This window comes from Henckelia pumila, chromosome 1, assembly GCF_033568475.1.
Source record: "Henckelia pumila isolate YLH828 chromosome 1, ASM3356847v2, whole genome shotgun sequence".
NCBI classification, from domain to species: domain Eukaryota; kingdom Viridiplantae; phylum Streptophyta; class Magnoliopsida; order Lamiales; family Gesneriaceae; genus Henckelia; species Henckelia pumila.
The window spans coordinates 157,459,924-157,532,012 of NC_133120.1; the positions used below are offsets into that span (position 1 = coordinate 157,459,924).

At 35.2% G+C, this 72,089-nt stretch overlaps 3 protein-coding genes and 1 non-coding gene across 4 annotated transcripts; all 4 read left to right on the forward strand.

The window, feature by feature from the left end:
* The first annotated feature begins 2,667 nt into the window (after positions 1–2,667).
* Positions 2,668–3,360, forward strand: LOC140874297 (secreted RxLR effector protein 161-like). The gene is made up of 2 exons (XM_073277570.1): positions 2,668–3,063; positions 3,163–3,360. The coding sequence occupies exons 1-2, from the start codon at positions 2,668–2,670 to the stop codon at positions 3,358–3,360; spliced, it is 594 nt and encodes a 197-aa protein (XP_073133671.1).
* Positions 3,361–10,016: 6,656 nt separating this feature from the next.
* On the forward strand, positions 10,017–10,122 carry LOC140876737 (small nucleolar RNA R71). The gene has a single exon (XR_012148973.1). It is a non-coding gene; the product is annotated as a small nucleolar RNA R71 (small nucleolar RNA).
* Positions 10,123–23,888: 13,766 nt separating this feature from the next.
* On the forward strand, positions 23,889–27,236 carry LOC140875845 (non-functional NADPH-dependent codeinone reductase 2-like). Its single transcript, XM_073279652.1, has 5 exons — positions 23,889–24,211; positions 24,300–24,543; positions 24,624–24,803; positions 26,176–26,470; positions 26,814–27,236. Exons 1-4 carry the CDS (start codon positions 23,889–23,891, stop codon positions 26,374–26,376), a joined length of 948 nt encoding a protein of 315 aa, XP_073135753.1. The 3' UTR covers positions 26,377–26,470; positions 26,814–27,236.
* A 9,302-nt stretch (positions 27,237–36,538) lies between these two features.
* LOC140875758 (non-functional NADPH-dependent codeinone reductase 2-like) lies at positions 36,539–37,990 on the forward strand. The gene is made up of 4 exons (XM_073279544.1): positions 36,539–36,870; positions 36,956–37,199; positions 37,274–37,453; positions 37,702–37,990. Exons 1-4 carry the CDS (start codon positions 36,539–36,541, stop codon positions 37,918–37,920), a joined length of 975 nt encoding a protein of 324 aa, XP_073135645.1. The 3' UTR covers positions 37,921–37,990.
* The last annotated feature ends 34,099 nt before the right edge of the window (positions 37,991–72,089 follow it).

Genomic DNA, 72,089 nt, shown 5'->3' on the forward strand with positions numbered 1-72,089 from the left:
TGCTTGTGATTTTCGAACACTACTCATCTATTTATAGATAATTTCTAGACTAGATTAAGTTATGATTGTATTAGGACTCTAACTCCTTAGGGCCCACAATCCATAACTTAAACCCAACAAGCCAAGCCCGTTATTATAAAAATTAATATAAAATTCATCATGACTCCGATTGATAAACCGATTTCACCAATGTGCACAGAAACCATTTCTGCACCTTTTAAAGTCAAGATAATTTTTCTGAATTCGAATTCAGTGATTTCCAAAAATGCCCATCCCTATGTCATTTTAGAAAATTCCACTCCCTTTTAGTTAAGAAGTTCAACTTCTCTTTCATTAAATTTAACTCTTTAAATTTAACTATCTCAACGGGGGTTAGTAATCCATTACTTGTGTGACCCTCAATGGTTCAGGGATACAGCTAGCCGTGGGCTCACAACTCCTTGTGACTCGGAACAACAATTTCCGACTTGCCCAACGAATCATGGTAAGAGCGTCTAGCAACATCGCCCCATTATTCCCTAGGTATCACTGATAGTGCCTGCAAAAACCAGTAGATTTTGGTTAGCGTACAGTACGGTCCCTTCATCCATATATCCCGATCGAATCAACAACCATTGGTGCATCGAGAGTCGTTCGAGATTCGATAACTATGCATTACATCTTGGAGATCAAATAGTGACATCGCATGTGTTACTAGGAAAACCGAGTAACCTAAAACACATCATGTACTCTGGCCAGAGATTCGTCATACTAATATCTCCTCAGATCGCATAGGATATCCACACTCGCAAGTATGTGGTGAATCCTTGACAACAAAGCATCGACTCCTATATGTGTCATAACTGTACCCAATCCCGACACCTGTTGACCCCAATAGAGTCGGTAAACGAGTCAAAGTACAGTACTAGCATATAGAGTCTCAATGGTGTTTCAAGTAGTAAGGACTAATGGTGTACAACCAAAACCGCGGACTTTATCCACTCGATAAGTGATAACCACTTGAAAAGTTCGAATAGGGTAGTTCGATCATTCATCATATGAATATTCATTTGCATGCTTTGAAAATCTCCATGTCCATTACCAATGAAACATGGTACTTGGCATCACAAATGCTAGTCTCAATCTCGAGCGATCCTTATCCTTATTAGCGGACGGCTCAATTGACTAGGAACTGTTTAGAATATACAGTGACTATAAGATGTGTTTCATAATAGTGATCTCTCTTTATTCACTATCTCATCTTACTTACACTATAGCATATTCAAGATCTTTATCAAAACAACAATAGTATATCACAATATAACAATATGAAGAAAGACAAAGATAATGCCATTAAAGAATGTAAATTATATTAAACAAAGATTGTTTATACATAGAGTCATAAAAGCCCTTAGACACAAGTTGGCTAACCGGGCACCCACTCTTTCACAGTACCGGCTAGAGAGCTACTCCGCAGGGTACTTGTATATTCTATATCAGGGCTGAGCCAACCCCATCCTGACCCGAATCCAAAATATGATACAAGTCTCATATGAAAACTGTCATGCCTGACTCGAGTCCAAAATGAGATCATTGTTCCCTATGGAGACTGTCAATGACTCACATCTCTCAGGATACAGTCACACGTAAAATCATGTATGTGCTAAGGTGGTAAAACATGCTGAAACATGGTAAAACATATAGCACATACTCATGCAACATACATGCAAATATATCATGCCGGCTATCTCGGTCAGTACTTACGTACCTCTAACACTGCTTGGTCAAAACCTAGCTCCGCTAGTCTAGACTCCAAGCCTACTAATCCAGTCTACTGCTACTACAATGCAATTACTCATGCATCAATAATTAAGCTCTAAAAGCCTTAACTAAGCTAAAGCATACTCCTAAATATTTTTAGGATACCAAAGTTATACCTTCGTCCGTCGATAGCCATTTGCTGTAGATAGCCTCAAAACTAGACCACAGCTCCGCTACGACGCCTAGACTGCTATGCCACTTCTGGATTTCCCGTAGGATGCCTAGATCTCCCTAGATCTGAGTTAAAAGGTTTAGGAATCAGAGAGAAGAGAGGAATTGGTGCACCCCAAATAAACTCTTGGCCCTCATATTTATAGGCAAAGTTCGGGCCGTCCGAATTAGGCTTCGGGCCCTCCGATCATGATATCGGAGCCTCCGAACACGATCGGATCGTCCGATCCTGACTTCGGATCCTCCGAAGTCCCATTAGTGATGTCAGCCATGACGTCACCTTACTGACGTGTTTGATGACTTAAGCCCTAACCCTGTTTGGGTCCTCCGATCTCACCGACGGAGCCTCCGATCCTCTTTGGATCCTCCGAACTCCTCTTTGGAGCGTCCGAACCTCCCAAGCCATGACCACCATTTTCGAGTGTCCTGGATCTATTTTCGAACTCCGTCAATCCATTTGGAATTTCCTTAATTATGTTTTATTAAATTTAAACATGATCATTTGATTAATTATCTATTAATCATTAATTTTGGATACGGGTCACTACAGTAACCTTTCTAAGCCAAGAAGAATATCTCAAGAAGGTGCTGTTAAGATACAATATGAATAAGTCAAAGCCAGTTTCTACTCCACTAGCACAACATTTGAAACTCTCCAAAAGAAAGTGTCCTTAAACAGATGAGGAAAAGACAGAAATGATAAACAAGTCTTATGACAGTGGGGTTGGTAGTTTGATGTATGGGATGGTTTGCAGCCGGCCAGATCTAGCATATGACATGAGTGTTGCATCAAGATTCATGGCTAACCCTTTAATTGAACATTGGGAAGCCTTAAAGTGGATTCTAAGGTATTTAAAAGGTGCTGTAGATATTGGTCTCAGATTTGAAAAGAAGACTAACTATGAAAGTGCAGTAGTTGGTTTTGTTGATGCTCATTTTGCTGGAAACACAGATAATCAAAAGTCTCTCACTAGATATATATTCACTCTATATGGTACTGCTATCACATGGAAATCAAGCTTGCAATATGTGGTGGCACTCTCAACCACAAAAGCAGAATATATTGCTTTAATCGAAGCAATGAAAGAAGTTGTATGGTTAAATGGGTTAGTTAATGAACTTGGAGTCAAGCTAGACTAGATAACAGTTCATTGTGATAGCCAAAGTACTATATACTTGATTAAACATCAGGTATTCCATGAAAGGACAAAACATATAGATGTGAAGATGCAATTTATAAGAGACATGCTAACAAGAGGAGAGGTTGGATTAGAGAAGATTGCAACTGAAGAAAATCCAGCAGATGCACTAACAAAGTATCTGCCTTTTGCTAAGTTCAAATATTGTATGGACTTGGTAAAGGCAGTGAAACCAAGCAAGAATTATTGAAGATAGCTTGGATAGGAATTCCAGATCAAAAGTTGGATCCAAGGTGAAGATTGTTGGGCTTGTACTGTGTCTCCAAGTTTTTTTTTGTATGGACTTCCTAAATATGTGGCGGCCCAAGATCATCTTGTATATTGGACTGGATATTACTCAGGCCTCATAATGCAGTTGGTTAGTTGCAACAGTTAGCTTGGTAACCGGCTAACTGATCCAGCTGGTGCATGGATTGCTAGAAAATGTGGGATGCTACCGGTTCTTATCAAAGTGATAAATAAGCTGCTGGGAATTACTATTAAAAGAAGAGGAAGACATATACAAGATATAATAATCCCAATACTCTTGAGTGAAGGAGATCGAAAATAAGAATAGGAGCCAAGAGAACATGGATCTTGTTGTATTCTTGGTCTATACATTCTGTATACTTGTATTGCAAACTTCTCGTGTGGTTCAATAAAGTTGATTCTGGGTTCCTCCGTGGATGTAGTTCATGCAAATGGCTGAACCACGTAATTGAAAGTATTCTTAATTGTTCTTTCAAGTTTCCATATTATTGATTGTGTTCTTGGTGATTCAGAGGAGTTTTGGGTTAAGTGTCAGATTAGTGGTTGCGTGATATCTTTGAATCTTTCTAATTTCATTATTGAATTCATTGTTTTAATTCTACACCTACATTATTATCCATTCGTAAATGAACCATTTAATTATAAAAATTTTAATTGGATGGCAATAAAGTTAACCATAAGATATATACTATAATAAAAAAATTATTTCAAGGAAAAAAATTCGAACCATGAATCTAACTTATTTTTCAAGTTTTTTATTTAATATTTTAAATCACATAATTTTAATTGGATTTCGAATATATCTTGTTATAATAAGACATTAAAGGTCTTAAGCTTCTAAATATATAAGTTTATCTTATATGAGTTTTTGTGATAAAATTAAATATAAAAACTAGATTATAATTTGAAACAAATCAAAAGTGAAATACATCTTATATGACATATATACTACAACAAAAAATGTTTTTCGTAGCGTGCATTACACGTTGCGCAACCACAAGCTATTGAAAATCATGGGTCATTGACATCGCATAAAGCACACCGTGGAAACATACATCAACAACGCGCAAATTAAGCACGTTGCAGAAACGTTATTGACAGCGCACAAATGCACACCGCGGAAAAATTATTGACGGCGTGCTTAACGAACATTATGCGTAAAGCATGATGCGAAAACACTATTGATCTAGTTTTTTAGAATATAACATGTTGGCTGTTATGGATTATGCCGAAGCGAACATGACGATAATAATTACGGAATAAAATAATCAACAATAACACTAAGGATTTACATGGTTCACCCAATATAGGCTACATCCATGGAGCTGCTGCAAATATTTATAACCGGAGAAATATTACAAGTGTATACAAAACACTTTTCCTCACACTATCCCAACTTCCGAGTATTACTTAAAAAATATTTCTCTAACTCACACGAAAAAAAACACTCAAGAAACTCTTTTTTTTCTTTTCTTCACTTGCTATTTAATTCTCTCGAATTTGGGATAAATATAATGAAGCAAGAAGCAGCCTATTTATAGGCTTAAAAAACGCGTAGAATTAAATGCAAATCTTTTAATTCCATTTCCCAGCCTTCAACTTCTATCTTTCATCTGCCCTTTTTAATGTTTGAGTTGACATTTCACCTAAAATTTCTCCCACTTGAAGACTTAATTTCAATCATGGCTTCACACAGTCAATGCAGCAACTCATGCCTCCTTTTTCATACTTGCAGTTCGACTGAAGTGGAACACAACTTCAGTTTTTCAGTGGTCACCGCCTTTGTGAACATATCAGCTGGATTTTTACTTCCAGGAATCTTATCAAGAATCAAGATTCCATCTTCCAGAACTGATCTGATGAAATGGTACCGAACTTGTATATGCTTCGTCCTAGCATGATAAACAGGATTCTTTGCCAAATGAATAGCACTCTAACTGTCACAGTGTAATGTGCTATCCTCAAGCTTCTGGCCCAACTCCTCAAGGAATGATCTCAACCATATCATCTCCTTGCTAGTTTCTGTCACTTCAACGTACTCAGCTTCAGTAGTCGAAAGTGCAACAATCTTTTGCAACTTAGACACCCAACTTACTGTCGTACCACTCAATGTGAACACATATCCAGTAGTACTTGTTGCATGTTTTTCGCTCGCAAGCGCACGATGTCAAGTTATAATATAGGAATTAAATTCAAGTCGATCCCACGGAGAATGAATAAATGATATTATATCAAATATTTGCAACTAATAAAATCTTAATCCTATGTAGAGCTACGAGAATAATTTGAGTTATATCAAACTAAAATTTTCAATAAATAAAATTAATTAACTACGAGTTCGCAAGACAAAAATTCAATGAGAGACAAATTCTAGAGGTTCGACATCACTTAACCATCCAACAGTTTAATTCATAAAGAAATCTATATCATAAATTCTTCTAGTTTATTAGCCAAGAATCCCTATTATTTTCTACTACCTATCTCGAGTGTCAAGCAGAAATTCGTATTCAATAAAAAACTCAATATCTCTATCTAAGTTCAACTATTAAATCCGGTAAATAGCACAATAATTCTTACAAAGGATTCAATGGAGTTATAAGCCTCTCGAACTCTATAAACACCAATGATGTATTTTCCTACGGTCCTATTCAAAATTGCCTCTCTCGAGTGCTAGATTCCAAATAAATATGACAATTCAATTAATGATCAGTTAATTGAATGCAATCAATTCAGAAAAACACAAATAAACCGAATGAAGAATTCTAATATATTAATCAAAGTATCAAAAACATGGTTTCAAGTCAAGCTACGTCGTCCCTCTAGACAAAGGAATTAGTTCATAATGAAAATAAAAATCAAACAAAGCATGTTCTTGAACATCATTCAAAAATTAGGAGAAAGAATGAAATAAAAATGAAGGTAGATGATGCTTCTCCGTCTCGGTAGTCGTTTCATCCGTCTTCGCGCCAAGAATGCTTCTTCTCCTTTTTCCTTAGTCTCTAGCCGTCTCTAGCCTTCAAAAACTCTGAATACCCTCTAAACCCTCGTCTCCTCCAGAATAAGTCATAGAATCCCTTTTAAAACTCGATTAAAGACTTTTCATATTTTTGGAGACTGCGCAGCTTTGTAGCGCTAATTATTCGGCGTTGGGGCGCTCAAGTTTCGTATTTTATTTTTCAATGACGAACGTCTAGCGCTGGAGAACTCTAGACATGAAATTACGGGCGCTGGAGGGCTAGGAATATGGCGCTGGGGCGCTACTTGTTCTTCCATTTCACTATATGCGCAGAATTTTTGTAAAAATCATAAGTAGAATTCTAGCCGTCGGATCGAGCTGAAATTTTGCCAGCAACTTTAAAACATCCTAATATTTAATTTGAACGGTGGAGATTGGATTTGGATGTCTGTAACATTCCCAGTAATTTTATGAAGTTTGCTGTCCTGTAATTCGGCTTTCCGCTTCTTCTTGCTACTTTTCTTCAAATCCTCGCAACTCACAAAAACAACAACAAATACGCATAATATCCACTCGATACATCACAAAATCCAAGTCAAATCATATATAAATTAAGTGCATAAAATGCACTTATCAAATTCCCCCAAACTTAGACTTTTGTTAGTCCCGAGCAAAACAGTAATGAGCAATATAGTCGACCTCCGAATTTATACATTCCAAGATTCAATACACATCTCGGCTAATTTTCTCAAGAGTTCTCGTGTGTGTGTGATTTGCCAATCTCATCTACCCACCTAACTTTCGGTAAAATCATGCAATCCGTAAGCTTCATAAAATCATTAACTCCGCCCTCAAGTTTCAAAATACTTTCAACCAAGTTCAACTTTTACTCACACAGATCAACAAGACTTTTTCGGTTAACATTAGGCTCAAGTATAATCAGCAAGAGATAAGCATCCATATGTATATCAATGTAAACAAAGACTCATGATTCAAAGCAAAGGGAATTGAATATTTTTAATTTGTGCAGGATTATGAGTAGCTAAAATTTTTTTTATTTGCATTGCCAGACATTAGTCTTGGCTTTCTTCTACTCCATACATCTCCATTTTTATGCCTTGTATTTTGACTAAAATTTCAATCCATTTTTTTTCAAGGCCTCCCCTCACCTTACTTTCTCCGCCATTACTTTTCTTTGAACTTTTTAGCTGCTCAATTTGTTTTGGATTTTTCATGATTTATATAACTAAATAATGAATAATGGCTAAAAAGGCTCAACGAATTCAAAAGTGCCTAAATCACTTCTGTGATCTTAAAAATCTACCTCAGTTTCAAGTAAAAATCACAAGAGTTAATAATCAAATCCTCTAATCCACATCACAAATCCACATAATTTTTTTCTAATTGCTAGGAGTATCAAAAATCATGGCATTCGTGCATAAATGTGAGAACTCAAGATTAAATATAGCTAACATGAACTTTTTCAGCGAAAAAAAAATTTATTTTCATCATAGGCCAACACAATTACAACATCATGCCTTCAACTCCAACTAACTCATAAAAAATTTCAAATTTTCACAATTTTTAAACATCCACCCAAACTTAAATTGTGTATTGTCCTCAATGTACAGTATTCATTAAAAACACGGGACACATACCTTAGGCACCAAGCGTCAGTACTCGGCAACATCTTAATCACTCAAAACTCTTCATCAGGGGTGGCTCCTAAACTCTTTCAGCTCCATAATTTTTCACCTACACAATTCAAAATCATTATTAATGTCTAGTTTTCTAATGATAAAAACAAAAACAAAAACAACTAAAAGAAAATAAAAAACGCATAAAAACTAGCTTGGGTTGCCTCCCAAGAAGTGCTTAGTTTATAGTCCATAGCCCGACTGTATTCCAATTCTAGCCCTGTTCCGCTTTGTTGAGGGTCTTCTCTTTCGCTTTCACCCTCCAAATATATTCAACAACCTTTTTAAACTTTGATTTCTTCTTTGTTTTCTTCTTCTTCTTTGGCACCTTCGGATCATTCTTCCTTGAATCTACCTCATAAACAATTTTGGGATGGTCATCCAGCTTCACAACTCGCTCAATCATGCATAATTCCTCGATGGGTGGATTACTTGATTTCTTGAATATGTTAAAATTAACTCTTTCGCCGTCCATACCCATCGATAACTCACCATTCTTCACCTCAATCTTGGCATCAGTAGTGGCCAAGAAAGGTCTCCCCAATATCAGTGGCATATTTGCATCCTCCTCCATATCTAGCACAACAAAATCCGCCGAAAAAAAAAAATTTATCTATTTTTACCAAAACATCTTCAATGATTCCAAGCGGATATGTGATAGATCTATCAGCTAGCTGCAATGTGATCATTGTGTGCTTCACCTCGCCAAGTCCTAAGCTCCTGAAAACTAACAAAGGCATCAGGTTAATGCTAGCTCCTAGATCGCAAAGTGAACTATTAAAATAAGAAGAACCAATAGTGCAAGGAATAGTAAAACTCCCTGGATCCTTCAGCTTTTGTGGCATCTTCTTTTGGAGCACAACACTACATTCTTTAGTTAAGCTCACCACCTCATTCTCTTGCAGCCTCCTTTTTTTGGACATCACCTCTTTAATAAACTTCGCATAATTCGGCATTTGTGCCAAAACATCAGCAAAAGGGATGTTGATATGTATCTTCTTGAAAATCTCCATGAATTTTGAGAACTGTTCGTCCACTGCCTTCTTCTTGAACCTTTGGGGGTATGGAAGAGGAGGTTTGTACATCGGTTTCTTCTCAGGTTCAGACTCTTTCTCCTCGACCTTCTTCTCGTCAACTGCAAATTTTGCAGACGTCTTGCTCTCAGATTTTCCCTCTCCATTATCCACATGCTTCCCACTCCTCAACATGATAGCATTACAATGCTCCTTGGGATTCACCTCAGTATTACTTGGGAATTGGCCACTGTTATTATCTTTCAGTGCGTTCGCCAACTGCCCAATGCTATTCTCCATGGATTGCAATACAGCACCCATGTTTGCCACATGTGTCTCTAAGCTGTCAAAGCGAGTTTCAATCCTTGCCATCCTCTTGCTCGATTCCTGCACAAAAGCATTAACAACATCCTCCAAAGGAGGCTTACCCTCGCCCTTATTTGTATTGTATCCCGGAGGAGGATTCAACACATTATTATTATTTGCATATGAAAAATTCTCATGATTACACAAACTAGGATGATATTGATTGGGTACAGGATTACCTCGATAGTTGTTGTAATTTCTGTTGTTCACATATTGAGCTTGCTCCACACTCTCAAATCCATCTGCAGAATTTACGGCAGTCGCCAGCGATGCTGTCTTAATAGAAACTTGATTGCCTTTGGTCAGTGCAGCCAACTGTGTAGAAATAGTAGCCATCTGAGCAGTCAAAGCAGTGAACGCATCAACCTCATGAATTCCAGCAGGCTTCCTTATCGCAGATCTCTCACTCGGCCACTGATAACTATTAACAGTCATTTGCTCAAGCATATCATAAGCTTGTTCAGAAAATTTAGAAAATATTGAACCTCCAGCTGCAGCATCCACAGAAATACGAGTTGGTCCATTCAACCCATTGTAGAATAATTCGATATGTTCCCATTCCGGAAAATTATGGTTCGGGCATTTTCTAAGCAATTCCTTGTACCGCTCCCAAGATTCATACAGTAACTCATAATCTTGCTGTTGAAAAGTAGTGATCTCAATTTTCAGCTGGGCAGACTTGGCAGGAGGAATCCATTAACCATCCACCAGTTTAATTCATAAAGAAATCTATATCATAAATTCTTCTAGTTTATTAGCCAAGAATCCCTATTATTTTCTACTACCTCTTTCGAGCGTCAAGCAAAAATTCGTATTCAATAGAAAACTCAATATCTCTATCTAAGTTCAACTATTAAATCCGGTAAATAGCACAATAATTCTTACAAAGTATTCAATGGAGTTATAAGCCTCTCGAACTCTATAAACACCAATGATGTATTTTCCTACGGTCCTATTCAAAATCGCCTCTCTCGAGTGCTAGATTTCAAATAAATATAAAAATTCAATTAATGATCAGTTAATTGAACGCAATCAATTCAGAAAAACACAAATAAACCGAATGAAGAATTCTAATATATTAATCAAAGTATCAAAAACATGGTTTCAAGTCAAGCTACGTCGTCCCTCTAGACAAAGGAATTAGTTCATAATGAAAATAAAAATCAAACAAAGCATGTTCTTGAACATCATTCAAAAATTAGTAGAAAGAATGAAATAAAAATGAAGGTAGATGATGCTTCTCCGTCTCCGGTAGTCGCTTCGTCCGTCTTCGCGCCAAGAATGCTTCTTCTCCTTTTTCCTTAGTCTCTAGCCTTCTCTAGCCTTCAAAAACTCTGAATACCCTCTGAACCCTCGTCTCCTCCAGAATAAGTCATAAAATCCCTTTTAAAACTCGATTAAAGACTTTCCATATTTTTGGAGACTGCGCAGCGCTGAGGCGCTCATGTTTCGTATTTTATTTTTCAAAAATGGACGTATAGCGCTGGAGCGCTCAAAAGAATGCGCTGGGGCGCTCAAGAAATGAAATTATGGGCGCTGGAGCTCTATGAATATGGCGTTGGGGCGCTACGTGTTCTTCCATTTCACCATCTGTGCAGCAGTTTTGTAAAAATCATAACTCAAGTTCTAGCCGTCGGATCGAGCTGAAATTTTGACAGAAACTTTAAACCATCCTAATCTTTAATTTGAACGGTCTCAGATGTCTGTAACATTCCCAGTAATTTTATGAAATTTGTTGTCCCGTAATTCAGCTTTCCGCTTCTTCTTGCTACTTTTCTTCAAATCCTTGCAACTCACAAAAACAACAACAAATACGCATAATATACACTCGATACATCAAAAAATCCAAGTCAAATCATATATAAATTAAGTGCATAAAATGCACTTATCAGTACTCTTCCTGCCGTCTAGGTCACCACCCATGTCGGCATATACAAAACCTTGTAAGCCTGAATTTGTCTTTCTGAAGCACAAAGATGAACTAACAGTACCTTTCAAATATCTGAGAATCCACTTGACTGCTTCCCAGTGTTGTTTCCCTGGATTTCTCATAAACCTGCTCAAAACTCCCACGGCATGTGCTATGTCTGGTTTGGTGCACACCATTGCATCACGAGGCTTCCGATAGCAGAGGCATAAGAAACCTTATTCATATAAGCATGCTCCTGCTCTGTCGATGGTGATTGGGCTTTGATTAGTTTGAAATGACTAGAAAAAGGAGTACTAACCGGTTTAGCTTCATCCATGTTGAATTTGCTAAGCACCTTTTTCACGTACTATGTCTGAGATAACTTCAAGACTCCCGTTCACCCGATCTCTTAAAATCCTCATTCCAAGGATTTGCTTTGCAGCTCCCAAATCCTTCATTGCAAATTCTTTTGATAACTCTCTCTTGAGTTTATCAATGTCCTCCAAACAAGATCCTGCTATCAACATGTCATCCACATATAGCAGTTGAATGATATAAGAACCATCAATCTTTTTCACATAACAACAGTGATCCTCCTGGCACCTCTGGAAGCCGTTGTTATTCATGAATCCATCAAACTTCTTGTACCACTGTATTGGATCTTGTTTGAGACCGTACAAGCTCTTCTGAAGTTTGCATACCATTTTCTCCTTCTCTCGTACTTCAAATCCCTGTGGCTGCTTCATATAAATTTCTTCATCCAAGTCACCATGAAGAAACGTTGTCTTTACATCCAGATGTTCCAGATGTAAGTTTTCATTCGCCACTAATCCAAGTACAGTTCTGATAGTGGTCAGCTTCACCACTGGAGAGAAAATCTCGGTGTATCAACATTTTCCCGCTGTTGAAAACCTTTCACAACAAGTCTCGCCTTGTACGACTTGCTACCACCATGTTCTTCTTTCAACCGGTACACCCACTTGTTGTGTAATGCCTTTTTGCCTTTTGGAAGTTCCGTCAACTCTCATGTCTGATTGGATGACAGTGAATTCATCTCATCTTCCATGGCTAACTTCCACTTGATTGAATCATCATTTTTCATTGCTTCTTCAAAGGTATCCAGTTCACCTTTATCAGTCAGCAGAATATAGTGAAGTGCAGGGGAGTATTTCTGAGGTGGTCTGATGGTTCTCGACGATCTCCTAAGTTCAATCACCGGAGTTTGTGGATCAACTTCTTGTGCAGTTTCTTCTTCCTGGTTACTATCCTCCGACTCATTCATAGCAATATCTATCAATGGAACTTCATTTGACTTCTGGACTTCAGGACATTTATCTCCTGCTGCAATGTCTAACTTGTTCTTGAACAAAATTTTCTCATTGAAAATGACATCTCTGCTCCGAATGATCTTTCAATTTTGGTCATCCCAAAACCAATAACCAAACTCATTATCTCCATAACAAATAAAGAAACACTTTTTTGATTTCTAATCAAGTTTCGTTCTATTGGCTGAATTGATGTGAACATATGAGTGACAACCAAACACTTTCAAGAATGAAAGGTTTAATCCTTTGCCGCTTCAGACCTCCTCTGGTATTTTGAAATCTAGTGGTACCGAAGGTCCTCTGCTGATTAGATACGCTGCAGTGTTAAATGCATCATCTCAGAATGATTTCGGCAGTCCAGCGTGCAATCTCATGCTCCTGGCACGTTCATCCAGGGTCCTGTTCATTCTTTCAGCCACACCATTCTGTTGAGGTGTACCAGTAATGGTTTTCTCCATCTTGATCCCGTTCTCTGCACAATACTTCTTGAACTCAAAATCTTCATATTCTCCTCCATTATCAGACCACAAACACTTCACTTTCAAGTTGATCTCATTCTCCACCATGACTTTCCACCTCTTAAAGGTTTCGTAAATGTCAGATTTATTTTTCAAAAAATAAACCCAAACCTTCCTGCTCGAATCATCAATAAATGTGACATAATATCGTGAGCCGCCAAGGGATGTCACAGGATATAGCCCCCACACGTCAGTATGAACCAGCTCCAACTTTGCTGCTTTCGGTTCTCTACCGCCTTTCGAAAAGCTCACCCTTTTCTGCTTTCCAAGAACACAACTTTCACACAGTTTGTGTTCGACAGTTTTTAACTCCGGCAGTTTTCCTTTTGACATCAGCATCTTCATTTCTTTCTCACTCATATGTCCAAGTCTACAGTTCCATAAACTTGAGTTAGCTCCAGCATCCACAGCTGCCAACATGTCTCTGCAACTGAAAGTCATGTAGAGGGTTCTAGTTTTCTGTCCTCGAGCAACAATCATGGCTCCTTTACTTACTTTCCAAGAGCCATCACCAAAAGTCACTTTATGGCCTTCGTCATCGAGCTGTCCCACTGAGATCAGATTTTGGGTCAACTTTGGTACATGCCTCACTTTGTTGAGTTTCCAGATAGACCCGTTTGACATTTTCAAACTGATATCACCCATACCAGCTATTTCCAACGGTTTTCCATCAGCCAGAAAAACTTTTCTGTAATTTCAAGCAATGTAATTACTGAATATCTCACGATCACCGGTGGTATGAAATGAAGCTCTCGAATCCATAACCCAAGAATCAACCGAGCCTTCCATGAATAGTACTAAGGAATCATGTACATCCTCAGTAACAACATTTGCATTATTCTTGGGTGATCTGCAGTCCTTTTTCATGTGACCATTTTCACCATAGCTCCAGCACTTTAATTTCTTTTCTAATGTATTTTTGTCTTTTCCACTCCTTGATTTGGATCTGCCACACCATCGGTTAGAACCTTTTTCGCTACTCCTACCCCCACTTCTGTTTTTGAGATTTAGAGCAGATCTCGATGATGTTGCTTCTCTCGAATGCATCCTGCGAACTTCTTTACCAAGGATTCGATCTCTGACATCATTGAATTGTAACTTTCCTTTTTCAGCAAAATTGCTAACCGCTGCCCGCATCGGCTCCATTGGTAAAGACACCAAAATAATAAATGCACGGATCTCATCGTCAAACTTGATTTCAACCGATGTTATCTGGGAAACAATCATGTTGAATTCATTGATGTGTGCCGCCACCGAAGCACCTTCCTCCATCTTCAAGTTGAATAAATTTTTTCATGAGGAACACTTTATTATTTGCTGATGGCTTCTCGTACATGTCCAAAAAAATGGACATCATCTCCTCCGTGGATTTTTCCTCCGCCACGTTGTGTGCCACGTTCTTTTCTAGGTTCAATCGTATTACCCCTAACACTTGTCGGTCAAGAAACTCCCACTCATCATCCTCCATCTTTTCTGACTTCACCCCGGATAGAGGTTGATGTAGCTTCTTGCTATACAGATAATCTTTAATCTGTAGCCGCCAGAACGTGAAATCTGTACCATCGAACTTATTGATTCCATGTCCCGATCCGTCATTTTCGGCCATCGCTTCTCATGCCTAAATAAAATTTCAAAAAATCTTTTCTGATGTGGAAGATCAGACAAAGCTGCAACCACAGAGAATACTCAAAATTTTAAGAAATTTTTCACCAAGGATCCCGGACACCATAACACCTCTGATACCAGTTGTTATGGATTATGTCGAACCGAACATGACGATAATAATTTTGGAATAAAATAATCAATAAGAACACCAAAGATTTACGTGGTTCACCCAATATAGGCTACGTCCACGGAGCTGCTGCAAATATTTATAACCGGAGAAATATTACAAGTGTATACAAAACACTTTTCCTCACACTATCCCAACTCTCGAGTATTACCGAGAAAATATTTCTTTAACTCACACGAAAGAAAAATACTCAAGAAACTCTTTTGTTTCTTTTCTTCACTTGCTATTTACTTCTCTCGAATTTGGGATAAATGTAATGAAGCAAGAAGCATCCTATTTATAGGCTTAAAAAACGCGTAGAATTAAATGCGAAGCTTTTAATTTCATTTCCCAACCTCCAACTTCTATCTGCCATCTTCCCTTTTTAATGCTTGAGTTTACATTTCACCTAACATTGGCAACAAAAGAAGCTGAGAGAATTCTGCGAGGATAGAATAATTCTTGCAGAATTGAGGAGCTTTGGGATGAATAAGAAATTTGATTTTGTTGAAAATAATAGTTGGGAGTGTTGAAAATAAGAGTTGGAAATGTTGAAAATAAGTGTGTGATGATGTATAAATAGTAAATTATTAAATGTTTATTTTTGGACTCTTCTCAAATTAGGTTGTATAAATAGGCCTCTCCATTTGTGAAGAAATAACAATTGAGTGAAGAAAATTTTATAAAGTATGTAGTTTGATATATTTTAAAATTTTGATATATTTACGTTTTACCGTAAATTTTTATTTTTTACAACACGTTATCAGTACGAAGCTATAAGATTCTCCATATTTTTTCAAGCTCCAAAACAAAAGGAAAGGGTAAGAATATTGATCAACAAGTAAGATATTTATTTTACTGTTTATGTATTTTTATTATGTATATACTTAATATATAATAACATGTATAATTATATAAAAGAAATCACTGATATATACACTTTATTATAATAATTAACGTGACATGATTATATTGTATAATATTTACTGTTTATATACTTTTATTGTGTTTATATTTTAATATATCATGTTATATATTTGTAGAATGTCACACTATTATACAAAAGAAGTCACTGACACCTTATTATAAAAATGTGTTGTGATATACAATATTTCACTATATATTAACTATATATGTATAATGTCACATTATTATATAAAGGAGTCACTGACACCTCATCATTATAATAATATTATGATGTGATATACATAATTATTTAACTATGATTAACTTTATATATATCACATTATTACCGTAAAATCATGCAAATACATACCTTTACTCTAATTCTAAAAAAATAAAAAAAATCTTATAAACGGTCATAAACGACTTGTTTTTTTTCCTATAAATATTATTTCTCAAACACATTCAATCACTCCAATCTTACTATTCCTTCCTAAAATTATTCTCCATCTAATTTTTCTCTACTTAGAAAGGAGGAAGAGGAATAAGAAGATGATTCTTTCAATGTTATTTTTTATAAAAAAATTTTGTTATTATACTCACTAATCTTTTATTTATCGATGAATATTCGCCACACATTTTTTTTCTTTATTTTTAAGTATGCTTGTACTTATAGTTTATCCATTATTTTGTATAGCCATATAAATAGATTTAGAACTTAACTAATAAAATCCATTGTTATTTTTTCTAGTACCACCATGTCAAACTTGGAAAAACTTGAATTCGTTGCGCTTGACATTACGGGAAAAAATTATATGTCCTGGAATCTCGATGTAGAAATGCATCTTGAGTCATTGGATCTACATGATACCATTAAAGAAAACGGTATCTCATTATAACAAGATAAAACATAAGTTATGATATTTTTAGGTTGACATCTTGATAAAGGATTAAAATATAAATATCTTATTGAAAAGATCTCATGGCTTTATGGAAAGGATTAAAGGAAAAATTTGAACATATAAGAGAAGTTATACTTCCGAGTGCCCGTGATGAATGAAATACATTAATATTCCAAGACTTTAAGAAATTCAGTGATTATAACTCAGCAATGTATAGAATAATCTCGCAATTAAAATTTTGTGGACATGAGGTTACGAAATCGGAAATGCTTGAGAAAACATTTTTTACTTTTCACACATCAAATATAACTCTACAACAACAATATAGAGTGCGTGGATTTGCGAGATATTCTGAACTTATTGTATGTCTTCTTATGACAAAAAAGAACAACGAGCTGCTAATAAGAAATCACTAGTCCCGACCCACTGGATCAACAACATATCCAAAAGTAAACGTCATAAGTAAACATAAATTTAAACATGGAAATCAAAATCAAAGTCATATACAAAATTTTGGTCGTGCCGACATTGAGGTCATAGACGTGGATGTGGACGTAAAAGTGGTCGTGTTCGTGGTCATGGCTTTGGAAACAATCGAGATATTTATTTCCATAACTCATCTCAAAATGACATCACAAACCACGCACTAAAAAGGCATCATGAGAACATGAGTGTTAATGAAATCGCTCAAAACGATTTGAAAGTTCTTGCGCGGCACTACGGGAAATTGGTATCATATTTGCCGAGCCCCTGAGCACCTTTGTAAGTTCTATAAGGGATCAATAAAGGGAAAATAAAAAGATACCAAATTCACTGAATACAGTGACCGTCAGAGTGATTCAAATCAATTTGATATTGCAGATTTTTTGAAAATTTCTCAGAAAATGATCAATATACTAGTGGAATAGGAAATATTGTATTCATATGATGATGATTTATTGTCTAATTATGGTATGTGTTATATTTTCAATAATTTGCATATGTATTGTCAGTAATTATTTTTCATTGCATATTTTTTTGAAGTTCAATAGGGAAAATTATATGAGCAAAGATAAAGAAAGAACTAATCTCATGGAAGTTTGAATACCTGATATTGGTACAACACACACTATTTTTCGAGATAAGATATTTCTTGGAACTAAAGCCAATAAAAACAATGGTGAATACAATATTAAGTCATGTAAACTTGATTAAAGGTTGTGGTAAAGCACATTTTTTGTTACATAATGGTACAAAATTTCTGATAAATGATGTTTTATATTCACCACAATCGAAAAAGAATTTTTTGAGTTTTAATGACATATATTCCCATGGGTATGATACTTAGACAAATGAAAGAAATAATAATTATATGTGTCTTACCACATAAAAATCATGAAAGAAATATGTAATTGAAAAATTACAAATGCTCCCTACTAGAGTACATTATACGCATATAAGTCCAATTGAATTAAACATGGTAGTTAGAGATTCTTCAAAATTAACTACTTGGCATGATCGATTAGGACATCTTGGTTCAATAGCATAATCCCTATACCTAAGACGGTTTCAAGACGTAAGACTTATCTGCCACATGCCATCACCACAATGATACACAAAAACACATCATGGATTCTAGAACGATATAGCGGAAATGCTAGTCTGTACTATATCTCATTTATTGTACAACATCCCAATTGGACCAGTAAACCTTGGAGTTTACTCCGAGTATAACCGAAAAAATATTTCTCTAATCCACACAAGAGAACACTGAAAAAATCCTCTGTGTCAGTATTTTTTTTAGCTCTATCAATTTGGGATGCATAAATGAGGCAATGCATAGCTCTATTTATAGGGAGCATCCTTCATTATGAAAGGATGCAAATGAGAACTTAATTTTGATTTTACAGCCATGTTTTTAGACAAACATGTGAACATGTAGATATGGTTAGTGGGTTCGTCAGTCAAACATTCCAAATTTTAACAAATCAAGCCAACCAAGAGCGATGAAGTTTGAATTCCTTGACCGGGCACTACAAGAAATTTGGGATTCAACCACATCTAATAGACAACGGTTTTTTGAAAAACTGTTTTTTTTCATTTAACAATATTTTTATTGAAAACCATTTTTGTTAGCCGTTTTTTGTTGAAAATATACAACGGTTTTTTGAAAACTGTTGTCTTATATATGTCAAAGACAACAGATTTTTAAAACCATTGTCTATGAACGGGTTTTTTGGGGCTATGACAACAGTTTTAACTAATTATTGTATATTAGCGTTGATTACATGGTAATTGTAGTGATCCGCACCGTGATCACCTACTAATCAGAAACTTAGGCATGTAATTAAACAATAATTAATCATAATCAGATATAAACTGTGAAAACTAAAATAACTTAATACCAACATGGTAAAACCTAGTGGCTGACCACGCAATCTTGGCATGGTCACCACCTATTCTCCAAATCTCTAAAAAAACTACCTGCAACTGTCGTGTCGAATGGGGTGTCCAAAAACAACAGTGCGAGGACGTTATCATAAAATGCTCAGTAAAAGAGTATGAGTATACAATATTATATGTGCATGTATGCAAGTGTACTGGATACCAAGACACACTGGTCGAGAAACAAGCTCATAAACAGGGCTCAAGGTATATAGCACGTTGCGCCATCGCATCAGGAGGTGGCTCCTATACCCAGTGGATAATGGTGACCTGATACTCTTACAAGTGTCCAATCATAACGGTGACATGGCACAAGACTTGCGTATCTAACCATCCACTACTCGTAGGGTGAGCGCCCTACTACAGGATATCTCAAAGATACAAGATCAAGATGCTCATGTATGTAACATACAATCGTGATATGCTATACAAGTAATGTCATATAAAAAGACATGCAATACACATAATACATGCATACTCAGTTTGAATATCTCGAACAATACTTTCATATCTTACTAAGGCAGTTCCTAGAAGTTTTCATCTAGATTCCAAACCTACCATGTAGCACTACAATTCATAATGACCATGCATTATCTAACATGCTATAAAAGTCTTAATTAAATTATATCATACTCCCTATTTTCTATAAGGTGTCAGAGCTATACCTTCGTCTGTCGTCTGTCTGCTGATGTCGAATTTCCTAGAGCTTGGGAATAGCCTTGCTACGAGCCCTGGACACCTCGCCAAAGCTCCACCGCTTGATCACTACTACGGACACTGTCCTTTTTATATAAAAATACTAGTACTTAACTCTTTATAAAAGAGTCCCGAAACCCTTAAAATATAGCTATTACGGGAGAGGAGAGGAATTTGAGTGGAAACAAATGAGCTCCTTACGCCCCTATTTATAGAGTATGATAGATCGGAGCGCATGCATGCCACGTTTCGATCGCCCCAGATCGGATGCTCTGATCTACTCTTCGGACGCTCAGATCTCATACATGCAACTACGTGTTCAAGTTTTATTGTCACGTTCATGACACTACGTTCGGAGGTTCCGATCATTTCCGTAGCTTCCTAACTCCTTCGCTGGCTCCGATTTGTTCGGACCCTCCGAACTTCCCGAGCACAATTAAGTCTATTAACCATTTTTTGGGCGTTTTGGACCCAATTCTTTGGTCCGTTAGATCATATTTAAATCCTTTAATAATGATTCATTAAATTTAAACATAATTAGCATATTAATCTTGTAAAATGAGACCGGGCTACTAAGTAATAGACTATAGTTTTATTAAACTGTTCTCTATATGCGTGTTTTTAGGGTCTAAGACAACGATTTTTTTAATCATTGTCTTTTAATATTGTTTTTATTTGGACTCTATCCTCGTTTCTTCATTGCATATATAATTTTTTTTCCACTGTTCATAAAGCCGACAATTTGGGTTAGGCCCGTCAGGCCGACCTTCCCGCCACACAATTTAAGTGGGTTGGATTGATCAAATATTTTCAACCCAACTAAAGTCAGACCTAGGCGAGCCAACCTGCGCGAGTCGCGGGACTAGGCGGGCCTGGAATTTTTTTTAAAACTTTTATGGTTATATATATATATATATATGTATATATATATGTATGTATTTTTTTCAATGAAAGTTGTGAATTTCTATTGTATTAATTATTTTATATAAAATTTACACGTGTGAAATCAATAATTAAAAATTTTATTAATATGTTTCTATTAATATTTATTTATGAAATAAAATTTATAATTAATTATAATGATTTTTATTTTTATTTATTTAATTTATTTTTATTTGTAGTAAGTCAACCCGCGGGTTAACCCGACTTATAACCGCAACCCATCTTAGGTTGAGTTGAGTTGAGTTGAGGATTTCAAGTCCCGCCAGGATTTGTGTGAACTAGATGATTTGTGATTCGAATAAAACTGATTTCAAATTTAGGATTATGGTTATGTTAGTGTTATAGTGCGAGACAGTAACAGGCCAATTTAACCATTCTCTGACAGTATGGAATTCTGTTACGTATTTAGATTGCTCATGATTTTACATATTGGTTTCCTTGAACGTACGCCATTGCATTCTGTATAATCTGGGTTTTAGGCGACAAAGTAATATTGCTTCGTCGAGGGCCATTTCTTGTTTATTTGTGGTTTACTATATAATATTATCTGATTGAATCTAAAACCATTTCTTGATCCATTTCGTATTGTCACATTTTTTTTAGATGTATTCCTATTAGGGGCTTTTCATATATATATATATATATATATATATATATATATGTTCTCGGGAATGTGTTTAAAGGTGCATGGAGTAAACTACAAAAGATGAAGAAGGAACATCGACACCGACCATTAATAGAGTTCGTCGACGCAGACGTTCACAATCACAAGAGGTGACTAGCAATTAAGTATACAATGTTCGTTCGGTTGAAATGATTCTGGATGAAGGGAAGTACTTCTGCACACGATATAATATTTTTAACTCATTGATGATTACATTTTCTTGCATATATTATTTATAGTCGTCGTCTTATGAAAGCTTATATATAATTGGAATAATGAGATCTTAATTAAAGGCAGATTTCTTGCATATATCATTGATATTTCATAATTTGAAACGATTCTTTTTGCATTTTGTTATTTTCTATTTCATGACAAACAATTTGTTTCTCACATCTCGACTTGTTTATGTGATCTATGATTTTATTTGAGTCATTTTCTAAGTTAATATTACTACTTATTTCTAATGAAGTTTATGTTCCATCACTCAGTAATTCTGAAGTTTATTTTTTTTTTCTTTTTGAGGACTTTTTGTAGTTGATACTTAGATTTTCTAAACTATTTTATGAGTTTGAAGATATTATTTGTCACTGCAAAAGACAATATGGTGTGTAATTATGGTTTCTAGTTTGTAATATATATCTTTATTCGAGCATGTGTCCTCGAGAGTATTGGAAGAACACCGGAAAGCCAAAAAAATGGAAAGAATTCAGCGGGTGAGGGAGAACTAGGAGCTGGAGTACGACCTCTTCGCCAACATCTAATTAAGCAAAAAATCTCATGTGTTGTGTTACTTTACATTTGTTTTATTAGTGTTGTTCTTTGTCATTTTATTAGTTACTAAGAAATTTCTTCAGAATGTTGTAAATATTATTTTCGAATGTTGGAAAATTGTATATTAAATTTTATTTTCGAATTTGGTATTTTAAATGATTTATAATACTGAAAAATTGTGTATTAAATTTTATTTTATTTTTTTATTTGAAAAGGACAACGGTTTTTCACTGTTATCGTATGTAGTTTAAAACTGTTGTCGAATGTATTGTTGTTAAAAAGACACGCTCACAGACAATGGTGAAAAAACCCGCTATCTTAGAAGGAAAAACAATTGTTTTTCATCGTTGTAAAATCGTTGTCTTTGCCTTCAAAAACAACAATTTTAAACGTTGTCTTTGAGCGACTCTTTTAACATGAACATGGCTTTAATTTTAACAAATAATGCAAGTTTTTCTTGTATTGCGCGAGGGGTGGAATTACATATATGGCCATTTGGGTCAACCCTCTTTTTTTAAAAAAAATTATATATTTTATTTTGGATTAATTTGATATTAATTCGGGTGACTCAATTCAAAAAATTAAAAGATTCTAAAGTTTAAAATCCTAACTCAGGTAGATTAATAATCTTGACTCCGCTATTCGAGAATAACAAATCTCAATATATTTTTTTATATTTTTATGATACAATTTATATACATTATTTGTCTTGTTAATTGTATTTTGTGTTTTTTTATATATAAATATATAGAAAAATAAGTTTTTTGGTCCATTAACTTTTTCATGTTTTAGTTTTTGTCCATTAAGATTTCTGATGTGGGTTTTGGTACACTAACTTTGTATTTTCAGTGTTTTTGGTCCAACTGCATACATGTCAACTTCTGATTGGTTCAAAATGATTACATGAACCAATCAGAAGCTGACACGTATGTAATTAGACCAAAAAACAATGAAAATACAGAGTTAGTGTACCCAAACTCACCTCAAAAAAATTAATATACCAAAACCCACTGAAGATAACATTACTTTACTAAAAAAAACTTATTTTCCTTAAATATATATAAGATCCCCACCACCACAAGACAAAATAAAAAATGAATAAGTAAAACAAACTTGTCAACAACAAAGAGAAATGTTATTTATCATAATTTTATATATTGTTTATTGTTACGTCCAAATCAAGTGTACGGAGAGCGATGAATTTATGAATTCCTTGAACCGCCATATATATGATTACCATCTATCTGGGTTTGCTCTTTTTTTTTAAAAAAAATTATATATTAATTTTAGATTAATTTAATATTAACTCAAGTTGCTCGATTAAAAAATTAAAGGATTTCATTATTTAAAATCTTAACAAAATAGATTAATACTATTTACTCCCCTATTTGCGAATTGCAAATCACAATATACTTTTTTTATTTTTTTTATGATACAATGTATAAAAATTATTTGTCTTGTTAATTGTATTTTGCATGTGTCTTATAGGTAAATATATATAAGATTTCCACCATCACAAGGCAAAATATATATGAACATGTAAAACAAAACTTGTCAACTATATATATATAACTAAAGTGACATGCTCACCATTCACCACAGCCCCCAAAAAATGGATATAAATCGAATCCACTTAGTTATCAATCTGAATTCAGGCACCGGAAAGATGCCTGTTCTTGGATTTGGAACGGCATCGGATCCTCCCGTGGATTCGGAAACCACGAAGAGAGCTGTTTTAGAAGCCATCCAAGTTGGTTACAAGCATTTTGACACAGCTTCACTGTATAATTCAGAGAAACCACTCGGAGAAGCCGTAGTTGAAGCGGTGAACAGCGGTCTGATCAAGTCGCGGGAAGAGTTATTCATCACTTCGAAGCTTTGGTGTAGTGATGCTCATGGCAAATATGTTCTTCCAGCACTAATGGAAACCCTCAAGTAGTATATATATATAATTAGTCTTTTAGTTTTTGTATGGAATTATAATGTTATTAAATGTTTTTCCTACGTGTTGCTAAATTTGCAGAAATCTAGATATGGGTTATGTTGATTTGTATCTGATACATTGGCCCGTGAGTGCTAAGCCTGGAAAAAGTGAGTATCCCATTAAAGAAGACGACTTTCTTCCCATGGGTTTTGGCGCAGTTTGGGCAGCCATGGAAGAGTGCCAAAGAATTGGCCTCACAAAATCTATTGGAGTCAGCAATTTCTCTCGCAAGCACCTTGGGGAAATCTTGGATATCGCGGAGATTCGGCCTGCTGTAAACCAAGTGAGTGAGATGATGATAAAATCAAGATTGGACGATGTCGTTGAAATAGATATTATAATGATATTCGTTGAATTTGACAGGTTGAGTTGAATCCATGTTGGCAACAAAGGAAGTTGAGGGAATTCTGCAGGGTAAGAAAAATTGTTGTTGTTGCTTACTCTATTTTAGGATCGATTGGTACATTTTATGGGACAGAAAGAGTTATGGAATCACAAGTGCTCAAGAAAATAGCAGAGACCAAAGGAAAGACTGTTGCTCAGGTAAAATAAACTTACTTCCCCCAAATTTATGAGCTCTAAATATGAAAATTCTTACTGCATGTAGTGTGAGATGTTGGCATGGTGAAACATGTGCATGTATGAGTATGACCTTTTAATTATCTCAAGATGTAAGATTTTTCATTATTATTATTATCTATACTATATATTAAGTAAGAGCAGCGGTCTCTTGGTATGACATCATCTTCATTTTTGACTTTATATAGTTATAAAATTACGAACATGCCATTTTCATTGTTTTTTTATTTCATGAATATTTATTTATGAAAAAATAATTTTTAATCTAACTATTTATTATTATTATTTTTTTATATTTTTAATTAAAAAATAAACAATAAAAAACACGCATTGCATGCATTCGGGTACTAGTTATTATTATATCTCAAGATGTAGGATTAAGTGCTTAATTGATCAATTTGTCATCGTATAATCTTCAAGTTCATCATCCAAGATAGTTATTATTTCAGATTCATTTTTCAAATTCCTCCATTCAATCTCCCTTTACACGTACGTACATTCCGACTATATTAACCATATATGTACATACATACATCCATTCAATCTCCCTTTACACGTACGTACATTCCGACTATATTAACCATACATACATACATACATACATACATGTAGATAGTCGATAGATATATATTTTGAAATATACTACATTAACTGATCTCGTGATCATCATCACAGAAAGCATACTCAACTCATTCGACGAGTGCGTGTTTGGAACGAGAATAATTTTTTATTGATTCTTTTTTCTAGAAATTACAAAGAATTCTTTATAATATTATTCTAGTGGTCCTCGTTAGCATCTCGCCACAGTGCATCCATCAATTTATTTAATCTCAAAGCAGAAACCATTGGAACCATCGATTCCTCTCCATATTTCTGACAAATCTTTCTTCTCTTCTTTTTTTAAAACCCAAAATCAAGCTCAATAATCTTCAAATTTCAACGTCACAGTATTAATTACTCCTTCAAATTCGTCAAAAAAAAAAAGGAAACAAAATCATATTGCAAGATTATGGAAAGATATCATGGTCGAACACGTTGAAGAACTCGAAGTCGTGGAAGGGTTGGTGATGGAAATCTCCCTAACGATTTATAATTTGGACAAAATTTCTTTTTTCGTCCATCTCAATCATGCAGAGTTTCCATATTTAGTATTATTTTTTCTACTTTTTTATAACTTTCGTCTAGACAAGTGAGATATAGAGAGTACTAATTAACGTCATGATATAAAAAAAATTTGGTCGTGACACCCCATACTTTCATTCCCATTTTCTTGTTAGTTGTTGCTAAAAACTTTTGGTTTCGACTACGAATTAATCTTGTGGGATGTAAAATGCAGGTTTGCTTGAGATGGGCTTATGAGCAAGGAGTTGGAGTGTTGGTGAAGAGTTTTAACAAAGAGAGGATGAAGCAAAATGCAGACATATTTGGTTGGTCTTTAAGTGTGGAAGAAATTGATGAGATTAGCAAAATCCCGCAACGCACGGCATGCCTTGGATTGGATTACACCTCAGTCTATGGCCCTTTACAAGACGATTGAGGAGCTTTAATTTGGGATGAATAACAAATTTGATTTCAACTTTGACTTCATATATATATATATCTTGGCACACAGAATGAATTCCGTACTACATGTAAGTGGAAACTGTGGAATCCAGTATTATAACTTATCTTTTTGATCAAATCTCAATGTCTCATATCCCTATCACCCTATGTGCAACTATTTTTTTAAACTATACATGATTTTATAGAGGAAGTTGAAATTTGTCATCGCATGGAATGAAACATTTTGGTATTAACTATCTACGTGTGTGTAATATATTTTAAATTAGGAATTGATTAAGCTGAAATATTGATAAGATATAACATTCCTAGATTTAAAATAAAGTTTGTTGTGCTAATTATGGTAGCAGATTTTGTCTTTCATTCAAATTATGTAGCTATCTTTTAATTTAGATTGCTTACTTATCTATGCAGGATTCTCACACTTAAAAGGAGATGGCAGATCGAAAAGATTTTGTCGAGAACACTTGAAGATTACGTTTGGAAGAGTGTTGGTTTAAGACCCTTTTGTTATTCTCATATTTCGGCAATCAGGATCTACACCCTTTGGTTTTATTGCTCTGTTTTTCATTTGTTTTTAGGGTGATCTTTATTTTCTCACTTGTTTTCGAGAAAATTGATTTTTCATAACATTCACTAGTATTGTTTTTTTGTAAAACGATTTAAAACTTTTCTAGTGAATATTTTTGCACAAAGACAAGTAATTGTACTTGTGCATAAGTATATTTGATTATTGTGTTTTTTGTTCTTGTTTTTTTTTATTTATACTTTAAATTATTCTGTTTCATGTTGTTTAAGTGTTAAGAACATCTAGAGACAACATCTTTTAAAAGTTATGTCAAGGGCAGAAACCACCTTACATATCTTTAACCCTTTTAAATATATGCATTTCTGAGGAGGTTAAATTTGTGAGTACTGAAAGTATCAGGATGGAAAGGAATGTGAAGTGTTGGGATATTTAATCAATTTTTTATATCAATTCACTCTCTGCAAGACAGCAATCTACACGAACCAGTACCAAGAACGTACAATCTCAAAGGCTCAAATCGATTCAAGAAAGCAGCAATCAATCTTGTAACTTAATCACGCAAATCACACATTCAAAACAGTAAAAGCATCCATCTAACATCTCAGGAATTTATTTGGTTCGGCCGGTGTACCGAGCCTACTCCACGGAAGAAAAACAACAATCACTTTTATTAACCACAAGAAAGGAAATCAGAACTCAATCCGAGAAACAATACAGAAACTTTTAATCAAGCTTTTACAACACAATACAGATTCTCGATCACAATTATACTCTCCTTGTGATTTCTTTATTGATCTTCGTGTCTCAGCTTCTCTTCTGTATATTGCCTTCTTCGTTCACTCGAGTTCTGTTGTTCGGTTATGTTTCCGTTGGAAATTCGTTGGGGTTATATATATCTAAGATGCCAACTGTGAAACCCGAGACTTTGGCCCAAGTTTATTCAATAAGGAATAAACTCTCTACATGAAAGCCAAAAACCTTCCCGGGGTGCGAGATATTGGCCGAAACCATAGCACCATATCAGCTTTTATTTGGCAAACAAATCAAGGAATAAAAAAAAAGCTGCAAATTTTCTTTCCTTGCTACACAAAAATCAATTCAGATTTCATTCCTATTTTCGGACGATTTTTGGCCTCCTATTTAAGTGCAAGAATCGCCTCCCTTCACCACTATCACTCTCGTAATAATTCTTCGGCAACACACCTCCAGAAAAATCACACATTGTTTTTCCCTCTCCATGCGTTCGATGCACGACTACAAATTTCCTTAGAATTCCACCACTTTCTTCATTTTGTTTTCGAGAATTAAGGCCGCCTCAACAGAAATTTGGTCTACCTTCTTTTATTCTTTTCCAAATTAAAGTTCCACCTTGTGTCAGAGCCACTATCGAGAATTCGGAATATATTAAGAATTTTGAAGATATAGTGATTGAAGATCAACCCAGCAATCTGCCAATTTCAAAACTTTGAAATCGGAATTTTCGAGAGATTTGCTCCCAAGTTTCGGTCCAGGCTCTGTCGGCCAGGTTATCGATTTTCGTTCGCACCAGTATATCCGGTAAGTGGGCTTTGTATATATATTTCTTGACGTGGTTTTAAAATTATTTATTGATGAGTCATGGTATTTGGTTTTTGAAATTCGTTCGAGCATGTGTCTTTTGTTCATGTCATGTTGGTTCATGTTGTGTCATGCATGTTGTCAAGCACTGTTATGATTCGAATGGATATGATAATGATATGACCCTTATACGGTGGGATTGTAACCGTTGTATGGCCTCATTTAATAGAGGATTAACATATTGGACATGGTCTCGCTCCTTAGAGGATTAACATATAGGAGACAGTAAATCATAGAAAGGAGATGAATTTCAGTGCTTATGTTCATGTGTTGAAAGTTTATGTATCATGATGATGTTATGGCCCGATGGCCCAAGTATTGAGTTATGTTTATGTTGATGTTCATGTTCACGATTATTATTTTATGTTATGCATATATTTGGTATATGTCTCGAACGGCCCCCACTTGCTGAGTGTTTCCCAAAACACTCACCCCTTACTTTTTCCTCCCAGATGATGAAGATGATGATGTAGAAGTTCATGAACAAGATATGTTTTGGGGATGGTGATAGAAGAATTTTAAGATTTAATTTCGTTATGTTTATTTTGGGATTTTTGCATTAATATTTTGATATTAAGTTTTTAGACGCTTTCGCGAGTTTGTTAGTTTTGTTATTTTGGATTTATCGAGTTATAAAGACGATATTTTGGAATTTATTTATGATAATAGACTGGTTTGGTCTATACTGTATTACGAGACTGGTTGTTTTATAATTTTTGTGAATTTGAAACAACGCCGGTGGCACGTCTCGGTCTCGGGGCGTGACATTTTAGTGGTATCAGAGCCGCCAGGTTCACAAATCCGGATGGGATTCCGTAGTCAAATTTTGACCAAAGCCCTGCGTAGCCTGACCCGAAACGATCTTCTAAGTTAAACTCATATTTTGTATGACTAATGACGCTTTTAGCCCGAAATTGCATTTTTTGCCGTTTTAGGAAAGTTTTCGGACGCTTATAACTTTTCACCCAGGAAATTCGAAATCCAATTCCGCGAATTGTCCCACGACACCCTCGACTTGTAGTTTCTGCCTAGAAAGAAATCTCAAAATTTTCCATTTTTGGAAAATTTGCCCGAAAATTTCGCTTGATATCAATACTGCCCGAGTAACATATGATAAATTGTTCATCAGTTTAAATTCTGATCATAATTCGTTCTTCTTCATTTTTGGAAGATGACTATCACTAGAGCTACTACCTAGATTAGTTCTTTTATTCAGCATTGTTTTGATTTTTATTCAGCATGGTTTGGATATCTTGGTATTTTTGAGACTTAGCTTGTTTTGTTTCGTTCACCTTCATGACATTTTGGGAATCAATAAAATAACTTTTATTCTTTTGGAATATTTATTGATTCATTTATTCCGTTATTTCCTTTCTTCTTAAAGTATCTTGTTTCGACAAACTCTTAGAACTCCTTTACTGTAGGAAATGGCCGGAGAACCCCCAAGAACACACAACAACAATCGTGGGGATAATGCAAATCCACCTCCAGGAATCAGTCTTAGCAGAGAAGACCTTGCGGCTATCGCAGCAATAGTGGCGACGACACTCCAAGGGATGGGAAATACAAAGCACGTAAGTGGTGGGAAGCTGTCTCACCAGCCATGTTAGCGGCGGGACCAATCACATGGCAACAGTTTCGTACTGCGTTTTTGAAGCAGTACTTTCCAGCGGAGGTTCGAATACAGAAACTGAGCGAATTTGAAAATATCATGCAATCTTCAGATATGACAGTGGTGGAGTACACCTCCAAGTTCAAAACTCGGGTCTTATGCCCCAACCATTAAGGGAGATGATGAACTGAAGTTGCACCGTTTCAAGAAGGGGTTGAGCAGCCGAATCCAGTCGGCATTAGCAGTTTTTCAGCCTGCCAACTTTGCAGACTTGATGGGAGCGGCCATCCGAGCTGAATCGGATATCAAGCGTCGTGAGAATGACTTCCACAACAAACGACCACTGCCTAGCCAATCTTCTTCAAACGGTCATGTGTCCAAGCGTCCAAACTATACTGGTGAATTATCCAAGGAGACTCATTTCGCTCCAAACCATCCGCAGATCAAGCTATGCCCCACCTGCCACCTCCGACATGAAGGGGAATGTCGTCGAAACAATGGCGCCTGTTCAACTGTGAAAAAATGGGACACCGAATTGCTCAATGTCCCGAACCCATGAAGGCAAAGACAAGACCAAATGCTAGTACTACTACTCAAGGCCAACAAAAGGAAAATAAACCCAATGCTCGTGTCTATGCCATTACTCAAGAAGCAGACGGTGCAAACAAAGTCGTGACAGGTACCATTCTAATCAACAATGTGTCTACATATGTTTCATTCAATTTTGGTGTCACACCTTCGTTTATATCTAGGAGGTTAGCTAAGAAGTTAGGGCTTATACCTGAGGAACTGACTAAACTATTTAGAGTAGCGACTCCTAAAAGCAAGTTAACCCAAGTTTCGAGGACGAAACGTTTCATAAGGAGGGAGGGATGTGAAACCCGAGATTTTGGCCCCAAGTTTATTCAATAAGGAATAAACTCTCTACATGAAAGCCAAAATCCTTCCTTCCCGGGGTGCGAGATATTGGCCGAAACCATAGCACCATATCAGCTTTTATTTGGCAAACAAATCAAGGAATTAAAAAAAACCTACAAATTTTCTTTCCTTGCTACACAAAAATCAATTCAGATTTCATTCCTATTTTTTGACGATTTTTGGCCTCCTATTTAAGTGCAAGAATCGCCTCCCTTCACCACTATCACTCTCGTAATAATTCTTCGGCAACACACCTCCAGAAAAATCACACATTGTTTTTCCCTCTCCATGCGTTCGATGCACGACTACAAATTTCCTTAGAATTCCACCACTTTCTTCATTTTGTTTTCGAGAATTAAGGCCGCCTCAACAGAAATTTGGTCTACCTTCTTTTATTCTTTTCCAAATTAAAGTTCCACCTTGTGTCAGAGCCACTATCGAGAATTCGGAATATATTAAGAATTTTGAAGATATAGTGATTGAAGATCAACCCAGCAATCTGCCAATTTCAAAACTTTGAAATCGTAATTTTCGAGAGATTTGCTCCCAAGTTTCGGTCCAGGCTTTGTCGGCCAGGTTATCGATTTTCGTTCGCACCAGTATATCCGGTAAGTAGGCTTTGTATATATATTTCTTGACGTGGTTTTAAAATTATTTATTGATGAGTCATGGTATTTGGTTTTTGAAATTCGTTCGAGCATGTGTCTTTTGTTCGTGTCATGTTGGTTTATGTTGTGTCATGCATGTTGTCAAGCACTGTTATGATTCGAATGGATATGATAATGATATGACCCTTATACGGTGGGATTGTAACCGTTGTATGGCCTCATTCCATTGAGGATTAACATATTGGAGATGGCCTCGCTCCTTAGAGGATTAACATATAGCAGACAGTAAATCATGGAAAGGAGATGAATTTCAGTGCTTATTTTCATATGTTGAAAGTTTATGTATCATGATGATGTTATGGCCCGATGGCCCAAGTATTGAGTTATGTTTATGTTGATGTTCATGTTCACGATTATTATTTTATGTTATGAATATATTTGGTATATGTCTCGAACGGCCCCCACTTGCTGAGTGTTTTCCAAAACACTCACCTCTTACTTTTCCCTCCCAGATGATGAAAATGATGATGTAGAAGTTCGTGAACAAGATATGTTTTGGGGATGGTGATAGAAGAATTTTAAGATTTAATTTCGTTATGTTTATTTTGGGATTTTTGCATTAATATTTTGATATTAAGTTTTTAGACGCTTTCGCGAGTTTGTTAGTTTTGTTATTTTGGATTTATCGAGTTGTAAAGACGATATTTTGGAATTTATTTATGATAATAGACTGGTTTGGTCTATACTGTACTACGAGGCTGGTTGTTTTATAATTTTTGTGAATTTGAAACAACGCCGTTGGCACGTCTCGGTCTCGGAGCGTGACACCAACCCCTTCAAATCGGCAGCCCATTATGTCATGTATCACAGCTTCCATCTTCTCTATGCTGGCCCATATACCAGCCCATTCATCTTGAGCCTTAAACCATTAAGCATAGAAGGCGGAACGACCTAGATTGCAATTGACATTTGGGGAGCTATAATTGAGTGGCATGGGATGTAGATCTACTCCTAGAGCTAGATTACTCACTATAGTTACGCCAAAGTCTGGGGATTGAGATACTCTACACCACCCCGATCGAGTGGAAGAGTCGGTGGCTATGTTACGAGGTCTTTTTCCCCGGGATCCCAAGAACCAAGATTCTTTTTGAAATCAGATTTTGATAGACATTTTTCTAAACATGCATTTCATTTATGTTTTGGCCATAGATGATATGAGAATCATGAGTTGGATATGCATACTTTATGTTGCATGTATGTGTCGCTTATACTGGGAATATTGTCATGCCCCGAGACCGAGACGTGTCACCGGCGTTGTTTCAAATTCACATAAATTATAAAACAACCAGCCTCATAGTACAGTATAAACCAAACCAGTCTATTATCATAAATAAATTTCAAAACATCGTCTTTGCAACTCGATAAATCCAAAAATAACAAAACAAATGCGAAAGCGAAAGCGTCTAAAAACTTAATAACAAAATATTAATGAAAAAATCCCAATAATAAAAATAACGAAATTTAGTCTTAATATTCCTCTATCACCATCCTCAAAACATATCTTGTTCATCATCTTCATCATCTGGAAGGGAAAAAGTAAGGGGGTGAGTGTTTTGGGAAACACTCAACAAGTGGGGGCCGATCGATCATACCAAAATATATACATATATATATTTAGCATAACATAAATTTGGCCAGACACTGAAATTCCTCTCATTATTTGTGGCTAACTGATCAATCCCCTATATGTAATCCCTCTAAGGGGTGAGGTCATAGAACGGTTATTATTACCCACCGCATCAGGGCCATAACATAACATGGTTCGAAAATTTCCTTTTCACTCTTAATTTGAGTCATAACAGTGTCAAACATATATTTTTAACAAAATCTCATCATGAATAATATTATATAACAACGTTTCAACAATTAACATGAACGATCGAAATTTTAAAGCGTACATATTATTTTAAAACATAAGGCCACTTACATTAACACGTGCGAGGTCAAAACTACGAATAGGCGAAACTTGAACCGAAAATTTGGAAGCAAAATTAGAAAATTCAAAACTGAATTTCTCGAAAATTTAGGCAGATTTCTTTAGACTTTCTTGAGCACTCTTCCTTCCATTAATCCCTAGACAAAAGTCCTACGTGAAAGTGGAGGAAAACAATTTGGCAAAATAGCAAGCCTATTGGTCAACTTCAATTCTCGAGAATGATCAGGGTAGTGGACAAAAAATTGATTTTGAGCATAACTCTCACCTTAATCCAAAATTGTGGCAGATTAGTGGGAAAACAATGAATATTAATCTTACCAATTCCCAAGCCACTTCCTCGAAATCTGAATTGAAATTGATTATCTTCTGACTCCAACTAGAAGCTTGCGTCGGTGATAGAAAATTAGCAGAATTCGGAAGATAAAAGGGCAAAAATATCAGCCTTGATCTCGAGTTTTAAGGAAGGAAAATCTGCTTTCATATAACTTGATTCGGTTGCTGTCAATATAAAGATTTGTATTCAAGATTTCCTCATCATCGTGCATTAATTAGAAAGAAATATTTGCCTTCCATGCTTGGGAGTTTTATTCCTTACGGATGAAACTTGGAGGCCAAGTTTCGGGCTTCACAAATATTTTTTTCGCCGGAGTTTTTGACTGTTTTTTTGTTTGTATGTGTGCATGGTAACAGGTGGGTCAGGGTCGAGCTCTAGAAGACCTTGAGGGCAATGGATCGAGAGTAGAAGTGGAGCACAGGTTTAGCAGTAGAGTTATTTATGAACTCGTTTTGGAACATGTCGATTATTTGTATATATCGAACGTGTATATTATTATTTAATGTATTTCGCCCCCAGGATATTTGTAAGAAATATTGGAAATATGTTGCGTGGCTTGTTCCGGGATTTTTAGTACATAGATGAATGGTACTCCAGCAGGCTTCTCGCTCGAGCACGATTTTTTGCCGCTCGAGCGAGTGTTTTTAATTTTTCGGGTAGAGTGGCTCGCGCTCGAGCGCAGCACTATTTAAAAAACAATCTTTTGACTATCTTGGCGGATTAATTCATAATGATTGTTTTATTCTATCATAAAAGATTACCACCCGAGGTCTCCACATTAGAACGCTGAATTCAATATATATAAGATTCCCACCACCACAAGGTAAAATTCAAAAATGAACAAGTAAAACAAACTTGTCAACAAGAAAGAGAAATGTTCTTTACCATCATTTTATATAGGAAAAACTGCAAATTTGGTTCTGTATGTTTGTCACTTTGCGATTTTGGTCCTCTATGTTTTCATATTTCAGTTTTAGTCTTGCATGTTTCGATTTTCTGCAATTTCGATCCTTTTTATTCGAAAATGTTTACGTGGTACTGTACACGTTAACTCCACATCAGCACTAAATTGGTGCCACGTCAGCGCCCCGTCGAAAAAAGGACTAAAATATCCAAAAAAAATAAAGATAGCGGACTAAAACTGAAGTCTAAAAATATAAAAGATCGAAATCGCAAAGTGGCAAACATACAAGACCAAAAAAGCAATGAAGTTTGAATTCCGTGAACTGCAACATATATGGCCATCTGAGTTAGTTTTTTTTAAAATAGATATATATATATATATATATATATATATATATATTGGATTAATTTGATATTAACTCAATTGGCTCGATCCAAAAAATTAAAAGATTCTAAAGAGTTTAAAATCTTAACTCAGGTAGATTAATAATTTTGACTCCACTATTCGCGAATAACAAATCTCAATATAATTTTTTTTATGATACAATTTATATACATTATTTGTCTTGTTAATTGTATTTTGCATGCGTTTTATATGTAAATATATATAAGCTCCCCACCACCACAATGCAGAATTGAAAATGAACAAGCAAAACAAACTTGTCACAAGAAAGAAAAATGTTCTTTACCATCATTTTATAGGGTGAGACTATGCTGCACCTGGAGTTCTTCTCCATTTGCAGCACATCCCTTGGATCAATAGGGCACACCCACATGATTTCATATGGGTCTCCCATGATCCAACGACTAAGCTCCACCTGGTGGAGCATAGTCTCACCCCATTTTATATATTAGTTTACTGTTATGTTCAAATCAACTGTATCGAGAATGATGAAGTTTGAATTCCATGAACTGCAACATATGGATGAGACTATGCTGCACCTGGAGTTCTTCTTCAGGTGCAGCACAGCCCTTGGATCATCTGGGTTAGCTATTTTTTTAAAATATATATATATATATATATATATATATATATATATATATATATACATATAATTTGATATTAACTTTAGTGGCTCGATCCAAAAAATTAAATATTCTAGAGAGTTTAAAATCTTAACTCAGGTAGATTAATAATCTTGACTCCACAATTCACGAATAGAAAATCTCAATATAATTTTTTTTATGATACAATTTATATACATTATTTGTCTTGTTAATTGTATTTTGCATGTGTTTTGTATGTAAATATATATAAGCTCCCCACCACCACAAGGCAGAATTTAAAATGAACAAGCAAAACAAACTTGTCAGCAACAAAGAGAACTGTTCTTTACCATCATTTTATATATTAGTTTACTGTTATGTTCAAATTAACTGTAGAGACTCCGCTATGTGAGAATAGCAAATCTCAATATATTTTTTTTATTTTTTTATGATACAATTTATATACATTATTTGCCTTGTTAATTGTATTTTGCATGTGTTTTATATGTAAATAATATATAAGCTCCCCACCACCACAAGGCAGAATTAAAAATGAACAAGTAAAAAAACTTGTCAACTATATAACTAAAGTGACATGCTCATGACCATTCACCACAGCCGCCTCCAAATAAAAAATGGATATCGATCGAATCCACTTAGCTATCCCAGAAATCAATCTGAATTCAGGCACCGGAAAGATCCCTGTTCTTGGATTTGGAACGGCATCGGATCCTCCTGCGGATTCGGAAACCAGGAAGAGAGCTGTTTTAGAAGACATCCAAGTTGGTTATAGGCATTTTGACACTGCTTCACTGTATAATTCAGAGAAACCACTCGGAGAAGCCGTAGTTGAAGCGGTGAACAGCGGTCTGATCAAGTCGCGGGAAGAGTTATTCATCACTTCGAAGCTTTGGTGTAGTGATGCTCATGGCCAATATGTTCTTCCAGCACTAATGGAAACCCTCAAGTAGTATATAAATATATATATGCTTCTCATTAGTCTTTTAGTTTTTGTATGGAAGTCTAATGTTATTAAATATTGTAATTTGCAGAAATCTAGACATGGGTTATGTTGATTTGTATCTGATACATTGGCCTGTGAGTGCTAAGCCTGGAAAAAGGGAGTATCCCATTAAAGAAGACGACTTTCTTCCCATGGATTTTGGCACAGTTTGGGCAGCCATGGAAGAGTGCCAAAGAACTTGCCTCACAAAATCTATTGGAGTCAGCAATTTCACTTGCAAGCAGCTTCGGGAAATCTTGGACATGGCGAAGATTCCGCCTGCTGTAAACCAAGTGAGTGAGATGATAAAATCAAGATTGGACGATGTTGTTGAAATGATTGATTAATATGTGTTTGAATTTGACAGGTTGAGGTGAATCCATGTTGGCAACAAAAGAAGCTGAGAGAATTCTGCGTGGAAAGAAGAATTGTTGTAGTTGCTTACTCTGTTTTGGGATCGATTGGTACATTTTATGGGAGTGAAAGAGTTATGGAATCAGAAGTGCTCAAGCAAATAGCAGAGACCAAAGGAAAGACTATTGCTCAGGTAAAATACACAATAATTACTCCATCCTTACCATTTATTTGGACAGAATTTCTTTTTTAATCAATCTCAATTATGCAGAGTTTTCATATTTAGTGTTATTTTTTCAATTATCACGTTTTTAATCTACGTGAAAACATGCACAAGTCTAGATAAGTGAGATAGAGAGAGTATTGATTAACGTCATCATGACATAAAAATTTTTTGGTTTCAACTACGAATTAATCTTGTGGGATGGAAAATGCATGCAGGTTTGCTTGAGATGGGCTTATGAGCAAGGAGTTGGAGTGTTGGTGAAGAGTTTTAACAAAGAGAGGATGAAGCAAAATGCAGACATATTTGGTTGGTCTTTAAGCGTGGAAGAAGTTGATGAGATTAGCAAAATCCCACAACGCACGGCATGTCTTGGATTGGATTACACCTCAGTCTATTGCCCTTACAAGACAATTGAGGAGCTTTGGGATGAATAACAAATTTGATTTTGTTGAAAATAATAGTTGGGAGTCTTGAAAATAAGAGTTGGAAATATTGAAAATTAGTGTGATGATGTATAAATAATAAAATTATTAAATGTGTATTTTTGGATTCTTCTCAAATGAAGTTCTATAAATAGGCATCTCTATTTGTGAAGAAATATAAAATTGAGTGAAATTTATTTTATAAAATATGTAATTTGATATATTTTAAAGTTTTGAGATTTTTACTTTTATCATTAATTTTTATTTTTTACAACAGATTTCAATTTTAACTTTATATATCTTGGCACGTGCACACACAATGAATTCTAGTGGCCCAAAACCTCTTGATAAGTGAGATGATCGTTTGAAATTTATTTAGATTTTGTATTGTTTGATGAATAATGGTAATTATTGAGATGTACCTTCATCCTCTTGATATCTCTCACTCCGGTGTATGCATGTTAGTTCATGGCTTAAGTTGTAAGCAAACAACATACTCATTGTTAGTCTTGCAGAATATAACATAAAATAAAATATAGTACAAGTTATAATACAGAATTTATGTGAAACACGAAAAAATATTTATTTAATTTTATTGTTGTGGGAGATGTAGTTCAAAACTCTAATTCAACCAAGTTTTAAATTATAATTGACATTTTCTCGATTAATTCAAGTAGATTGCTTTCATACGTAGCGTGCTACCTATACTACATATATTATTATCCATTTTTGAATGAACCATTTAATCATGATAATTTTAATTGGATGGCGATAAAATTAACCATAAGATATACACAATAATAAAAAAATTTATTTCAAGGACAAAAATTCGAACCATGCACCTAACTTATTTTTCAAGATTTTTATTTAATATTTTAAAGCAAATAATTTTAATTGGATTTCGAATATATCTTGTTATAATAAGACATTTTACCCACTTCACGTTCCGCAAACTTCTTCACATTCTCTTCCCGCTTCTGCTCACTACCCATCATTAATGAAACGGTCGCCTTCTTCTCCCAATTTACACCATACTCGGATACGAAAACAGGTAATTTTATTAATCTCAATATTTATATTTTTTTTAGGTTTTGATTCATGATTTTCTAATATTCCATGTTTCCTCGAATTATCTCCTGGGTTTAAGAATTTTTGCGATTTTGTATATATTCCATTTCCCATCATTCTGAAATTGTATTTTGGATTTACGAATTTGTATGTGTTCTATTTCGTCTGACAGAATTGTGGCCAAAACTGAAAATTGGGTGAATAGATCAGTTTCTCACTCGGTTAGAAAATATTCATTTCATTCTCTTTCTTTTTCGATTATACTTACGCTCTTATTCGGTAAGTTGCAATTATAGGAGAAAAGTGTTACGATATCCCACATTAAAATATTAAACTAATAAAGAGTTAGTTATAAACTCATGAGGCAACCCCACCCAATAGGCAAGCCTTTTGGGATGGACACCTCATGGGTTTATAACCTAACATTTGGTGCTCGTTGAGAGTCGGCGTAGCGGAAGGGGCGCCGTCTAGAGTGGGCCGCCGCGGACGTCGGCTTCTCAAAGGATCGGCAATGTTACGATATCTCACATTGAAATATTAAACTAATAAAGAGTTAGTTATAAACTCATGAGGCAACCCCACCCAATAGACAAGCCTTTCGGGATGGACACCTCATGGGTTTATAACCTAACAAAAAGCCTTTGTTTACTTGGTTACTGGAGGCTTCAAACCGAGTGAAAAACTGATCTATGCTTACAGGAGGCTTCAAATCGTGTAAACAGAGGCTTCAAACCAAACGTATACACATTCCCATCACCGCTGCCCATGGTCACTGTTAATTAATACCTTTAATTTTTCCCCAATGCATTTGTTTTTTTTGTCAACTACTTTCTGGAAAACGACGCAGATGAACCAAATTTTGAATTTTTTTCTGCAATTTCAGAGATAATAGATCGTTTTTAATATGTGGTATATATAAAGAGTTTGTTATGGGTTTCATAAGCAGCTAACACTGAGATTTGAATTGGTTTGTTTTGCTTTTACAGAGCTCGCTTGAAGCAAAATGGAGATTGATTGGAGATTGATCGTTCATCGTTGTCTTTGTCATGTCAATGAGTTTATTCATGGATACATGTGAGTTCAAACTTAATTGATTTTAGTCACAAAGTTGAAATATGTAATTCTTTTCTCCTCCAGAAATTGTTTTACTTTGTGTCGGGTGCTCGGTTCAAAATTTTTGAACTACGGTAGCTGCCTTACGAACTCTCATGAAGACTGAGCCATTGGAAAATCGGTTGACAAATATATTTTACGGTTTTTTAATAATTCATTTTAATATCTTTGTTGTATATAATCGCAGAAAACAGTAGGGCCAGATGTTAAGAAACATCTAACGATATTTGTGTAATAGAGTTAGAAATTCAGAATTATTGAAGGTTTTTTTTAATCAGCTTATAGTAATTTTTTGGAATCATTTTTGAATTAACAAGTTTTTCAATATTTGCAACGATCCCACTGTTTTATGTATGTATAATAAATATGTTTTAATTATTTTTCATCTCTTGTTTGCAATGATATCATGGTTATTTCGTGCATGTCTAGCCTTTTATGAAAAAAAATAATAATGATCCGATATTTTTTTGATTAAAATTTTTTTTAGTGTAGATTGTTCAGGACTTCGATTTTCTTTCGTTCAATTTGTCTTCATATGACCGTGAGTTTTTTAATATATCCAAGGTTTTACTACATTTTATTGTGTTTGTTTTCGGAAATAATAAATAAATCAATCAATCAATTTTCAAAATATTAAATATTGGAATGCGTTAGAATCCAAGTCAAAAGAAAATTTTTTAAATAAGCTTTTTGCTTCTGTGTGTTTTAAAATTGCTTTTTTAAAAATTTTAATTCTTTTTAATGTTCTTTGTTTTTTTTCTTCTGTGTGTTTTAAAATTGCTTTTTTAAAAATTTTAATTCTTTTTAATGTTCTTTGTTTTTTTTTTTTTTAAAAAAAAAGAGCTATCTAATGCAAGCTTCATTTCACGTTTGAAACTTGAAATTAATTATTGAGAATCGATAGGAACAAATCTACTCCAATTCTTTTTCAATTAGTTTAAATTTTAACTCACATATGTAATATATATATATATATATATATATATATATATATATATATATATATATATCTCAAATTATTTTATTTTAGTGAAACGATTTTGTATGTTCATTTACACTTCTCACATTTTATCCTCATTAATTAAATTAATCGCTAAATTCGTGCGGCCATAAAAATTCTTAGTCACATAGCTATTTTTTTTCAGTGACAATTATTTTTATTTGAAGCATTTTTATTATAAAAAAAATTAGTGTCTTAAATTTTTTTTCAGAATTTTTTAAACAAAAATTGTATTGATTTTCGGCTTCCACTCAATCTACATTCGTGGTATAAAATTTGAAAATTAAGAGCGAAAGTGAAAAGAGATTGAAAAAAATCTATTCTGATTTTTATCTAGATCAATTTAAATTTAATTTATGTATGCAATCTATATTTTATTTCAGGATCTTTAAATTTCAATTGCGCCTATCAGTTTACAGATTATGTCACCATATTTTTTGACCAGATCTGTTATTTATCTCTTGCGATTCTCACCCATTAAATTATTTTAAACTTCAAATCTGGTATTTATTTATTTATTTAACCTTATACTTATTTATATCTTTTTTAATTTTCATCAACTATTTTGGTACAGTTCTTCCATTTTTTGTTTTATTGGATCATATCTCAAAACTAAGATTAATCAAACCTCAAGCTACCTACAATTCTTCTCCTACAATGAAAATCGGTTAAAAAAATGTAAATTCAACAAAATATGTATTAATTCTTAATTACACTCTTAAGTTTATTTTCAAAAAATAAAAATCAGTGACGTCAAGTTCTTACTAACGCTTTTCTTGAATAAAATTTCATCATTTTGTAGTTCTACGATGTCTCGCAAGTAAGAAGACAAGTTTTGAACAGTTTCTCAAAATATTTATATCTCATATTTATGTTAGGAAACATTTAAAAGTTAATATGTTTAGTTCTTATAAAATAATTGAAAATTAGGGGATGTCGAGATGCTTCAAAGAATATTTTAGTCATTTGATTTTTTTTACGATAGTTGTTCAATTTCAATCATTTTTCGATTTAGTAAGTTTCTATATTGATGGTGATATTGATAGCAAAACAACTATTTTTTATAAAAAACTGTATAATAATCATATATTATATATATATATATGTATGTATTACGGTAATATGAGTAGATATCACACACAATATATATCAAAATTTATTATTACACACACGCATCGCGTGTGCCCCGATCGCTAGTATATATAAAGCGTAAGATATCTATACTAACCGACTTGGTTCATCAATATGACATCAATGTCAAATTTCATATCTATATCTATAAATTTAAAAATATACTCATTCACTTATGTTTATAAATGAAAAAATGAGCGTATGTGTGTTGTTTATAAAATAAAATAAAACAAAAAACAAAAAACAAACTGAAATGTTTATTGAAGTGGTGTGGCTAGGTTATAGCTTTCGTGGTGATTCACTTTTGACTATTGTCTCACATCGCTAACATCAAATGTATGTGTGTGGTATATAAACCTTAGCATTTTTTCAAAGGTTACCATGGCTTTTGAAATGGATATATGGTTTTTCTGTACCGTGTGTGTTGTTTATAAAAAAAATGACAAAATGATCGATATCAAAATCACAATCCTATTATCTAATAAAATAGATTATCTAATAAATTACAATCCTATTCAAGGAACCACTTATCAACTTCTATTCATCATGCTCACTATCATGCCCACCAATGATGTGTCATTATTCTATTGGATGTGACAAAGATGTGATAAATTGTGGCTTCAATAGAATAGTGTCACATCATTGGTGGGCATGGTAGTGGGCATGATAGGTCATTATTCTATTAGATGTGATAAAGATGTGATAAATTGTAGGTTCAATAGAATAGTGTCACATCATTGATGGACATGATAGATGGACATTTGAAAAAAAAAAATATATATATATATATATATATATATATATATATTCCACGCACTACAAGTTCCGATGGCTACATCTGATGACTGATAATACGAGTCAAAAAGATGCGCCGCTCCTACTCCCTTATTTATCATATTACAACGTAGTCCTTTTAAGTTAAGGTATTTCATACTTTAGTGCTCATACTCTCAAATCCAATTATCCAAAGCATTTTGAGAACATCATTTTCAAAAATGATAAAAACTGAAAATATCATTAAAATATGATCATCTATCAATTATTGAATTCCGTACTACACGTAATCAATTGTAGATTAGATTTTCTTAAATCGATGGAGATCGAGCTAGTAACCAGCATATATATGAAATTGTTAATATTATAATCTATCTTTTTGATCAAATCTCAACGTCCCATATGCCTATGTACAACTATTTTTCTAAACTATATGTTGAAGTTTATAAGTCCAAAACATGGAAACCGGTTATTACTAGCGTTTGGTAAGTAAATTAATAAGTCATTATCTGTGGTCCATGGAAAGTTAATGACAATTAAGAAGAGGTCAATATTTTGTATGACAAGAATTTCAGTGATGTACAAGGGAATAAGACTCTTTATTAGCTATGCAAACAGACACATTCAATGTGAAGAATCTTGGGTATGTGGGTTTGGGTATGTGGGTATTTGTGCGGCAGAGACTAGAGCGAGACTGAGGAATCCAGTGGTCACAGATGTCACTCATGTCCTTCGAACAATAAATAAAATCGCTCATTGTATTGCACGTTTTACTTGTTCTATCCCTTCACCTTTTATTTGGGAGAATGGTGAGTTTTTTTTTGTTGGTTGGTTAAGCTTGTAATGGACAATGTGAATTAATAATATTGCTAGTACTTTTGCCTTAAAAAAACATGAAAACAGGTTGGGGTCGAAACGATAGAATTAAAATGCAATTATTGGATTTTTTTGGTAATTCAAGATTGGAAACACCGAATAAACATTCGAGCAAGTTGCCAACCTGTTGAAAGCTTTGATTCCAACAATGGAAAGGCGTTTGTTTTTAGCTTTTTATTATATTAAGTGAATTATTATATATTAAGTATAACACATAATCGTACAAACTTTAGATTAAATATATAACTTTTCAAGTTACCAAAAACATAAGTTTTCAAATCACATGTGGAGTAAGCATTTTGCTGACGATGTTGAATTAAACTTTTCGTAATTAAATTAACTTGGATTTTTATTGAATTAGATTTGTTGATGCTCAGGTCAATTACCAAATAGCAATTGTGTGCTATTTGTTTTTACAGATCTTAGCGCTATAAATTTTCAAACCAAATTTTTTTTATTGATAATAATTTTCAACCGATTAGTGAGTCGTTCTTTTCTTCTTTTTTTTTTTTCCCCTAAAGAATTAGTCATTCAAAATGGGCCGCCTAAAAATGGACCCCTTTGGTTAATATTGGGCTTCTGGCAATTTCAGCCCAATATTGTTTGTTTTTGTCGAAAATAATATTACTACGGAGAGATATATTTTTCTGCTATATGTGTAATTTTTTAGAAAAAAAATTAGAATATAAAAAACAACATCAAGGCATTATTTGGATTGTGGATAAGATGATTAAATATGTATAATGTAAGAACGATAATTCAATATAATTTTCTCACAATATAATCTCAAAGTTACGGATAAAAAGGTGAGAAAATAGTTAATTTCTCCACAAAACCCTCAAATATTTCACATCTTCAGGGACCACATACAAAATAAAAATATTATATATATAAACAAAAATTATAAGTAACACCATCGATTTTGAAGACTTGAGCCAGCCGCTCCGAAATTCCAGCTTTCTGGATACTTCTAGAAGAAGTATAACCTTAAATAATCAGGCATAATATAAGTTATCCCATTTGAATTTCTTGGCATTTCCATCTAGATGAGCTTACTGGGACTTTTAACTCTATTAAATAAAATTAACAGGTCACGAGGGTATTTAAGATGGTAGAATAGGTGGGTGATTGATTCACGGTAGGAATGACAATGGGTCGGGTATAGATAGGATATTGTATCTCCATCCTCATACCCATTTATTAAATTCATCCTCATACCCATACCCATACCCATCGGATATTCAATTTCATCCCCATCCTCATATCCGTCGGAGGATCGGATATTCATACCCTACCCATATACCCATTTATTGTATCTACTCCATACAAATACATTTTTTTCAAATTTGAATTATTTCGATAAAACTATATTTTTTTACTAGATTTTTATACCAAAATTTTTAAGAAAACAATAAAATAAATGAAACATAAAAGAAATCTACAACATAAGAATTATATAAAAAATAAACTCTTACAAAATAGCATTAGATTCATACGAATAATTTTCATTGTTCCATCTAACTAACATAATTCAACAAAAAATTAAATTAGCATTTAATTAATATAAAGTAATATAAATATATATATTTAATCGGGTATTGGGTCGGATATGGGTAGGATATTACTACATCCTCCTTCATCCCCATATACGAAATCTCCATACCCATTTATCCATTTATTTAATCGGATCCAAAACATGCCTCCATACCCTCCTCCATTCGGGTCGGGTATCGGATTCCCCATCGGGTTCGGAAGAAATTGCCATCCCTAATTCACGGTTATAAGTTAACACTTTTTTGAGCGAGTTTGTCGCGCATCATAGAGTTTGCCAGCGTGATTTGCGTTTTTTTTAATATTATTAGGTTTGCTTGTGATTTAACCAATACACACGGCGGGTTTCATCTATATATATATATATATATATATATTATAATTTTGATCTCACGCATCTTAGGATACGGTTGATTCACGTGCATCCGTGCCCAAAACAACTATGATTGTCTCGAAATTTTAACGGTATGGTCGTCTCGAAAATGAAAATTCAACGATATATCGTATGATACAAATTTCAATCTAAATGGTTGAAAATGTGAAGATGGACGGAAATTGCATATTTCACCTAATTTCTGGTCATCTTCAAATCTCCGACCATCGAGATTGAAATTTATATCATATGATACATCGTTGGATTCTCATTTTCGAGATAACCCTACCATAAAAATTTCAAGACAAACGAAATTATTTTGGGCACGGGTGCACATGGATCCCCGCACCCTAGTGTGCGTGAAATCAAAACTATATATATATATATATATAAAATAAAATAAAATAAAACAAGATTAGGTACGACATTAATTGAGCCATTAAATTTGTCAAGTTAACATCCTCTTCTTGAAATTTAGGTACAGCAATTTTCCTTCCTAGACATAATTAATTAATTAATCGAAAGCTATGCCGCCTAACCAACATAAATTATAGTCAAAATACTCTATAAGCTTATTTGTTTTTTCATATAGATTATTAGAAATTCTTGATATAAAAGTTTATAAACAAACTTCTTATTGTATTATAATTTAAGTCATTTAAAAAATATTTATATGTTTTTTAATACTTATAAGTTAAGGGGTATTTTAGTTTTTTTTTAATTCTAATAAAATATTAATGGGTTATGTATTTGAAACAATCGGGGTAAAAAAATCTATATAATTTAGATGAGTAGACTGTAGACTGTAGAGTTCTACAATTAATTAATACGAGTATAGACGTTAATTAGTTTATTTAAAAAAAACATTATATTTAGAAAGAAAATATGAACCGAATAAATCTTGACCGCCAATAGGAGCCCCGGTTTGACAAAAATTTCCATCTCTTTTTATATTAATCTCCATGGATCTTTCTGGATAATCTACCCAAGAGTTTTTAAAAAATATGTAGTGTTTTTTAGGAGTCATCACTTGAATATTAAAAATATAATGTTTTTTTAATGAGTCATATCACTTGCAGAATAAATAATTATATTATGTTTACAAGTGTGTACATAAATATTCTTCTGCGATTGTTATCATAGTAAAGAATAATAAAATTTTGAACATAAATAAAATCCTATAATTCTACAATTCTACAAGCTATCGTTAATTCGACACATACGTACGTATGTTAAAAAAATGGATTAATTACATCATTCGTATGAAATCTCGAGGTTATTGAAGGCTCAAGAAAAAATATTCTGTTGTTTATTTTCAACTTTTGGGCATAAGTAGACTTGAAAACACATAAAGATAAAGGTGCATACCTTCAAATTTTTAAAACATAAATAATTAAAAATAAATTTCATAACAATTTTTAATAATCGGGGTTTCATTGAGTCCGTATCTAATTACGCTAAATAAAATTTGGACGTTACTCAAAAAAAAAAGAAAAAAGAAGCGATTAATTAAATAGTTCTAGAAACCGAATATAATTGACTGCCCAAAAGTCTCGAGTTAGAAACAATTTTCAATTCAAAAAGTTTGATTTCCTCGAACCCACAATGTTCATTACACGCGTATATTCATTACCGCCGACCAACATGTTACATATATAAATACATCACCTCCAGTCTTGAAATCCCAACATTTCGTATCAACAAATAAAACCAACCCTTCGAATTTATATTTTAACAATATATTAGTTTTTTTATTTCATCAAATCTTTTGATTTCAAGTTGAATCCATGGCATCAAAGAATTCATACGAGACCTCTTGGGCTGATCAATGGGATCCTCAACCATTGTACAATTATCCCACAAGTAATACGAATTCGAATTCGTCGTCGTCCAAGTTTTCCGGCAAGTTTGGCGACAAGGTTGACAAGACCAAGGCGGCGGCGGCCACCGGCGCAAAGAAGGTGAAGGCGGGAGCCACCGCGGGATTCCACTGGATGAAGCAAAAATATCAAAACAGAGCACATAAGTAGAGGCAATTTTATATGTGGAGACTTGTTGTGAGTACTTGGAGTACTCTTGATCTATATTATTTTTGGATTTGATAATCTTAATTCATGTGGGATTTTTTTATTGTCTTGGAGTTGTTTTGATGTGAATTCTATAGCTTTATTTGTACTTAGTTTGTATTGTTGTACAGAGAATATATATGTGAAGAGTAGAAAATTCGTTTGATCGTGAAATAAAAAATGTTATGAGCAGCGAATATTTGATGACTAATCTCAGGTTCCAAGGTTTATTTTCTGTGACAAAACTTTATTATTAATTCTTTCAAAAATTTTTGAAGTCTGAAGACAAATATGTTTGAATTGAAATATTTGAGAGCATATCTAATTGTTGCAAATTATAGATGGGTATATATTTTTTATTGTTTATTTATATATTTAAATTTATGCTCGATCATATCCATAGTGTTGGCGGATATAGAAGCACTTTAATATGCATCTCTATTATATATATTCTTGAAGCGAAATTTACTTGATTGTTGTTTGTGATTTGTGAATATAATATATGCCATATGCTCAAGCCAGATTCTGTCATTTTTACTTTCCTATCTGAAATTATGCTTTAACATCATGAAATCATATATAAAAATTTTGATATATGCCCGTGTTATGGATATCATAAAATGTTCACGTGAATATCTCGCAATGAACATAGATGTCTACTTAGAACTGTTTAACGGGCCAACACATAGTGGAATGAGACGACCCACCAAAAATCCACCGTTAATTATATTGTGTTTAATTATATTTTATATATAAATATATTATATATATAAGATCCCCACCACCACAAGGCAAAATTAAAAATGAACTAGTAAAACAAAACTTGTCAATTATATAACTAAAGTGACATGCTTACCACAGCCTCCAAAACTGGATATGTATCAATCGAATCCACTTGGTTATCCAAGAAATCAATCTGAATTCAGGCAAGAGTGGAGAAGAAATTTGGCGATTTCTTTAACCTGAACTAATTGAAGAATAAAAACAAAGATGGCAAGAGAGATTGAAGTGTTATTATTTAATGTTGAAAAATGGTGAAAAAGGTCATTTTAGTCAATTTGTGTAGTTAGGGAGTATTGAGTCCGAAAATGCAAGCAATCTTGATTTTTTTTGATAAATAACATACACACACGGTACATAGAAACCACATCGCTAACATCAAGTAATCTTGATTTTAATGATAACAAAACTTGTTATTGTGTTTCTAACATATTTACTTAATTGTTTAGTTCATACATCACATTTTGGAAGTGATAGGCTGCTGAAACAAAATTCCAGCACACCTTAGTTTCTGGCAAGCTGAATTATTTTGATGATATCTCATCACCAGCCGCAAAAATCGTTCAATAGCCAACTCAAACCTCTACAGTCATATTTCAAACCAAAATGGACCAATTCGAATGTTATCTAGGTCAAACTGTCGTCTCAAGACTGAACTGAACTAGATGAACTTAAAACAAACATCAGTTGAGCTTGAGCAGCTCTGGTATTTTGGTCATATCTTGCAGCTCATTTATCCAAATAGAACGATCAGTATGTGTTATGAAGATAAGACAATGCTCTACAAATCATATTTACAAGTCAAAGTTTGAATTGGAGCATAAGGAGATGATAAATGACATTGAATTCTCTAGTTCTGAACTGAAATTCTGCAGAGCAGAATTTCTGGCACAGCTGAGTGTTTTGACATATCATTCTCGTAAGAACTTGAAATTAAGTGATTCTTGATTTCATGGAAATATAAGAGAAATGACTACAACTTTTATGTTCATCACTTTGCCCAGAAGTTAATGAATCAAGAGATATAAGGAAGAAAACATGACTACTCAAAACAGTAGTGCTGAAAAGCAGTAAACTTTGAAATGCAGCAGAGTTCAAACCAGTAGCCGCTGAAAACCAGTAGCCGATCCAACCAGTAGCTGTAAAAACCAGTAGAAAACCAGTAGCTACTGCAGCAGTAGATCCCAAAATCAGCAGAAGACGACGAAAGTGGCCAAAAGTAGGGGTGGCAAATATTCCCAAAATCCCGACCCTTCCCAAATCTCATCCCATCCCCGTCCCGAAAAAATCCCAAACCCAAAATTTTTCCTATCCGAATTTTCAGGATTTTTCCTATCCCGATTAATATCGGCGGGACCGGAAATAAAATCTTATCCCGACAGGATTCCGACTCGTCCCGAAATAATATAATAATATATTTTATTAATAACTTTATTAATATAATAAACTAAATATTATTAGGTTTCAACTCATATAACACTTAATTGTGGACTTAATTCGCATAATTTTTATTGTTGGAACGATCAAATTATAAAATCACGAAATGTCATTTTATTTTTATGTATTTTTTAAAAAATTTAATTAATAATTTAATTAATTCATATTTATAATTATATAATTAGAACAAATATGTAGAACAAGACTCAAGAGATTAATTTGATAATCTATTTAACAAAATTTATTTAGTAATTGTATCCGAATATTTTATTAATAATTATCCGATACATTTTTTCTCTTAACAAAACTTTGAAACATTACCCGGAATATTTTAATATTATATATTTTAAGTTGAATATTTATTTTTATTTATAAATATAAGTTTCTAAATAGTATATTTAATAAAATTATCACATTTTTTTTATTTTTTGAACGAAATCTTGAACATGAAAAAAAATCGAGATTTTTTCTCCCTACCCGACGGGATCCCGAACATTTGGGATCCCAAAAATTTGGGTCCCGAAATGTTTCGAGTACGGGATCGGGAGAAAAAAAATTTCCCGATACTTTTCGGGTACGGGAGTTGGGTAGGGGGTTTACGGGACGGATCCCGACCCTATTCCACCCCTAGCCAGAAGCGCGAATATGATCGTTTCAATGTCAGAAACAGTAAAAAACCTTTACTAACGGTCATCTTCTTGTATCTAATGTTTATATCATTATTGGAGGCTATAAATACAAGATCTGAAGATTAAAAGAACAAGAGTGGGGATGACCAAAAGATTCATCAGCTAGTTAGAGCTTGTCCAAAAAATAAGGGCGTCTAAACAAATGTATCAGCTAGATGAGATATTGATGCGATCATGAATGGCTCGCATGTTGATCAAGTGACTAAGGATCCCTTGAAAATGCCACGTGGACCAATTATGAGAGGTCAAGGCAAGAAATTCAAGGAAGGACTTCAATCATTGATGATAAATTCACAAGAGGATGTTGGAATACATGATATTCAATTTGGAGGATGTTATAATCTTATTTAGATCAAAGGAGGTCAAGAAAGTGAAGAAATTGAAGATCGAGTTTGAAGCTGCGGCGCGCCCGCGCCTACATATTCGCGCACCCGCGCCCTCATCTGTGAGACCCGCGCGCGCCCGCGCGTACGAGTGCTGGTTTGACGAGGAATATGCGTACCTCCAGCGCGCCCGCGCCTTCCACATCGCGCGCCCGCGCTGTATCCTGAAGAAGCTAGTTGGAACATGAATGATTGACACGCGCCAGCGCGATCAACTTTTACACATATCGAAGGTGTTTGTGTGTGTGTTCGAGAATTTCAATATTTTGTTATTCTTTTCCTATTTTTGAGTCGTTTATTCCTACTAGAAAACTTTTAGGAGATATTATTATATCTTTAGATATATTTTGCGATATCTCTTATTATTTTTGGTTTGTAATATAAATACTATAACATTCATTATTTTGAATACAATTAAAATTTCAGATTTTTGATTACTCAATACATAAAATTCTCTCTATAATTTTTATTGTAGCTTTGTGCTTTATTCAAAATAAAACTTATCAAAGTTCATATTTTGTGGCATTTGTCGATTGATTATCCTCGTGGGTTTTCAGAAACAAGTTTTCTGTGGTCCCGTTGAGATCAGTTGTTTATCTCGTAAATTTTTGTTGCTTGGTAAAATTCATTGTAAGCTAGAGGTGGATTTTCCAAAATTCGTTACTTGTTTCAAGGTTGGTCAAATTCTTTGATTTCTTTTTGTTATTGGATTGAGGGTGCGATTCAATATAATCGGGTTTGCCTTCCATACGACGAGAATTCATATCAGTTGATATCAAAGCCAAGGTTTTGAATCAAGTAAGTATCATATCTTTTTGTTCTTCGTGTTCTTTGTGTTCTTCGCTCTTCATCTTTTGGTTTTCATCTGAGTCTATTCTATTTCAAATTTCTAAGCCGTTTCGGTGTCAATCTTGTCGCCCAAGTTTCGTATCTTGTGCTACAAGTTATCTCGAAAATTCAAAAAAAAAATTGAGTGACAAAAAAATTTTTCTTCTTGTGTTTGTCAATCTTCGAGAGTCGATCTCCAACTGTCTACAAGTTGTGAACTTGAGATTTTGATTCACTTCTACATAAAGCACAAAACCTGCATAAATTGAGTGGAAAAAAAAAAAGAGTGGTTGAGTGAATTATTTGGAGTGATTTGTGAGAATTTGTGTGAGGTAATTTTATTAATAACCATTTCTTGCAGGTACAATGAGTTCAAATAAAGAAGAAGAGGATAGTTCTAGCCAAGGGTTTTCCAAGACCCAAATAGATTATTTGTCTAAGATGGTGAGGGAAGCAATGAGGGCCGAATTGGAGACAGTTCATGAGAGAATAAGTAAATTTGAAGTTGGTGGTAGTGAGAATGATGAGAGTTTTGGTGAAAATTGAGGTAGAAATAGGCGAGATCAAGAGAGTTGAAGAAATAGAAGGAAAGCGAGGCGTGGAAGATACATTGATGGGGGAAGAGAAGATGGAAATATTAGTGAGATTAAGATGAAAATTGCTTCGTTTCATGGGAATTCTGATCCGGAAGCTTATTTGGAGTGGGATATGAGGGTGGAGTCTGTATTTGATTGCCACAATTACATGATTTGAAAAAAAATAAAATTGGCGGTATTTGAGTTTGTGGATTACGCTCTTATTTGGTGGGATAAACTTGTTATCTCTAGGAAAAGGAATCGAGAGAGGCCTATTGAGACGTGGGATGAGATGAAATAATTCACGAGAAAAAGATTTGTGCCTAATTATTATTATCGTGATATGTTCAGGAGATTGCAGAATTTGAAGCAAGGTTCGAGGAGTGTCAAGGACTACTTCAATGAGTTGGAAGTTACTATGATTCGAGCTAACATTGAGGAGGATCATGAGGCAACTGTGGCTCGATTCTTATGCGGTTTGAATAGGGAGATTCAAGACCAAGTGGAACTTCTACATTGTGTGAATCTTGAGAAGATGGTGCATTTGGCCATGAAAGTGGAACAACAACTCAAGAGGAGAGGCATAGAACGAAATCTTTCTACTGGAGGTTCGTCTACTTCTTGGCGTCCAAACGTTGCCAAATGAGAGGATGTCAAGCCGGTGTCCAAGCCAAAAATTGACACCAAGCAAGAAACACCAAAGCAAGGAGTGCAAGATAAATTTGAAACTCCTATTAATCGTTCTAGAGATATCAAATGCTTTAGATGTCAAGGTTTTGGTCATATTGCTAGTCAGTGTCCTAATAAAAAACTTATGAATGTGAATGTTTGTGGTGAGTTTGAGTAGGAGAGTGAAGAGGAGAATTATGATGGTATGCCTGCGTTGGAGGATCCCGATGATGAGGGATATGATGCGGTGGTTGGAGAGTTATTGGTGACTAGGAGAGTTTTGAATGTGCAACAAAAAGAGGAGGAAGAAAATCAAGGAGAAAATTTATTTCATACTAGATGCTTTGTGAAAAATAAAGTGTGTAGTGTCATTATTGATCGGGGAGTTGTACTAATGTGGCGAGTAGTGAGCTTGTTGAAAAGTTGAGTTTGTCTACTTTAAATCATCCTCAACCATATAGATTGCAGTGGTTTAATGATAGTTCGGAGGTGAGAGTGACTAGGTGAGTTGTGGTACATTTTTCAATCGGGAAGTATGAGGATGAAGTGTTGTGTGACGTTGTTCCTATGCAACCTTGTCATATTTTGTTGGGGAGGCCGTGACAATTTGATAGGAGGGTGACACATGATGGATTTAAAAATCGTTATTCTTTTACTATGAAAAAAAAGTATGATGTATTGTTGCCTATGACTCCAAACCAAGTGTTGGAGGATCATTTGAAAAAGAAAAGGAGAGAAGATGCCGAAAAAAAAGAGTGAACAAAAAAGTGAGATAGCCTTAGAAAAAAAAAAGAATGAAAGAAAAAAAGATTAAAAAACAATTGAGAGGAAAAAGGCCGATAAAAAAATATGTATGGCCCAAAAGAGTGAGTTGCAAGAGATTTTACATGTGTATACTCCACTTGTGTTGATTTTCTATAAAGAGATTCTTCTTAACACAAGTGATATAGCCGGAAATCTTCCGAGCAGTGTTATTTCTCTCTTGCACGAATTTGAAGAATTATTTCCGAAGGATCTACCTCAAGGATTACCACCTTTGAGGGGAATTGAGCATCAAATTGATCTTGTGCCCAAAAGTGCATTGCCAAATCGTCCAACTTATAGGAGTAACCCGGAGGAAACAAAAGAAATACAAAGGCAGGTAAGTGAACTTCTCGATAAGGGATTTGTGTGTGAGTCTGTCTCCTTGTGATGTGCCTGTTTTGTTGGTTCCTAAGAAAAATGGTTCATGAAGAATGTGTGTGGATTTTAGAGCCATTAATAACATTACCATCAAGTATAGGTATCCTATTCCTAGACTAGATGATATGTTGGATGAGTTGCATGGTTCTAGTATTTTTAATAAAATTGATCTTAAAAGTGGTTATCACCAAATTCGAATGAGAGAGGGTGATGAGTGAAAAACGGTTTCAAAACTAAGTATGGATTGTATGACTGGTTGGTTATGCCATTTGGGTTAACTAATGCACCTTGTACTTTTATGAGGTTGATAAATCATGTTTTGCGTGCTTATATTGGAAAATTTGTTGTGGTTTATTTTGATGATATTTTGGTGTATAGTAAGAATTTGAATGAGCATGTTGAACATTTGATAATTGTGCTAATCACACTAAAAGTTGAACACTTGTATGCTAACTTGAAAAATTGTGTGTTTTGTACAAAAGAACTTGTGTTTCTTGGATTTGTTGTGAGTGCTCAAGGTGTCAAAGTTGATGAGGACAAGGTAAGTGTAATTCGAGATTAGCCAACGCCTACTTTTATTGGTCAAGTTCGGAGTTTTCATGGTCTTGCAAGTTTCTATTGGAGATTTGTGAAAGATTTTAGCACTTTGGTAGCTCCTCCCATGACTGCGGTGATCAAAAAGAACGTTCCATTCCATTGGGGCGAGGAGCAAGAGAAGTCTTTTGATATTATTAAGCAAAAATTAATTAATTCTCCTTTACTTGTATTGCCTGATTTTACTAATACTTTTGAAATTGAATGCGATGCGTCAGGCGTAGGAATTGGAGGTGTCTTGATGCAAGAAGGACGACCAATTGCATATTTCAGCGAGAAACTTAGCGGTGCGTCTCTGAATTATCCTACCTACGACAAGAAATTTTATGCCTTGGTTAGAGTGCTTGAAACGTGGCAGCATTACTTGAGGCCAAAAGAATTTGTGATTCATACGGATCATGATTCTTTGAAGCATCTCAAAGGACAAAAAAAGCTGAACAAGAGACATGCCAAGTGGGTAGCATTTGTAAAAACTTTTCCCTTCGTTATCAAGTACAAGAAAGGGAAGGAAAACGTGATAGTGGATGCTCTATCACAAAGGTATGTGTTTTTATCTACTCATAGATTCTAAGTTCTTAGGATTTGAGTATGTGAAAGATTTGTATGCTAGTGATCTTGATTTTGGTGAGATTTATACGTCATGTTTGCATGGTCCGAAAGATAAATTTTCCATGCATGATGGTTATTTTTTGAAGGAAGATAAGTTATATTTGCCTAAATCGTCCATTCAAGAAATGCTTGTTAGGGAATCACATGGGGGTGGTTTGATGGGTCATTTTGGCGTGGATAAAACTTATGACACTTTGCATGAATATTTTTATTGGCCACATATGAGGCATGATGTTGAGAATATTTGTGAGAGTTTTGTGACTTGCAAGAAGGCTAAGTCTAGGATACAACCACATGGATTGTATACTCTACTTCCTGTTCCTATTAAACCGTGGGTAGATATTTCTATGGATTTTGTTTTAGGACTACCGAGGTCTAAGAAGGGTAGGGACTCTATTTTTGTTGTGATTGATAGATTTTCAAAAATGGCTCATTTTATTGCGTGTCATAAGTCTGATTATTCTTCTTATGTTGCGGATTTGTTCTTTAATGAAATTGTGAGATTGCATGGCATGCCTAGGAGTATTGTATCTGATAGAGATACTCGTTTCTTGAGTTACTTTTGAAAAACATTATGGTGCAAACTTGGTACTAAATTACTGTTTTTGACTACATGTCATCTTCAAACGGATAGTCAAATTGAAGTTGTTAATAAAACGTTAAGGACTTTGTTCCGTGCTATAATTAAAATGAACTTGAAAAGTTGGGAAGAATGTTTATCATTTTTTGAGTTTGCATATAATCGTAGTGTGCATTCTACTACAAATTTTTCACCATTGAAAATTATGTATGGTTTTAATCCTTTAACTCCATTAGATTTGATGTCTTTGCCTATGAGTGAAAGCGTTAACATGGATGGTAAGAAAAAGGCGGAGTTTTTGCGGAATTTGAATGAGAAAGTTAAAGCGAATATTGAAAAGAATAACTTGTAATACACAAAGCAAGCAAATAAAGGTAAAAAGAAAGTTGTATTTGAATCGAGTGATTGGGTGTGGTTGCATTTGAGAAAGGAGCGTTTTCCGGAAAAGAAACATTCAAAGCTTCTACCTAGGGGTGATGGACCTTTCCAAGTCGTGGAGCGGATTAATGACAATGCCTACAAATTAGACTTGTCAGGTGAGTACAATGTGAGTACAACTTTTAATGTTTCTGACTTGTCGTTGTTTGATGTAGGTGATGATAAAGATTTGAGGACAAATCATTTTCAAGAAGGGGAGAATGATGCGATCATGGATGGCTCGCATGTTTATCAAGTGACTAAGGATCCCTTGAAAATGCCACGTGGACCAATTACGAGAGGTCGAGGCAAGAAATTCAAAGAAGCACTTCAATAATTGATGATAAATTCACAAGAGGGCGTTGGAATACTTAATATTCAATTTGGAGGATGTTATAATCTTATTGAGGTCAAAGGAGGTCAATAAAGTGAAAAAATTAAAGACCAAGTTCGAAGCTGCAGCGCGCCCGCGCCTACATATCCGCGCGCCTGCGCCCTCATCTGCGAGACCCACGTGCTCCCGCGCGTACGAGTGCTGGTTTGACGAGGAATATGCGTACCTCCAGCGCGCCCGCGTCTTCCACATCGTGCGCCCGCGCTGCATCCTGACGAATCTAGTTGGAACATGCGTGCCTGACACGTGCCCGTGCGATCAACTTTTACACACACCAAAGGTGTTTGTGTATGTGTTCGAGAATTTCAATATTTTGTGATTCTTTTCCTATTTTTGAGTCTTTTATTCCTACTAGAAAACTTTTAGGAGATATTATTATATCTTTAGATATATTTTGCAATATCACTTATTATTTTTGGGTTGTAATATAAATACTATAACATTCATTATTTTGAATACAATTAAGATTTCAGATTTTTGATTATTCAATACATAAAATTCTCTCTAGAATTTTTATTGTAGCTTTGTGCTTTATTCAAAATCAAACTTATCAAAGTTCATACTTTGTAGCGTTTGTCGATTGATTATCCTCGTGGGTTGTCAGAAATAAGTTTTCTGAAGTTCCCGTTGTAATCAGTTGTTTATCTCATGAATTTCTGTTGCTAGTTTCATTGTAAGCTAGAGGTGGATTTTTCAAAATTCGTTACTTGTTTCAAGGTCGGGAAAATTCTTTGATTTCTTTTTGTTATTGGATTGAGGGTGCGATTCAATATAATCATGTTTGTCTTCCATACGACGAGAATTCATATCAGATATTGTCCTTAGTGTGAAGAACACAACAGATTTCTTGAATTTTCACAGTCAAATTCTTTACATTCCAACTCACTCACACATATTTGAGAGATGATCTTTATAAATTATTTGAGTGAGAGTCTTTGCACAAAGACGTTAAATAATGTGCGCAAATTTTTGTAAATTTTGTACTGAGTTTTGGATGTATTGTCCATTTGAGAGTGAGAGACTAGGAGTTCCGATTTAAGGAGTGGGTAAGTCCTAAGATTGGAGAGAGGGAGTTGCAAGAAGTTGTAATACTCAAAGTTTTCTAGTAGAATCTTTCCGAAAACGGAAGCAGGGGAGAAGTAGAAGGCTTTGGCCTTCGAACTTCCATAAATAAATTCGTGTCTCTTTACTTTATCTTGTTGTTGTTTTGAGATGCATTGTTGAAGCATTTTATGTGTTCTTTTAAAATATCAAAATATTGCATACAAAGTTTTTGATAAAATGATTCAACCAAACTGTTTTTATCATATCAACTTGCATCATTTTCAGACGATTTCCAAAATGATTAATCGATTTTTAGAGGATTATATTGAGTGTCTTCCGCTTGATTTTGTAACCAAACTCGATATAATCTCTCGGTGCTCGGTTCATTTTTTAGCATTTCAAGAACGAGCTATTGTAGCATAAAATATTTTAAAAGTGTGTATTCACCCCTCTCTCAACAAACAAATATTTGCATCTAGGGACTGAAAACATACAACATCTAACATAGGTACTGAATAGGAAGTTAAGTTTGGCTTTAGGTATTTTAAGTCCAATTGCCTAGACCTGGCCACGGGCCGGGTCCGGGTTGGTATTTTACCAACCCTTAACCGGCCCGCCCTTGGCCGGTTCCGGTCCGGGTTGATGAACCGGCGGTTCCGATCTGGGTCCGGGTCAATCCTTGTTATTTTTTTAAAAAAAAATTGATTTTTTTTAAAAAGATTTACATTTGAACTTTTAATTACATCGTTCATATGAAATCTCGAGATTGTTGAAAACTTAAGAAAAAAAAATGTGTTAACTTTTGTTGTTTATTTTTAAATTTTGAGCATATGTAGACTCGAAAACACATATAGATAAGTGTGTATACGCTCAAACTTTGAAAACATAAAAAGTTTTAAAAAAAATTCATAACAATTTTTAATAATCTCAGGATTTGCAGTGTCTGCATCTAATTACTCTAAATAAAATTTGGACGTTCCTAAAAAAAAGTGATTAATTAATTAGTTCTAGAAACCGAATATAATTGACTGCCCAAAAGTCTCGAGTTGAAAACAATTTTCAATTCAAAAAGATTGATTTCCTCCAAACCAAAAAGTTCATTACGGTTAATGAGATCCTACCATATGGTAATATCCAAATCATTCATCAAAGGATCCACATCTCAACACATATACATAATTAATATTATAGGGTTAACATGACAAATAATGGGTTGTTAGATCTCTCCTATTAAGTAATACATTTACGGTAGGTTGAACTAAACCGTTCATTACACGTGTAATAATACCTCACCTCCATTCTTGAAATCCCAACATTTCAAATCACAAAATAAAACCAATCCTTTGAATTTCTATTGTTATAATAGTTTTTCTATTTATTTTCCCAAATCTTTTGATTTCTAAGTTGAATCCATGGCATCAGATAGTTCATACGAGACCTCTTGGTTCGAGCGATGGGCTCCTCATGGACCTCATCCATCATACAATTATCCCACGGGTAATACGAATTCGAATTTGTCGTCGTCGTTGAATTTCTCCGGCAAGTTTAGCGACAAGGTTGACAAGACCAAGGCGGCGGCCGGCACCGGCGCGAAGAAGGTGGAGGCGGGAGCCACCGCGGGATTCCACGGGATGTAGCAAAAATATCAAAACTATTGGACCAGTGTCTCAAAAGTTGGTGATAGGGCCTGTAACGCCCAGGAAATCCACTACCTGACCAGACCACATGCATGATATTAAATGTGCTATTTAAATTAATTGAGTTATTTTAAAGTTATTTTAAAGTTATTTTATGTTTTATAAGTAAATAATATTTATTTCTAACGTCTGAAAAATTTTAAGATTTTTAAAGTTATAGAGGACGACGATTTGAGGCTTTCAGGTGAAGGGATACCCGAACACGATTTAAGGTAAAAGGTAGTATTTTAGTAATTTAAGATTTATTTAGCATGGTATATTTTTAATTTATTTAAGAATAGACTGGTAAGTAATTAAATTAAAAATTTAAGTTGTAGGAGTGATATGAATCTAGGAGGTGCTCGACGATTCATATTGTTCCAAGATTTGGTCCATAATTTTGCATTGCGAATTGAAGGGTTTGGAATCCATAGGAATCAAGTTAGAGTACTTGAAGATCAATTTGGAGGATGTTGTAACCTTATTGAGGGCAAAGGAGGTCAAGAAAGTAAAGAAAATGAAGGTTAAAAAACGAAGCCAAGGCGCATCCGCGCTCCTGTAAACGCGCACCCGCGCCATCATCTGCGAGAGGCCAGCGCGCCCGTGCCTGTTAGCCGCGCGCCCACGCCTTTCTTGCGCACGACTAGCACGCCCACGCCATTCCATAGCGCGTCCGCGCTGACGTTCTCTCACACACACTTCGGCGTGTAGTGTGTGTGCGTGGAATTTTGAGTATTTTTGATATTATTCCTATTTTTGAGAGTTTTTTTCCTACTAGGAAACTTTTAGGAGATATCTTTGATATCTTTAGCTATATTTTGAATTATTTTGCGATATATTTTATTATTTTGTAGTTGTATTATAAATACAACAAACATTCATTATTTTGATAACGAATTAACATAGTTCATATTATTGATTTTTATCAGTCTAAAATTCTCTCTAGAATTTTATTGAAGCTTTTGCTTTGTCAAAATCAAACTTATCAAAGTTCAATCACTTTGTGGCGTTTGTCGATCGATTATATTCATGGGTTGTCAAAGACAGGTTCCTTTGAAGGTCCCGTTGAGATCGATTGTTTATTCCGCAATTATCTGTTGCTAGTTACAGGTTCAACTAGAGGTGGATTTTGCAAACTTACTTGTTTCAAAGATAGGGAAAATTCGTTGATTCTTTTGTTATCGAATTGAGGTGCGATTCGTTGAAATCGTGTTGCCTTTCATACATAAGATTCATATCATTTGGTATCAGAGCTTAAGGTTTTTGATTCAAGTAATTCGTATCCTTCTTTAATCTATATTCTTTCTTCGTTCCTCGTTCTTCGTTCTTTGTTCTTCGTTCGTCATCTATCTCATATCAAAATTTTGTGTCGTTTTTTTCAAACTTGTTACCCAAGTCTCGTGTCTTGTGCTACAAGTTATAAATTCGAAAAAAAAAAAGTGATTTGAAATCGGTCAAAAAAAAAATTAGAGACCGAAATTGTAAAAAAAAAAGAAAAGAGGAAGCAAAATAACTTGTGGTAAAAAGTTATTGTATCTTGTGAGTTTTTGGGTGCCAAGTTTCTTTCAATATTCATAAGTCTCTTGACTTGTTTTTGTGCAATCTACGTGAATTGATTGACAAGTGTTTACAAGTTTTTGAACTTTTGAGTTTGATAGTCAAAACAACAAAGCTATAGCTATTCCATATTTTGAGTGAAAAAAAAAAGAGTGCCTGAGTGATTTTTTTTGGAGTGATTTGTGAGATTTTGGGTGAGGAATATTTTATTACTAACCTTTTTCTTGCAGATACAATGTTTGAAAGGAAATTCAATGGGTATAGGGAGAGTGAAAGGAGTTTTGATTATGGGAGTAGGAAAGAGAGAAAAATTGATGTGTATAGAGATGATGATGGTTGTCGTGGAGAAAAAAATTTTAATTATTATTTGGATATGTTTAAGAAAAATAAAATTCCATCGTTTGATGGTTATTCAGATTCGGAATCGTATTTGAAGTGGGAGAAAAGGGTAGATAATATATTTGATGGTCGTGATCTATCTGAAGCTAAGAAGGTTAAACTTGTTGTAAAAGAGTTTACCGACTATGCTTGCACTTGGTGAGATAGATTGGATGAAAATAGGAAAAGACGTGGATTGCATCCTATTTCTACATGGGGTGAGATGAAGAGAGCTATGCGGAAACGTTTTGCTTCTAATCACTGTGAATCTCCCAAACGGAACATCAAGGTACATCTAAACTTTCAAATTCTAGTACCTTTGATATTGCATGCTTATGGTGTCATAGAAAAGATAAGCATGATATGAGCCAATGTTTTAAGGAGACTATGATGAAAGTGGCGGATTCTCGTGTAGAGATTGAATCTAATGTTGTAGTGGAGGTTGAGTCAAAAGTTGAAGTAAAAGTAGTTGAGAAAATTGAGGATGAAACTTCCTTGATTATTGATGAGAGTGTTGAAATTTGTGCGGTGGAACGTGAATGGCTTGATGAAAACTCTTCTATTGTACAAGGTGTGGTTGATAGTGATATTAGTGATGAATCTAAATGTGAAGTGTTAGGTGAGTCTGTATGTGTTGAGGAGTCATCTAATTTTTTTGTGATAGATGAGAGTCCTATTGATGTTCAAGGCGAGACTAGTACTTTGTTGGATGAGTCTTGTAATTTTGCTATTCAATTGAGTCCAAAAGAATTTTTTGAGGATCAATTGGAAGTTGAAAATTTGTGTGATATGGCTGAAAAAAAGAGTGATAAAAAAAGTGAGATAGCCAAGGAAAAAGTAAAAGAAAAAGAAAAAGAAAAAGAAATAATTAAGGCCGAAAGAAAGAGAGTGCAAAAGAGTGAGATGGCCTTTGAAAGAAAAAAAAGAGGAATGAAAAGAGAGAAAAAAGACCAATAAAAAAAGAAAATATTATGGTCCAAAATTGTGAGAATGAAAATTTTGTTCAAATGAATAAAATCCCTAAAGTACTTTTGTACAAAGAGGTTTTATCTCATTGTCATGATTTAGTCGGTTCAATCCCGAGCATTGTTTGTTCTTTTTTGCAGGATTTTGATGATGTGTTGATGAAGAAGCAAAGAGGATACAACATGTTGGATCCATGTGAAGTTGGTCACACACAAAGTGAGGTTAGAGGTTTGAGATTGTAAGAGTGGGTGCCCAGTGAGCCAACTGTGTGGCTATGGGCTTTGATGACTCTTTGTATAAACAATCTTTTGTTTAATATTATTTACACTTTTATGGCAATGACTTTATATTACTTCATATTGTTATATTATGATATACTATTGTTGTTTTGATAAAGACCTTGAATATACTATAGTGTATGTAAGATGTGGTAGAACATGGAGATGTCTATCATGAAATACATCTTATAGTCACTGTATATTCTAAAACCGTTCCTAGTCGATTGAGCCGTCCGATAATAAGGATAAGGATCGCTCGAGTTTGAGACTAGCATTTGCGATGCGGAGTACCACGTTTCATTGGTAGGGAACATGGAGATGTTCGAAGCATGCAAATGGATATTCATAGGATGAATAATCGAACTACCCTATCCGGACTTTCCAAGTGGTTATCACTTATCGAGTGGATAAAGTCCGCGGTTTTGGTTGTACACCATTAGTCCTTACGACTTGAAACATCATGGAGACTCTATATGCTAGTACTGTGCTTTGACTCGTTTACCGACTCTGAGGGGGTCATCAGGTGTCGAGATTGGGTACAGTTACGACACATATAGGAGTCAATGCATTGTTGTCAAGGATTCACCACATACTTGCGAGTGTGGATATCCTATGCGATCTGAGGAGATATTAGTGTGACAAATCTCTGGCCAGAGTACTTGATGTGATTTAAGAAATGGTTTCTTAGTAGCACATGCGATGTCACTAATTTGATCTTCAAGATGTATTGCATAGTTATCGAATCTTGAGCGACTCTCGATATACCAATGGTTGTTGATTCGATCGGGATATATGGATGAAGGGACCGTACTGTACGTTAACCAAAATCTACTGGTTCTTGTAGGCACTATCAGTGATACCTAGGGAATCATGGGGCGATGTTGCTAGGCGCTTTACCATGATTCGTTGGGCAAGTCGGAAAGTGTTGTTCCGAGTCACAAGGAGTTGTGAGCCCACGGCTAGCTGTATCCCTGAACCATTGAGGGTCACACAGTGTAATGGAGTTTTAATCCCCGTTGAGATAGTTAAATTTAAAGAGTTAAATTTAATGAACTAAGGAGTTGGACTTCTTAAATAAGAGTAAGGGAGTAGGATTTCCTAAAATGACATAGGGATGGACATTTTTGGAAACCACTGAATTCGGATTCAGGAAAATTTATTTTGACTTTAAAACGTGCAGAAATGGTTTCTGTGCACATTGGTGAAATCGTTTCATCAATCGGAGTCACGATGAATTTTATATTAATTTCTGAACGAGCGGGCTTTGCTTGTCGGGCCCCAGCTTATGACTAATGGGCCCTAAGGTGTTAGTGGCCTGCATTATAAATAAGTTATTTCAGTACAGAAATTAGACACAACAGGTCATAATTTTTGAGACAGGATTTTCGAAACCCTACCCCTCTCAAAAACGTTTTCGGCCGACCCCTCCCCTCTGCCCGAGAAAATTCCGGTCTGTGATTTTGAATCGCAGTAAGGAATAACGAATCAAATTCGTGTATTCTCTTCGCAGAAAACTTCTGATAGATTTTCTAGTGCAATCTATCAGAGGGATTAAACCTCTGTTCGTGGACCTGATTGAAGGCGTTCATCGGTTCCAGGGAGAGACAACAAGAGCAGAATTGTTCTGTTGGTGTCCATTAATCTCGTTGCGAGATTTGAGGTAAAATTTATTTAATTGTTATTTAAATTTTACACACACGTAATTCAATCGATGAACGGTTGATACCCATACCATGGAAACGTTCCATGAAAATTTTTAAACTTCCGCTGCACCGGGTATCAATCGTAAGTGGTCTGGGAACTCGCCAGTTTTCCAACAGTGGTATCAGAGCCAGGTTGCTCAGATCAATCGATTGAATTAATCAATTGTAAAAAATTTTTGAGTCTCGGTTTTTGAAACAAAATAAATATTTTTAATAAAAATTTTTTATTTTCCGGGGGCGAAACCCGGGCAGCGATTGGATCGCTGCCCGGAAGGGGCAGCGATGGTCGCTGCCCCCAGGGGCGGCGCACGGCGCCGCCCAAAGGGGGCGCACGGCGCCGCCCAGGGCGGCAACCGTCGCCGCCCAGGGCGGCGCACGGCGCTGCCCAGGGCAGCGCTGTGCGCCGCCCAGGGCGGCGCACAGCGCCGCCCAGGGGCGGCGCTCGGCGCCGCCCAGCGGCGGCGCCAGGCGCCGCCAGGGCAGCAAGCGTTGCTGCCCTAAGGGGGCAGCCGGGCTGCCCCGGCCCGCGCCCCGGGTGCGGGCCAACCCGGGAGTGTCCCGGGTGGCCCGCGGGAAAAATTAATATTTTATTAAAAATTAATTTTAATATGTTAAAATTTTATTTTTGGTCCGGTCAAAAATTGTTTTTGATTGGTTCACGAGATTTTGGATCGAATTGTTCGAGTCCGTAAATTTTAAAATTGATTTTGGATAAATTTGAATTTTTGGAAAATTTTAATATTTTATCCGTAAATTGAATTTTGAAATCAATTATTTTGGTACAATTGATGATAAGATATGATCTTATGATATATTGAGTAAAATATGATTTTATTTGTAAAATTGGATTTTATAGATAAAATATGATTTTATTTGATATGGAGATAAAATATGATTTTATATGTGAAATGTGATTTTATATATAAAATATGATTTTATCTTGTTTAAATTTGAATTGCCACAGCATGTTATCCAATAAATTAATTTTGAATTAAATGTTATTGGATAAGGATGATCGATTGCCATGACCAATTTTGTAGGTGTATGTTAGGAATTTACATTTTGTCTTTATTGTTGTTGGTTTTATTAATGGGCCTGGTTTATGGCCCGATATGAATGTCATATGTAATAAAAGTGGGCTTGGTTTATAGCCCGTTCCCACCCCCTAAAAATGTATCCCCTACTTGTCATTGTTATTTATTGTAAATACATTAGATTTAGTGGGAGATCAAGATTTGAAGATGGTGGGCCCAGCAGACAATGAAGACTGAAGAAATGTAAATTGGAAGCATATGTAATAGGATTGCATTTGCATACTGCATATTACCTAGGATTGGACTAAGACCCGTGATTGGCAACCACGGGTCAATTAGAAATGGAATCGATCATCCTATATAATATGTGATATTATGATTGTATGCATGTTTAGACATAAATTGCGTGAATCCGGCAATGCATGCAATAAATTAAATATGATGAGACAAATATTTTTATAAATGAAATCCCTCATTTTAAATATGATTTAAAATTTATATCAAGATAAATAAAGGAAATTTAAATATTGTTTAAATGTTCCTACCTTCCATCAACGGTCAATGTATGTGATGCTACCCGCGGATACGGTCCGGCTCATATTATTGGGGGGGCCCGTCCGTCGGAAAGCTGTACATTGGATCGACAAATGTTGTAAGTTGGGTGGAACTCCCATGGGATCGGCTCATATTATTGGGGGATCCACATGGCGACCGTCCATCACAACTTAATATTGATGGGTCATCTTGACATGTCACTTTAAACGGCGTCATATTATTGGGCCCTTATTGGACATGAGGTAAACACATGGGGGTTGCTTTGGAAGCAATTGGGTTCTACCTTTTGAGAATTATGGTTGGCTGATATTATTCGGGACCATAAGTTTGTCAATTGGACTCCATGTTCTCACTAAGGAAAAAGTTTCCCGTTTTCACTAGAGGGTGGTGAAATCGTTAAAATAGTGGGAGTGAGATTCATAAAATAAAATTCGCCAATTTTATGTCTTAGTAAATTATTTAAACAATCATCGATAATTGTCTGTTTTATCTCAGTAATCCACATGTTTCTGTTCTCCAACAAAACAAACTTATTGACGCAAACAATACAGAATGATTCCATAAGTTAAGATTGTCCTAAGTTCGGAAAAAGATTTTCTAAGTGTTAGAAAAGGCTTCTCCGAAAACAGCCCCGGCTGATGTAACTGCCGAAAGGTTGGCCGAATTAGAGAAATGGTTGGACCATGATCTCAAGGCCAAATGTTACATGCAAAATTGGACAAGTCTAAACAAGTTTTCCATCATTGCAAGAAACCCGGTCATTGGAAACGTAACTGCAAGGAATACCTCAAGCAGTTGCGAACTGCAAAGGGTATGTTTTACATTAAAATGTTTTTCTTAATACTACTTCTTGGGTATTGGATACCAGATGTAGATCTCATATTTGCAATGAGTTGCAAATGATGACAAGAAGTAATAGGCTAAGGATGGGTGAGACCCAGTCAAGGCTCGGAAATGGTTCCAGAGTTAAATCCATAGCTATGGGAAATATTTAATTTTTGCAGAACGGTTTTAAGTTACTTTTGATAGATGTTTTATTTGTGCCAGATTTAATTAAAAACATTATTTCTATTTCTATGCTTGATAGAGATGGTTATTCTTGCAATTTTGTGAATGGGATTTGCAATATTTACAAGAATGAATGTTTGATTGGAAATGGACAACTTGAAAACGATCTATACAATTTAAAACTAAAAGACGTTCCAGTGAATTGTATTGACAAACCGGCGACAACAAACAAAAGGAAAATCGATAGTCAAAACCCGGCAAACCTTTGGCACGCTAGACTAGGTCATATTTCCTCAAGGAGGATGAACAAGCTAGTGGGAGAGGGCATGTTTGATATGTCTGATATTAACTCTCTACCTACTTGTGAATCCTGCCTAAAAGGTAAAATGACTAAATCTCCTTTTAAAGGGAAGCCTGAGCGTAGTCAAAATTTGTTGGATTTGATCCATACAGATGTTTGTGGTCCATTTAGAGTAGGGACTCAACATGGCCACACCTACTTCATTACATTTACTGATGATTATTCAAGGTATGGGTATTTATATTTAATGAAATATAAGTCTGAAGCATTTGAAAAGTTCAAAGAATTCAAGGCTGAAGTAGAAAACAAGCTAGGTAAAAGTATTAAAGCACTTCGATCGGATCGAGGTGGAGAATACTTGAGTACCGAGTTTTTGGACTATCTAAAAGAGAATGGGATTCTCTCTCAGTGGACTCCTCCTATGACACCACAGCTTAATGGTGTATCGGAGCGTCGTAATCGAACTTTGTTGGACATGGTTCGATCCATGATGAGCTTCACTGAGCTTCCACCTTCGTTTTGGGGCTATGCGCTTGAAACGGCGGTATTGTTGTTGAACAACGTCCACACTAAAGCAGTGGACAAAACACCATACGAGTTATGGAATGGCAAAGCTCCTAAGTATTCGTACTTGAGGATTTGGGGATGTCCTGCTTACGTGAAGCGGACAGTGGGAGATAAGTTGGATAGTCGATCCAGCTTATGTTATTTTGTAGGGTATCCGAAGAATTCAATCGGATATTATTTCTATTATCCTGCTGAAACAAAGGTGTTTGTTTCTAGGAATGCCACCTTCTTAGAGAAGGAGTTCTTATTGGATAAGAAAGGCGAGATGATGGAACTCGAAGAAGTTCGAGAAGAACCCAAAATACAAAATAACGATCCTACACCTCAGGAACCATTGCTGGACACGCCTGCACCTAGAAGATCCGAAAGGACTTCTAGACCTCCAGTTCGATATGGTCTTCTTCTTGAAGGGGATCAAGATGAACCCGACATTGGATGTGATCCAAGAAACTTCAAGGAAGCAATTTCTGATGCGGATTCGAATTTATGGCTTGAAGCTATGCAGTCAGAATTGGATTCGATGCATACAAACCAAGTTTGGTCTTTAGTAGATCCTCCCGATGGAATTGTTCCGATAGGGTGTAAATGGATCTACAAAAGAAAGCTTGGGCCTGATGGTAAGGTATTGACCTACAAGGCGCGATTGGTGGCTAAAGGTTATACTCAAAGGCAAGGAGTTGACTATGACGAAACCTTTTCACCAGTTGCAATGTTCAAGTCCATAAGAATCCTAATTGCCATAGCTGCATGGTATGACTATGAGATATGGCAGATGGATGTGAAGACTGCTTTTCTTAATGGAGACATTAAGGAAGAAATCTATATGAGGCAGCCTGAGGGGTTCACATCCATGGGAAGCGAGCATAAGGTATGCAAGCTTCAGAGATCAATTTATGGTCTAAAACAAGCATCAAGAAGTTGGAACCAGAAATTTGATGAAACAATAAAAGATTTTGGTTTCATCAAGAACCCGGAGGAACCGTGCGTGTACAAGAAAGTAGTTAAGGATGCTGTGACATTCTTAGTACTTTATGTTGATGACATCCTACTCATTGGGAATGATGTAGGGATGTTGCAGTCAACAAAGATATGGTTATCAGGTAGATTTTCGATGAAAGATTTGGGAGAGGCATCCTACATTCTTGGGATACAGATCTATAGAGATAGGTCTAAGAGAATGATAGGACTCACTCAATCAACCTACATCGATACCATATTGAAACGGTTTTCAATGGATGGGTCCAAAAGAGGACATCTACCCATGTGTCATGGAGTTTCTCTATCCAAGTCTATGTGTCCCAAGACTGATGAAGAGATAGAGAATATGACACATGTACCATATGCGTCAGCTATAGGTAGTATCATGTATGGGATGATATCTACCAGACCGGATGTAGCATTTGCTCTGAGTGTCACGAGCAGATATCAGTCTAATCCTGGTCAAATGCATTGGAAAGCCGTGAAGGACATTCTTAAGTACTTGCGAAGGACTAAGAATATGTTCATGGTTTATGGAGGACGAGAACTCAAATTGGAAGGCTATACCGACTCTAGCTTCCAAAGTGATGTGGATGACTCGAAGTCAACCTCTGGATTTGTGTTCATGCTCAATGGCGGTGCTGTCTCTTGGAAGAGTTCCAAGCAGGACACCACAGCGGATTCCACCACTGAGGCTGAATACATTGCAGCATCAGCTGCTGCTAAAGAGGCCGTTTGGATGAGGAATTTCGTCCAAGAGTTGGGCGTCATTCCTGAATTTGTTGGTCCAGTCCCGGTGTACTGCGACAACACGGGTGCCGTTGCTCAAGCAAAGGAACCAAGGTCTCATCAAAGATCCAAACACGTACTGAGGAAATACCACATAATCCGGGAGATTGTGGAAAGAGGAGACATCATTGTCGAACGAGTGGCCTCTGCAGACAATATCGCTGATCCGCTTACTAAGCCCTTGCCAGGACCATTGTTTGACAAACATCGCGAAGCAATGGGTCTACGTAGTATGACTAGTTGGCTATAGGGCAAGTGGGAGATTGTAAGAGTGGGTGCCCAGTGAGCCAACTGTGTGGCTATGGGCTTTGATGACTCTTTGTATAAACAATCTTTTGTTTAATATTATTTACACTTTTATGGCAATGACTTTATATTACTTCATATTGTTATATTATGATATACTATTGTTGTTTTGATAAAGACCTTGAATATATAGTGTATGTAAGATGTGGTAGAACATGGAGATGTCTATCATGAAATACATCTTATAGTCACTGTATATTCTAAAACCGTTCCTAGTCGATTGAGCCGTCCGATAATAAGGATAAGGATCGCTCGAGTTTGAGACTAGCATTTGCGATGCGGAGTACCACGTTTCATTGGTAGGGAACATGGAGATGTTCGAAGCATGCAAATGGATATTCATAGGATGAATAATCGAACTACCCTATCCGGACTTTCCAAGTGGTTATCACTTATCGAGTGGATAAAGTCCGCGGTTTTGGTTGTACACCATTAGTCCTTACGACTTGAAACATCATGGAGACTCTATATGCTAGTACTGTGCTTTGACTCGTTTACCGACTCTGAGGGGGTCATCAGGTGTCGAGATTGGGTACAGTTACGACACATATAGGAGTCAATGCATTGTTGTCAAGGATTCACCACATACTTGCGAGTGTGGATATCCTATGCGATCTGAGGAGATATTAGTGTGACAAATCTCTGGCCAGAGTACTTGATGTGATTTAAGAAATGGTTTCTTAGTAGCACATGCGATGTCACTAATTTGATCTTCAAGATGTATTGCATAGTTATCGAATCTTGAGCGACTCTCGATATACCAATGGTTGTTGATTCGATCGGGATATATGGATGAAGGGACCGTACTGTACGTTAACCAAAATCTACTGGTTCTTGTAGGCACTATCAGTGATACCTAGGGAATCATGGGGCGATGTTGCTAGGCGCTTTACCATGATTCGTTGGGCAAGTCGGAAAGTGTTGTTCCGAGTCACAAGGAGTTGTGAGCCCACGGCTAGCTGTATCCCTGAACCATTGAGGGTCACACAGTGTAATGGAGTTTTAATCCCCGTTGAGATAGTTAAATTTAAAGAGTTAAATTTAATGAACTAAGGAGTTGGACTTCTTAAATAAGAGTAAGGGAGTAGGATTTCCTAAAATGACATAGGGATGGACATTTTTGGAAACCACTGAATTCGGATTCAGGAAAATTTATTTTGACTTTAAAACGTGCAGAAATGGTTTCTGTGCACATTGGTGAAATCGTTTCATCAATCGGAGTCACGATGAATTTTATATTAATTTCTGAACGAGCGGGCTTTGCTTGTCGGGCCCCAGCTTATGACTAATGGGCCCTAAGGTGTTAGTGGCCTGCATTATAAATAAGTTATTTCAGTACAGAAATTAGACACAACAGGTCATAATTTTTGAGACAGGATTTTCGAAACCCTACCCCTCTCAAAAACGTTTTCGGCCGACCCCTCCCCTCTGCCCGAGAAAATTCCGGTCTGTGATTTTGAATCGCAGTAAGGAATAACGAATCAAATTCGTGTATTCTCTTCGCAGAAAACTTCTGATAGATTTTCTAGTGCAATCTATCAGAGGGATTAAACCTCTGTTCGTGGACCTGATTGAAGGCGTTCATCGGTTCCAGGGAGAGACAACAAGAGCAGAATTGTTCTGTTGGTGTCCATTAATCTCGTTGCGAGATTTGAGGTAAAATTTATTTAATTGTTATTTAAATTTTACACACACGTAATTCAATCGATGAACGGTTGATACCCATACCATGGAAACGTTCCATGAAAATTTTTAAACTTCCGCTGCACCGGGTATCAATCGTAAGTGGTCTGGGAACTCGCCAGTTTTCCAACAGAGAGTTGTTCCATTCGAGAGGTATGGTTTAAATTCAAGTTTAAACTACAAATCCAATGTCAACTTCCAAAGGTATGAACTCAATTCAATGTTGCATGGATTTAATTACTTTGTTGAAGGATTTGAGAAAGTGTTAG

Bases quoted from the DNA above. Each gene is read 5' to 3' on its own strand.
- LOC140875758 (XM_073279544.1), top strand. From the start codon at position 36,539: ATGGATATCGATCGAATCCACTTAGCTATCCCAGAAATCAATCTGAAT. The intron at 36,871-36,955 runs GTAGTATATAAA...TGTAATTTGCAG, and splicing joins GCACTAATGGAAACCCTCAA to AAATCTAGACATGGGTTATG. The intron at 37,454-37,701 runs GTAAAATACACA...AAATGCATGCAG, and splicing joins AAGGAAAGACTATTGCTCAG to GTTTGCTTGAGATGGGCTTA.
- LOC140875845 (XM_073279652.1), top strand. From the start codon at position 23,889: ATGGATATAAATCGAATCCACTTAGTTATCAATCTGAATTCAGGCACC. The intron at 24,544-24,623 runs GTGAGTGAGATG...TGAATTTGACAG, and splicing joins TTCGGCCTGCTGTAAACCAA to GTTGAGTTGAATCCATGTTG. The intron at 24,804-26,175 runs GTAAAATAAACT...TGTAAAATGCAG, and splicing joins AAGGAAAGACTGTTGCTCAG to GTTTGCTTGAGATGGGCTTA.
- LOC140874297 (XM_073277570.1), top strand. From the start codon at position 2,668: ATGATAAACAAGTCTTATGACAGTGGGGTTGGTAGTTTGATGTATGGG. The intron at 3,064-3,162 runs GTATGGTTAAAT...ATTAAACATCAG, and splicing joins TCGAAGCAATGAAAGAAGTT to GTATTCCATGAAAGGACAAA.